At 44.7% G+C, this 64,093-nt stretch overlaps 7 protein-coding genes across 15 annotated transcripts in view; 2 read left to right on the forward strand and 5 right to left on the reverse strand.

Moving 5' to 3' along the window:
* actn2b (actinin, alpha 2b) overlaps nucleotides 1-3,619 on the reverse strand; it is a 21,589-nt gene extending 17,970 nt beyond the window's left edge. Inside the window, exons 1-4 of one of the 2 annotated variants that reach the window (XM_060073611.1) lie at nucleotides 3,476-3,619; nucleotides 3,162-3,314; nucleotides 266-380; nucleotides 1-57 (exon numbers count right to left, since the gene is read on the reverse strand). The exon at nucleotides 1-57 is cut by the window's left edge and continues 63 nt beyond it. In XM_060073611.1, the coding sequence (XP_059929594.1) occupies nucleotides 1-57; nucleotides 266-380; nucleotides 3,162-3,293 (304 nt within the window). In that variant the 5' untranslated portion in view covers nucleotides 3,294-3,314; nucleotides 3,476-3,619. Of the gene's footprint in view, nucleotides 58-265; nucleotides 381-3,161 lie in introns of both variants that reach the window. The other variant, XM_060073609.1, reaches the window with a different exon arrangement.
* Nucleotides 3,620-4,122: 503 nt separating this feature from the next.
* On the reverse strand, nucleotides 4,123-17,286 carry p4ha1b (prolyl 4-hydroxylase, alpha polypeptide I b). Of its 3 annotated transcripts, XM_060073614.1 has the most exons (16): nucleotides 17,015-17,285; nucleotides 16,410-16,516; nucleotides 14,099-14,178; nucleotides 13,770-13,866; nucleotides 13,301-13,452; nucleotides 12,553-12,690; nucleotides 12,048-12,287; nucleotides 10,713-10,921; nucleotides 10,375-10,551; nucleotides 9,968-10,038; nucleotides 7,805-7,904; nucleotides 7,569-7,622; nucleotides 7,416-7,481; nucleotides 6,911-6,979; nucleotides 6,691-6,787; nucleotides 4,123-4,960 (listed from the first exon to the last, which is right to left on the reverse strand). In XM_060073614.1, exons 3-16 carry the CDS (start codon nucleotides 14,175-14,177, stop codon nucleotides 4,890-4,892), a joined length of 1,620 nt encoding a protein of 539 aa, XP_059929597.1. In that variant the 5' UTR covers nucleotide 14,178; nucleotides 16,410-16,516; nucleotides 17,015-17,285; the 3' UTR covers nucleotides 4,123-4,889. The 3 variants fall into 3 exon arrangements, with proteins under 3 accessions (XP_059929597.1, XP_059929596.1, XP_059929595.1); XM_060073613.1 differs by lacking the exons at nucleotides 9,968-10,038; nucleotides 16,410-16,516 and adding an exon at nucleotides 9,228-9,298 and having other exon boundaries at nucleotides 17,015-17,286; XM_060073612.1 differs by lacking the exon at nucleotides 16,410-16,516.
* A 5,837-nt stretch (nucleotides 17,287-23,123) lies between these two features.
* On the forward strand, nucleotides 23,124-26,664 carry si:ch211-248a14.8 (uncharacterized). 3 transcript variants are annotated; one of them, XM_060072527.1, is made up of 4 exons: nucleotides 23,124-23,346; nucleotides 24,186-24,431; nucleotides 24,801-25,107; nucleotides 25,434-26,664. In XM_060072527.1, exons 1-4 carry the CDS (start codon nucleotides 23,344-23,346, stop codon nucleotides 25,850-25,852), a joined length of 975 nt encoding a protein of 324 aa, XP_059928510.1. In that variant the 5' UTR covers nucleotides 23,124-23,343; the 3' UTR covers nucleotides 25,853-26,664. The 3 variants fall into 3 exon arrangements, with proteins under 3 accessions (XP_059928510.1, XP_059928511.1, XP_059928512.1); XM_060072528.1 differs by having other exon boundaries at nucleotides 23,125-23,346; nucleotides 24,222-24,431; XM_060072529.1 differs by having other exon boundaries at nucleotides 23,125-23,346; nucleotides 24,227-24,431.
* ecd (ecdysoneless homolog (Drosophila)) lies at nucleotides 26,434-32,496 on the reverse strand. Of its 3 annotated transcripts, none has more exons than XM_060072525.1 (14): nucleotides 32,477-32,496; nucleotides 31,763-31,995; nucleotides 31,482-31,599; nucleotides 31,246-31,333; nucleotides 30,858-31,036; nucleotides 30,409-30,601; nucleotides 30,083-30,211; nucleotides 29,742-29,867; nucleotides 29,122-29,201; nucleotides 28,900-29,003; nucleotides 28,201-28,426; nucleotides 27,542-27,609; nucleotides 27,198-27,430; nucleotides 26,434-26,979 (listed from the first exon to the last, which is right to left on the reverse strand). In XM_060072525.1, exons 2-14 carry the CDS (start codon nucleotides 31,965-31,967, stop codon nucleotides 26,725-26,727), a joined length of 2,004 nt encoding a protein of 667 aa, XP_059928508.1. In that variant the 5' UTR covers nucleotides 31,968-31,995; nucleotides 32,477-32,496; the 3' UTR covers nucleotides 26,434-26,724. The 3 variants fall into 3 exon arrangements, with proteins under 3 accessions (XP_059928508.1, XP_059928506.1, XP_059928507.1); XM_060072523.1 differs by having other exon boundaries at nucleotides 32,127-32,487; XM_060072524.1 differs by lacking the exon at nucleotides 32,477-32,496 and adding an exon at nucleotides 32,206-32,289.
* Nucleotides 32,497-32,992: 496 nt separating this feature from the next.
* Nucleotides 32,993-45,715, forward strand: fam149b1 (family with sequence similarity 149 member B1). The gene is made up of 16 exons (XM_060072532.1): nucleotides 32,993-33,071; nucleotides 33,543-33,659; nucleotides 34,404-34,548; nucleotides 35,422-35,570; nucleotides 36,160-36,303; nucleotides 38,218-38,382; nucleotides 38,881-39,062; nucleotides 39,799-39,938; nucleotides 40,676-40,744; nucleotides 41,328-41,452; nucleotides 42,102-42,338; nucleotides 42,561-42,705; nucleotides 43,212-43,340; nucleotides 43,828-43,909; nucleotides 44,197-44,334; nucleotides 44,754-45,715. Exons 1-16 carry the CDS (start codon nucleotides 33,025-33,027, stop codon nucleotides 44,831-44,833), a joined length of 2,094 nt encoding a protein of 697 aa, XP_059928515.1. The 5' UTR covers nucleotides 32,993-33,024; the 3' UTR covers nucleotides 44,834-45,715.
* Nucleotides 45,716-45,857: 142 nt separating this feature from the next.
* On the reverse strand, nucleotides 45,858-49,912 carry dnajc9 (DnaJ (Hsp40) homolog, subfamily C, member 9). 2 transcript variants are annotated; one of them, XM_060072530.1, is made up of 5 exons: nucleotides 49,528-49,911; nucleotides 49,278-49,418; nucleotides 48,665-48,919; nucleotides 48,089-48,175; nucleotides 45,858-46,214 (listed from the first exon to the last, which is right to left on the reverse strand). In XM_060072530.1, exons 1-5 carry the CDS (start codon nucleotides 49,699-49,701, stop codon nucleotides 46,113-46,115), a joined length of 759 nt encoding a protein of 252 aa, XP_059928513.1. In that variant the 5' UTR covers nucleotides 49,702-49,911; the 3' UTR covers nucleotides 45,858-46,112. The 2 variants fall into 2 exon arrangements, with proteins under 2 accessions (XP_059928513.1, XP_059928514.1); XM_060072531.1 differs by lacking the exon at nucleotides 45,858-46,214 and adding an exon at nucleotides 47,236-47,256 and having other exon boundaries at nucleotides 48,023-48,175; nucleotides 49,528-49,912.
* Nucleotides 49,913-58,380: 8,468 nt separating this feature from the next.
* On the reverse strand, nucleotides 58,381-64,072 carry ndnfl (neuron-derived neurotrophic factor, like). Its single transcript, XM_060073418.1, has 3 exons — nucleotides 62,203-64,072; nucleotides 59,130-60,847; nucleotides 58,381-59,068 (listed from the first exon to the last, which is right to left on the reverse strand). The coding sequence occupies exons 1-2, from the start codon at nucleotides 62,294-62,296 to the stop codon at nucleotides 59,346-59,348; spliced, it is 1,596 nt and encodes a 531-aa protein (XP_059929401.1). The 5' UTR covers nucleotides 62,297-64,072; the 3' UTR covers nucleotides 58,381-59,068; nucleotides 59,130-59,345.
* Between the last annotated feature and the right edge of the window lie 21 nt (nucleotides 64,073-64,093).

Here is a 64,093-nt window from a genome sequence, read left to right on the forward strand (position 1 = left end):
CGTTGGCAATCTTATGAAAACGCATTTTCCCTCTGTCTGGCTTGGGTAACCTTTCTCCTACAGAGGATGCATAAGAGAAAAGAAAAACCCAACAAAAGATATGTCTACATTATTATTTAATATATATTATGGTCATAATATGTGTTATTCTGCATATTATGGGTATTATGCTTATTATTATAGTACTACCTTGCAGTATTGGTAGTAGCAGTAGCAGTACTACCGGTTGTATTAGTATTGTACAATCAGCAGTGGATTCTGTTACCTGATATAACCTCCAGGAGCAGCATGAGCTTCAGGCCGTTCCTGAAGTCCTCCTCTATGTTTTCTATCTGTGTCCCTGCTTTCCTCAGGTGGGAGTTGCACCAGGCTGTGAAGGTCTAACAGGACAGAGCAGCCATGAGTCAATCCAATGGGAGGGGTTACATTGTCCCCATATGAACCTCATCCTTCTGTGTAAATCATAAATTGGTATTGGTGTTGTGATGTAATAAAGTGTCAAATAATATTAACCATTATCATCATCATCACATTACGTGTCAAAATAATAAAACATAAGTTTCCCCGAGCTGGTTTGGGTCTGTGTGTTTGGATCTCTCAGTACATAGTTAGATCCCTTGCTACGCATAATGCGAACTAAAGTGTCTTTAGTAAAAAAGCAGCACTTTTATACCCTCTATACCACCAACCCACTTGGCACGTATAGGAGCAGTATATTATATGACTGGTAGTATTTTATATCATAAACCTCTCTGCAAAAGTACAACGCAGACTTGATTTCATATTCTCATCATTATGTGTTTAGTTAAAAAGTCGTTCAAATAATATCAATGTGTGAATGTGGTCATCCCGGGTACTGAGGTATAAGCTTATAAACAGACATGTCATTTAGGTGGAAAAATGTATTCTTAAATAAGTGGTGGTGGTTAAGCATTTACAGCGAAAATGCAGGTATTTTTAAAACTTTCCTGGCTCACAGCACAACAATATCTCTTAGCATTGTGGCCGTCTACGCGCCATATAGAGATACATGTAATTCAAGACTGGATCATTGTCTTTCTCTTCCTATTTTTACACGTGTCTTTCAATGGCCTGCGACAGAGCTGTAGCTCAGGGGCCGGCATCCATGCACACACAGACAGCGTTCTGCGGGGGCCAGGCCCGCTGCACATTCCAGCTGATACAAGGGGGTAAATATAGCCATCTCTGGTGTTCATCAAGATAGACGTGGGGAAGGAAAAACCTCAAAATGTTTCACGTACAGTGTGAGGTGAAATGTCACGTGGTTTATACACTGGATCTTTCCCTGTTGTCACTCCCTCCCAACTTTCTCCCTTTGCAGCCTTTAAATGAGCCCCAAGTAGGCCTGTAAGAACAAAGGCACGCAGCCCTTTCTATCTTAACCACAGCTATTCCGACCGATACAATACTCCCCGTGACTAAATAAAGCCTTCTCTATCTGAAAGTGTGTGACATATGATGCTGAGGATTTGCTATTAACGCTTCTGAAATCGTTACAAATCCATATTTGATTCTATGAATGATGATACGGTTCAGAATCCTTCATCCTTCAGCTTATCCCAGATGCATGTTACCTCATATCTAGCATAGTCTTCTCAACGAGCAGCATAGTCTTCAGTCTGTGTGTTTAGATTTGGTCAACTCACTCTGAGACTCAATGTGAATACTTGTTTCTAATAAGCTGGTATCCTAGGAGATATACTGTCAGTGGGTGATGGCAGTGATTGATGACTCTGATGAGGGGAGTGATCAGTTTCCTGTGGAACATCACGCAATGCTCTGTCCCTGTCTCTCTCTTGAAGGGAGGGGGGGGGGGGGTAAACAAAGTGCAGCTAACATGCATCCCAATGCCACCTAGGAACCCAAGGACCCCCCTGTGGGAGGAGCCTGTCTAAAAAGGGGAATATTTGAGGCTTTGGAACAAAGGCCTGCCAATTCCTGAGGGGCAAAAAGGAGTCTGCAGTGTGCATGTGGTGTTGAACCACTGTAAAAATGCAGCTAGTGTTTCTTAAATCCAACCAGAGCCCACAGCCCTGCCAAGTGTGACGATAAGATCTAAATATACAATATGAATCATATACAGGCTCGGAGGACCACCCTGTCACCCTGTCACAAGTGCCTGATGTCTTTGAGGGCTGACAGGGTCAACAAGCAGCTTGTCCAATCAAAACGCAGAGAGTCAACGAGCAAACGAGAGACTGGCGGGAATTCTAATCCAATCCGTTTGTGATTTTTTTCAGAGTTCACTGAAATCCAATGCCCACTCAGGAAGCGTGTCACATGGAGACTGAAATTGAATTATTAATGGAATGCTTTGATGAAAGTTGAAATGTCTCCAATATGTCAAATAAAGGTCTCCAACAGGGGTAGGGTGGATGTTGAATGTGATGGAGGAGTGTGAGGCATGTAGAAACCTCCTGAATTTAGCCTGCCATAAAGTTCACATTTTTACATGAACCAGGTTTCTTTGACATTACGTGCAATGAAGGATTATCACAAATATGTGGTTGGTGATATGTGATATTCTGCTTTAGGAGCTTTAGGTAGGGATTGCCTTCGATATCAACAACTTAAATTAATGCTGGGGACAGATTTAAAACCTGGGGACTGGTAGGCCTCATGGGCCTACAGACCAACTGTTGGGTTCAATGTGTTTTAGTGTGGTTTCCATCAACAAAGGAATTCTGCTCCAAGGACACTGGATTAACCTACTATAATGCCTTCGCTCCGCAGGTTAAATTTAGATATAGCATCCTTTCTAATCCCGTGAACGTCATCATGTGTTAGAAGCATCTGTTGACAGTTTGCATTCCGGGCGTATCAGTGGAATGGCAACAGTCTCGAGAGCAGCTCATAGCTTCTATTGTTAGCTGGTACCCAAAGCATCCCCCCCACCCCACCCCTCCAGTCAGATGGAGCTAAACCAGCCACCAGGGGCTCTGACTTCATACCACCTACAAAGAACTATACAAACCATACTAATGATGGTCATAAAGCACATGAACTTTGGAACGTCATGGAACTTTGGAACGTCAAACCTTTTTTTATGCTTTACAAATAATTTAATTTTTTGGGCGAATTTCATCTCGCAGGTTTACGAAATGTGATTAGGGTACGCGTTTAACCAACTCACAACCTACTTTTCTTTGTTGTTTCTCCCAGGCGGGGTCCAGCAGCATGTCCCTGTCCCACTCATCCTCCTGCAGCATGTACTCCTCCTCGTAGCCGTAGCCGTTGTCGTAGTGCACGATGGTCTCCACCTGGGTCATCATCCTGAAGTCCTGCTTTAATTCCTCCACACACAACAAATCGATATTACCCTTCAGCGTTTTAGCTCAGCTGGTTGTTGTCACGAGAAAGAGGATGATCTGTAGTAAAATCTCTCTTTGGTTTGGTTGTAGTTTATTTTTCTTTTCTCTTTACTGCCTCTCCAACTCTCCCTGAACCTTCCTACCCGAGTGACGTCTGGCCCCAGTTGCCGCAGCGGAACACCGGACAGCCACAATTAGTACTGGCGGGACGCATGACGCAAACACAGGGCACTCGCAAAGTCTGCACACCCACCGCCCAACCCAGTAGCACACACCCCTATAAACCACCCCAAACACACACACACACACACACACACACACACACACACACACACACACACACACACACACACACACACACACACACACACACACACACACACACACACACACACACACACACACACACACACACACACACACACACATTCTCTCTCTCTCGCTCTCGGTCCATATCTCTCACGCACACACAACAGAAACTCTCTCTCTCTCTCACATCCACGCACACAGACACACAAACTCTCTCATGGTCTATATCTCTGTCAAGCGCACGTTCACAGACAAACAAACTCTCATGGTCTATGTCTCTGTCACACACAAGACACTCTAACACACACACACACCACAAGCACAGACGCACGCGTGCACACGCACACACACGAACACACACACACACACTCTCTCTCTCTCTCTCTCTCTCTCTCTCTCTCTCTCTCTCTCTAACACACAACAGACCTACACACTCAAACATAAAGACGCACCATACACGCACACAGCAGGACAATGTCAGTAATTTAGCAACACAAAAGTATTTTTTATTGCAAAAACAAACTTTCTTATTTTTACAAGAGACACAAAGAAAATGTAAAATATAAATACAAAAAAAACTAAACTTATGGAGTAGGTAACCCCATACGCCTGCTTACACATATTGCGTAGTGATTTTCATAAACAATATCAAGGTTTTGGCCTTTTGAAACCATAAATTGTTCAACACTCCAAAAATATGTAAGCTATTAGCTGCATTGTTTGTATTGGGAACATTATTTCATCCTTTATTCCTTCTCTTAAAGCATAATCCAATCGTTTTTTATGTCATACATAATATATTATCTATATCATCGGACTAGAGAGAATTTAGTGTGGGCTATTATAAAACATAAAAAAAAACTCTGCAGCCTGTTCAGCGTTGAAAAGAACAGGCGGCCAAACGCCTGGATGGAGCTTGCGGTCTCTCAGAGGGCTCTACAACAACAGTTCACCCGGAGTGCAAAGACAGCATGTGTGGTAGCCTCGGTGGAGGGGGGAGGAGGGGGGGGGGGGGGGGGGAAGACATCGGCCAAAAAGACCACTACATCACTCCCAAACGCTGCTTGTGAATGCACAACGCACCCCAAACAAACAAATCAACGATCCGTGCGCCCCGGGCGGACCGGAGGGGAGAAGGAGTGACCGGAGGGCCGGGTGATGGCAACCATCATCGTTCTGTGTGTTGTGGTGGTCGGAGAGTTCAGTATCGCGAGGAGCTGGTACTGGGAGTCGTGATAAACACCCCTATTACTTAGACTGGTCCAGGTCACAGGGCCGCCTCCACTCCTGGCCGCGCTCATGAATCCATTTGTTTGATACTGAGAAGCAGAAGGGCAAACGCAAAAACATGTCATCGTTTTCAAACGGTCCACTAAGGACCTTACTAATGTCCTCAGGCTGCCTGTGTGTGGGTATCCTATCGCACCGGACATTTGAGCCGAGGACATGAGTTGTAACTCACTGTAAGTGGATTTTGATAATAGTGTCTGAGCGTAGGCCTATTAAATGGTAAGTCCAACATGAAATTGTAAATCGGAAAACTCCATCATTAAACTCACAAATCGTGAAACAGACGGGAAATCGTAAATGGAGTTAGGGGTAGGTAGTTCTACGGAACTCACTAGAGCAGGGCTGCCTATGCCGCTGTGCCCCTGGCCAGCGTACAGCGGCATCCGGCACAGTCCGGCAGCAAGGGCCCACAGAGCCGCCTGCCCCCATCTTCAACCCAACGTCACCTTTGACATTAAACCCTTGAAACTAACAACAAATATATGACTTCAGACAGCAAGTTATTTATTCTGGTTGGTTTTCGTTTAAACTACAATTATGAGGCTTCAACAAACAATAGGCCTATATGATATTTTGCAGATAGAATCATATTGTTTTGTTTTAACTACAAGGTCTATGAGGCTTGAAAATGATGATGTTGAACAGACTATTTACAATCTTAAGAGTCTGTATATTTTGTATACTACAAAATCTTTTTACAATATAGGATTACCTAACTTAAAGGCACCCAGTGCAACTTTATGTAAACATTCAATGAAAAATAAACATTCAATTTCTAGTCCTTTTTACACGTAGTAAGTTTCAATAACTCCATACCATTACATATCAACATTCGATGAGACGTCGTTGTGTGGTGAGAACTGATAGAAAATCGTAAACAACAACAATCGCCGGTGGGGAGAAGCCATTTTTCCATTGACTGGAAGCCTGCTTTATTTATTGTAGGTTACAAAAAATAAAGAAAATGGCGGCATTGTTGTTGTTATCGATTTTGTATCAGTTCTCACCACACAACGACGTCTCATCTTTGCTGCTTAAATGTCGGTATGTAATGGTATGGAGTTATTGAAACTTACTGCGTGTAAAAAAGACTAGAAATTGAATGTTTATTTTTAAGCCTCGAAAGTTGCACTGGGTGCCTTTAAGATAACTTTTATCATACAGAGAATTCTTTTTTTACTATACATTTTTTTATTGTTTTATAGTAGTTACCTATAAATCAAATATCCTTCGATGCTACTTTTTTGCAAGGTATATCGATGTATCCAGATACCATTGATAAGCAATATATTGAGCTGTGTGATGGAGAAGCAGTTTGATGTAATGGTTTATGTTGGAGGAGATACTATTGAACCATTTAATGTCCTAAAATAAAGGAGTGAAGACATTGTCGATTTTTTGCCTAAAACGCCAACTGTGGCATTTTCAACCTTTCAACTTTAATTGAAATTGATCTTCATCTGGATGGTATGGAGCAGGTTGGAGTTTTATAACGAGGATGGCCGATCAAAGACAGATTGTGAGGAGAGTAGAAACCTACGCCCTCTAGTGGTAGAGTTCCGAAGCTGAGGGAGTAACGCATTGCAACTACTGTACACTGGCGACTCATTTTAGATTACTAATTAAGCTGACCTCGAAATAAATGCAGTAACATGTGGTTTTGGTCAAGGTAAAAGAGTGTTTCTCAGGAACATAACCACGATCATAATAGATATCCTATAGTATTTCTGATCCATTTTAACCATGGCTCTGGACTTACCCCACTTGTTTCCCACCAGCACTGGGCATGCTGCGTGCCGCGTGCTGTAGTCTCCCTCCCCGCTGGCAAACAGGTTGTACCAGAACACCGCAGTTCCCTGTACACACACACACGCACACGTAATGTACACTTTAGACCGGGAGTCTAATAATTTATTTAATACGTTATTATAATACAAATCAAGCCGTGGTAAGGACAAAAATGGGAATCCTCTTGGTACCTTCTTGGGCCAAACGGCTGCTCCTACGTCTGGAAACACTGTAGCGCCCCCTGCTGCCACGTCAGTCATCTGCAGCAGACAGAGAAATGAAGGACAACATTTGAACCTTTGATGCAGGATGTGAAATTGTTATGGCCTCGTCGGTTTTATAGTTGGACTATCTGACGGGTTCATTAATTCCTGCCAGGGGTGGATTGACTGAGTGAACCCATCAGCAGGAGGAGAGAGGAGCGGTGATGAAGAGGCCCAGACTTTTACTTTGTGAACTCAGAACTTTCCATTTTATGTAACTACAGCTGGATGCGCTCAAATCTCCTCCTATCCCGCTAAGGGATAGGAGTGCCAAAACTATCAGAACATGAATGATGGAAAAAAGTATCCTCCTTACAAAATGATTAATTATTTTATCAAGAAAAAATAAATAGTCTGATAACGGAAATATTTCACAAGGAGAATAGTGAACAGATACCTGTGAAGAAACAAAGAGCCGTATGAACATACTCACATAGAAGAGCCACGTTGCCACACGGTTCCCCGTGCCCAGCTCTTTGAATGCATCCGGTTCGTCTTTCTGCCGAGGCCAGACTGAGTTAAACACTCACAGCTCAACAACAAAGAATGATTACAGAAAGGTGTCTTGGGATAATCAGTTACCTACCCTTCCAAAGTCAAAGTGTGGTTCATATTGACCTCCGACACCATAGTTTGCAACCTAAAAGGTTGAAAACCAAGAATAAATATGATTCAAATACACACCGATGTACAAGACAAAAGCTTTACAATATATTTACACATATATTATGAGTGATTAAGTATATACATGGTTTTATGAAAAGCTAATACAAAAATATTAGATTTTTTGTTTATTTTTCCAAACACAAAGTTGAGTTCTACCTGCATCTCTTCTGCAGTGTCCATCTCCAGCCCGGTGAGATCTTCAATCCTCTGATTAATCTTATCGATCAGCGGGTCATCGTAGCCAGTCAGCCAGGCGCTGGGAGAAAACAACATGTGTCACATGCATTGCGGGTTAACTCCCACAAGATGGCACTAAAGGTCAGAGTTGGAGAACATAAAACATGCAGAAAGAAATCGTCATGCTTAGTCAAGCCTACTGAATGAAATTACATGATGGATTTGTGGCAACACAATGCATGCAGTTTATCCACAAGAGAAGGACAAACTATAGACGACGGCCCAGAATTCAGAATCTCCAATTGGCTGAGGTTACACAGAATGTCACAGAAGGAACCCACGTAGCACAATTCCCACTGTGTACAACCGAGGCGGTTGAGGCAGGATCACAGAGGGTCTCACTCAGGACCTCAGAATGGCTCTACATTAACTACCGCTAGTGTTGTCATAGGGGTAGCCTCTCCCCTCCTTTACACTAGACACCTTTCATCAAGAGGGTTAACACCCTCTGAGAGTCTAGCACTCAGGTCTTACTGAATGACTTCCTGACAGGGTTTAAGCAATGAACCCTTTCAAGTGAGGGTACAAGGCCGCGGAATTAGACCAAGGAATATGTGGCTGGGGGGAAGCTCACTTTTATTGCCATGTGATCGCCAAAGTATCTGCTCATAACTCTGTATCATAACTCTCATGCATTTTACAAGGTACATTGTTGACTCACATGCCAGAGCTTCTATAAACAGATGGCATGAAGCCTCACAATGCATTGTGGGAGTAAATTTAGGAATGTGTTATATACTTTCATAAAGGTTTAATTCCTTGGAGCTTTGTAGGAGTCTTAAGTCTAAGATGGGGAAATAGATAAGAAAAAGCACACTCGCAGTGAATGCATGCATCTGTAACACGCTTATGTCACCCTATGAACTTGCGAGGAGCTCCACTAAAAAACAGGAGAAGCTTGGGAGAGGGAGAGTGAGCAGCCATCTTGAAAGCTCACCGATTTTATAGCCTTGGAAAAAAGTGCTTATGATAATTCCAGAGGAAATAACCAGGTCAAATAGAGTCCAAAGCTTCAACAACAGTTCTAACAGTTGAAAGCTTTCCATTGCAACTTCACCAAAAAATGACCCAAAAAATGTCAGCCATGCATGATAGAAAAAATACAAATGGTCAATTTGTAATCGTGTCGGCTGTGGTCTTATCCACATCCCACAGAAACGGTACTTCCATGGATGACTGGATTCGACCGGTAGAGGTTCAGCCGGGTGCCTGAGTGTTATACATGGTGCCTGGTCAGCATGCCTGACATATTCACTCCATAGGTGTTGGCTTCCATCCATGGGTAAGAACGGGATAGGTGATGCAGAGGAGCTGCTCTGAGCTGTGACCTGTGACCTCTTACCTCTTGGAGACTCTGTACCGGGCCGTGGTCAGTTTCCCGGTAAGGGGGTCATGCACCGTAGCACGCCTTAACTAGCTCAGGACACCACAGAGGACGGCGTAGGGAGGGAACACACAGGAATACAGAGAGGACACGGATAGGTAAGGAAAGAGAGAGAAGAGCAGATGTGGTCACTGGTGCTTCAATGGAACTTCATCTATGAGTAAGAGGTTGCCTTGGTTTTTGTTGTTGATGTTTTTTGATGATGATGATGATGATGAATGAATTATGATAATCATTTTGGTTGTGATTTTACCATGGCGTTAACTAAATATCAATAGATCTACAGCAAAGAACTGTGATCGATTTTTTTGATTTTCTTACAGTTCAGTAGCCAACCTCCAATTAGTAAAACATTTTTGCAGTAAAAAATCTCTTACTGGGTATCAGCAGCAGCTCCAAAAACACCCATATGAACCAATTGCTGTTCAACGGAAGGTACGTGACTGCGTGAGCCAATCACACATGATGTAGGTTGCATTTCCTTTCCATTCCCTCTTTTCTTTTGCTCTATGACGCCAGAGGTTTTGTTAAAAGCAGGAGAGGACACGTGCTGTGAGTTCAATGCGTCGCTACATGGCCCGGACCGGGGAAGAGAGGAGAAGGGGTGGAGAGGGGCTGAGATAAATAGATCATGTGTATATTTCTGCAAGAACAGCCTCTCCTCCTCTCCCCTTCCTCCCCGCCCCCTGGAGCCTTACCTCTTGCTGATCCGGTATGGAGCGGTCTCCAATATGCCGGTGATTGGGTTGGAAATAGTGGCTCTGCGCAGCTGTGGAGCCAGGGACACGTTCAACCCATCTGTGTGTGTGTGTGCGCTTTTGCATGTGAGTGTGTGTCTGTGCTCAGGCCACTTAATCGGTTTCTAATGAGTTTACGGGCAAAATCATTCTAGACCCGTGGCGTTGAAATGAAATAACTAAAATACATTTAAATTTGCATTAAGGCAATCTCAATGCATGTGTCACTGAACCATGACTTGTTAACCTGCTTGCTGTTACCAGCTTTCTTTATGCAGAGTTTCTACTGTTTATTTGTTGGGTGAAACGGATCTATTCATGGCACCAGAGCAGCTTACAGAAGAAGACACAAGAGAGACGTCCCTTACCCTGGGCTTGGCAAGGCTCTTGACCTTCTCGATCTCGCTGTGGGAGATGATGTCGTGGTAGCGGACGATGTAGGGCCGGTCCCACTCATCCTCCTGTTTCACCGGACTCAGCAGGTACATGGGGTTGCGGTGGTTGTCATAGTAACGGCAGAAGAGCCGGCTCTGTCTGCGCGGTGTCTGTGTGCGGATTAAAATCATTAAAACAAAAAATCCATAGAAGGACAACGACTGCAATAAGGCGATGAGTCAGAGGTGTCAACTGAACGTGGAGGGTGGGGGGGAGGGGGGGGGGGGGGCAACATGGGTGTCAAGTGGGTGTCAGGGAGTGGGGACCTCACCATCTGGATGCCCTCGCCCCGACACAGCTTCTCGTACATCTTCCTCTCGGGGATGGGCTCCTTGAAGCCTTTCTTCTTCTCCTCTGTTTTGTTGCCCACCGTCCCCTCGTTCCTCTGTTTCTGGGCGGCCTCCTCCTCATCGCTCCTCTGCTGCAGCATCTGGAACTCAAAGTACTTCAGGTTCCCCCGGGCGCGCTGGTGCTCCGAATCTGGATATGATTGTAAACATACATGCACAGAACAGGAAATCATGTATATCCAACATATTATTTAATGTGGTTATATTCAATCATTTATTTTATTTATTCAAATATATATATATATATATATATATTAGAGCTGTCAGTTAAACGCGTTATTAACGGCGTTAACGCAAACCAATTTTAACGGCGATTAACGCAAATTCTTATTTTTTAAAACAATTTTATTTTTTTTATTTTTTTTTTTGGGCTCAAAACAAAGAAGCAGTAGCCTGACTGCTATGTTCAAGGCATATCTTTGTATGTTCATCGTTTAATTGAATTATAGGCTTTTTTTTTGTACCGTCCTGTTTTGATCAGTATATGCCAATGTTGCTATCAATAAAAAAACATTTGCACAAGGCAAGCCGATGCACTTCTCCATGTTGATAAGAGCATTAAAATGAGAAAAATTAATGGGACAAAGAATTCAAGGGATATTTAGCATAGAAAAAAAAATTATGATTAATCGTGAGTTAACTATGGCATTAATGCGATTAATCGTGATTAAATATTTTAATCGCTTGACAGCCCTAATATATATATATATATATATATATATATATATATAGAAAAGTTTAACATGTAAATGCAACATATTATTTTATGCAGTTTTATTTAATACACGATCATCTCATCACCTTATTATCACAATGTTAAATATTGTTTACTCATTTTTGTAAAGTAATTTAAACATGTCGCCGGCATAGGATTAAACAGCAAATTTATGATGTGATAACATTTGGGAGCTTTCGCTTTAGACTATAGAGATCTCTAGAGATCTTTCAAGTTATTCAGTGACCATTTCTTTCCCTCATTCGGTGGTGCATTAAATATGAGCCAAACATCTGGGGAAAAACTATGGACGGAAGTGCATATTGGAGCAACAACTTTTTCAGTCAAGCCTTGAAATAACATCTGACAGGGACAGAAGACACCGGGCACAGAGAACCAAGTGTTACACAACCAGTGAGGCTCTGGCATGAGTGATAAATACCTATTTGGTATCGTCCATGTCATTTTATTTCATCCCAATATAAATATATTAAGAAAAAATGCAAAAAACACAAGTCTTGTGGACTGGTGTCAGACTCACCCAGTGAGAGCAGCCTCTTGGTGATCTCCAGCGCTCTCTCTAGCTCTCCCTGTTGGTAGATGGCGTAACTGAGGTAGTCCAGCACGGTCACCTTGTCGATGGTGGACTCCTCCCCCTGGTCCAGCTGCTGCAGGGATTGGCTCATCCACAGCTCAGTGTGGTAGTAGTCTGAGTCCGAGTAGGCAATCTTCCCCAGCTCGTAGCAGTCCTCCACCGTCATGTGGCTCTTGTACGTCACGCCTGGTGGGATGATATTGGCCATGTTGGTGGTATAGGTAATGGTGGTGGTGATAGTGATGTTCATGTTCATGTGGATGCCGACGATGATAAGGAGAAAGAAGAAAACGATCAAGAAAAGGAATGTGGAGAAAAGCAGAGAAAAAGAAAAAAAAAAACGGAATTAAAAGGGGAAAAAAGAAAAAGAAACCATGATTTCTTTTCATCCAGCAGCAGTGATGTGTGTGTGTATGGTCTTGCGTGTGTCTGTGTGCGGAGGCCTACTGACCAGGCAGGTTTCCGGTGGCAATGGTGTTGGTGTCCAGATGGTACGTGTCCTGCAGCCGCAGCAGAGCCTTGGCCGCCCCCGTCTGGTCTTCCTCGGTGGGGAAGTGCTTGCGCTGCATGGTCAGGTTGGAGATGAAGGCTGGAGCCCAGGACGGAGGGAGGGGACACTATGAGGCAGACTCACTATCGTACTGGATCAGAGCTACATACTGTCTACAAGTAGCCATACTACACATGGTTCACTGTTTTGTAAAACTGTCTATTTCGACCTCCACTGATGGAATCAAGTCATCCATGGAAATACCGTTTGTGTGGGATGTGGGTAAGACAGCATCCGACACCGATTAGAAATCAAAAAAATGGTCCTCTTTTTATAATGCATGGCTGACATTTCTTGTTTGTCTTAAATGAGGATGTTTTGCCTTTAAATAGCCCTGTACAAAAAAAGTAAACCTCCCAATTTGTTAATTAGTTACCCAAGGCAGCTTCAACGTCATCCCCATCTTTAAAATGGGTCCTTTTGGTCCTTCAAATTGACTCTCTCTCTCTCTCTAAACGTTGATTCCTCCACTTTCACACTGTTTAGTGTCTCCATAGCTTTCTCTTCTCCTCGTTTAAACGTCTGTGTCATGCGACACACCAATTCACCCATAATCCATCCATCCATCCACACTAATTCACCCATCAATCCATCCATCCACCCATGCATCCATCCGGGTTTGAGTCGTGGCGTTTTCTACCCCACTGACCTTCGGTGGTGTCAGTGAGCACCAGGGTCTCCAGCACGCCCCACTCCGTGTTGAGCCTCTTCATCAGCTTGAAGGCGTTGACCGGGTGGCCCAGGAAGCCCTCAGGGTCCTGGATGGCCGTGATGGACAGGGAGTCCAGCTGATCGGCCCACCTGATACAAGACGGGACCACAGGGGGGTTCAGTTATGGTTCATATAGTGTTGATGCTGGGGCTGATGAAAGTACATAATGTCAACCAGCTCATTACTGAAAGCAATATTTACAGATTGCATCTATTTGTGTGTGTGTGTGTGTTCATGTAAATGGGCTTAACTGTGCCTCTCTTGTTTGTTAATTTACACATGTGCACAAATGTGTGTGTGTGTGTGTGTGTGTGTGTGTGTGTGTGTGTGTGTGTGTGTGTGTGTGTGTGTGTGTGTGCGTGTGTGTGGGACTGTGTATGTGTTTGTATGTGTGTATATGTAGTACCGTTTGACCTGCTCCAGCTTGCTCTCCTCCACTCTGATATATTCCTTGAGAGAAGTGACCATATCTTTCTCTGTGAACAGCAGGTCTGTCATGTGACCTGAAGGACACACACACACACACACACACACACACACACACACACACACACACACACACACACACACACACACACACACACACACACACACACACACACACACACACACACACACACACACACACACACACAGCAGTACCATTTGATATCAATAGATGACTCCATTCAATCTAAAGAGAATAAAGGACTGATGCACTGTACATGCACAGATATATCTATTTTCTAAACTTACCTATTGAGGTGTAGAAGTCATTGTGGGCTGAGAGGGACTTCAAGAGGAAGCTCAGAAAAATACATAAGTGCAGTCTCATCCTGAATATGGTACAGACAGACAGACAGACAGACAGACAGAAAAATATTAAAAATTGTTTCCAATTACAATTTCCTATGCATGAATTTGGCTATTTATGTAAATGATTTTTGCTGTTTCCAAATATCAGAAAACAATGATACTGCAATGCATAGTGTTATCAAAATTCCTTTTTGTTTGTTGAGGCTGAATGGCATTACAGTGTTTGGGGGGCCACACTTTGCACCTCCAAGGATACAAGCCAAGTAAATCAAATAATCTAAAAGTTGGATTCAAAACTACTGTGACGCAGCAATAGATAAACAAAGAAATTAGGGATTTGAATTTGAAAAGGAGATGGAGTGATAGGGCCAGTGGACCAGATTGACATCAACTGCAGGATGTCTGTAATTCCTATCAAGCTACAGCTTGCCACCCACCACACCAGGCCAAATATAAACCCCTGGTTACGCTGGTGCAGCCCTGGCCGCTAGCAAAGTGTCACTGGGCGTGTGCAATTGAGAGAGAGCAGGAGAGAGAGGGTAGGGAGTTCATTTCAAGTTTGCAGATGGAAAGAGTAAAGAGACCAACTGGCAGGAAGTGAGATGTAATTTAGAAAACCTTATCTGACAAAAAAGGAAATTTGGAAAATACTTTTGATTGACAGGGTTCACATTCTTAGTCAACTAGAGGCTAGAGGTTAATACGAGGACTGCTTTATCTGTTGAACAACTGTTGGGCAATATAAGAAATACAAACACTATTCATATATACTTCATACATAGAGTGGTAAATTCAAAGGCAAGACAGTTGCATTATAACACAGTTACAATAGTTGCTGAAAAATATATATTTTGAGATAATTCCTGTTTGGATCGGTCGATTTCAACTCTATTAAGCCAACATATAAGCTAACCTTGCAATGCTTCGAAGTAGGAATTAAATATTAAACATTTATAATAAATGGACAATGTTGCGCAAAGTTTGAAGAACATGTGTAGCGGCACAGGGTAGACAGTAACGTAGCGTACGAGACTCTGTTCTAATGAACAGGGAGGTTCCCTAGCATCTGGTCACTTTAGTGACATCACAAATTGAAGCCTTGGTCCTGAGGTTGCCCTGCCACTGCCTGCAGTAATAACAACTACCTTAAAACATCCGCTCCAACCACACACTGGGCTAAACTAAGAAAACCGTTCTGAGAAATAAAACATCAGCACAATTCACAATTAAAAATAAATCCTTTCACATAAACTGGCCATATTCAATGCCCATATGAGAAAGCCAGAGTTGTATTTACATCTTTTTTTTTTCCACACACACACACACACAAAGTAAAGGTCACAAATGAATGCATACGTGGGCAGCCTGTGGCTACCTCCTCTATGTGTTGCCCTAAGAAGCCAACCTTACCCACAGGCTTGGGCAGGTCCCTCGTAGACAAGTCCTGACTCTAATGAAAGTCAATGAAAGAAAGGTCCTGTCTGCATGCATGCAGCGAAGGCTCTCATGCAGAAGCCCACGCAGACGTCAGCAGAGCTATGAGCATACTTTGTCTCCACAAGCATGATGACCATAAAGCTATCCGCTATAGGGTTAGAATGTTTTATCTATGACGTTAGGTACCATTCGGTTCTCCTGTGTTTAGAGGGACTGAGTTTTATAGTTATTATACTTAAGGTTTATGGATACCAATAATTGCAACACACTAGTATGACCCAAGACTCCAGGGGATATTCCAGTCAAAAGGTTTTTTGCAAGCTTGAGTGAAGTATTCATAATGAATGGACATGAGTGCGGCTCAGAAACCCTTAGGGGACATCTGGAACCTAGCAACACATAATGTATAATCCCCTTTAACTCTTAACCAGTTTCTGAACATGTCCTCAATAAACTGCCTTGCTGAGGTCTGGGATGTAGTACTGCTTTAGGACTGCTTTGGGCTAATACAGTTTAAAATTACATCTATGTTGTTTTTCTTTTTCAAATGCACTGGAATATCAATTAAATACCTGGAAGATCTGTTCTCTAGAATAAGTCACCATTGTTCCTCACAACAAACATCGTGAGAATGCTAATCATTGTAAACACAGAAGCTCCTCATTATTATCATTATTGGGTGTCTCTGCAGAGCTTAAGGGAAAGTTCTTGAATGAGCTGAGGAAGGACTGCCACGTCTTCGCCCCTCCCCCGCAGAGAGAGAAACGAGAGTGAACTCTCAGAGCGGGCTCTCCTGCTCTGCATGGACCGGTACCTTCTTTCCTGGGAGAACCTCGTGAGGTTATGGGCCAGATGGGATGGGTTAGGTCCACCGCGGGTGAGCGGGGATAATAACTCGCCTCATTAACCTATTCTCATAAACTCACAGTGGCACAGCATGTAGGCAGAATATCAAAATAAAATAAAACACATCAGAATAATGCACGACTATTCTCAATACAACACTGATTGTATGGGTCTATATTCCTCACATTGCATTTGCTGCACACGGGTTATTTTGGAGTATATATTTCAATGAATTGTACCGCCCCGATGACAACAATTTTATGGACAACATGGAATTCAAGATATTTTCAAATTAAAAGCACCGCTATGTGTGCGTAGTCGTCAAGCTGATAGGCGGAAGCATCCCACTCTCAGATGATGACGACTGATCGATCATCGTATGAATGAGGAAAGTCAGTTCATTTAAACCATCCCAATGTTTTAACGCTTTCATCCCCCCCCCAAACCCCCCTTTATGATGCAGGCTACATGCTGTAAACACCGGCGGTCATTACACTATTACTACTGCATTACTACAACATTACTACTAGACTTCCAGCTGCAAAAAACGATAATCCTTGCGTGAATATTTACCCAAACATCTTGATGTGGTAAACGGATCCTTCAAAAAAAAAAAAAAATGTAGCTCCAATCCAAGGCTCAAGTCGTAGGTCTAGTAAGCTCCAAAAAAAGATGACTTGCTAAAGTTGACTGCACATACTTTTCGGTGTTTCTGACTCAGCCACGCTGCTGCGGGACAGTGCTCGCCATCTGTTGGAGTGGGCTGGTCTTCAGCTCCCGTCAGGAGAAGCGCTACGTGCAGAGTTACACATACACCGTGGTACTGCTGTCCTACCACACTTTTCGTCTCGTCTCACAAAAATTTCGATGGGAGGTGTCCTGACCCGAAATTTGGCAGTCGTGTTGATAATCATCCCCACTTTTAGGATGATGCTTAGAATGGGCTGAATATGTTACCTCTACCCCTCTTCTCTAAAGTTTACTGAAACGTCAGAGAGGTTGGAGCCAGTGTTGGATTTGTGTTGCATTCCTTTTAATTGTATTGACATTTACTCACTAATTTATTAATCAATGCTGGGGTACTGAACTGTATAGACTCTGTTTCCGTTTAATATGCACTTTTACAAGTTTAGGGATGGATAATGTGACCAAATAACCCTAGTCATCTCCTTTAGACTGTGCAGCCAGAGCTACGGCTTTGTTTCAGCATTCCAGAAACTTCCCTCGACTGTTGGAAAAAAAAAACTACTGGTGGGAGGGAATTCCTGCAGCACGCTGCGGAGTTGGAAAGGGTGGAACGTGGTGTGGTGTGCGTGTGCCTGTGTGTCAGACAAACAGTGCAGATTAGAGGTATGCAGTGATTAGTGAGCAAAGTTTCCAACTTTGTTTAAAATGGCATCTCCTATGTAAACTGTTGATTCACACCATTTGCAATTTAGTTTGGACACAGGCCTACTTTCCTAGAGAGAGAGAGAGAGAGAGAGAGAGAGAGAGAGAGAGAGAGAGAGAGAGAGAGAGAGAGAGAGAGAGAGAGAGAGAGAGAGAGAGAGAGAGAGAGAGAGAGAGAGAGAGAGAGAGAGAGAGAGAGAGACGGAGACAGAGAGAGAGAGAGAGAGAGAGAGAGAGAGAGAGAGAGAGAGAGAGAGAGAGACAGAGAGAGAGAGAGAGAGAGAGAGACGGAGACAGAGAGAGAGAGAGAGAGAGAGAGAGAGAGAGAGAGAGAGAGAGAGAGAGAGAGAGTTAGGGTTAGGGTTAGGGTTATATTAGCTAGCAAGCTGTATGCCCAAAAAGCTATGCTTGTCTTGAATCACATGCACAAAGTTGATTGACAGCAAGTGTATTCTCATTCTCTTGGATGGAATACTATTGCTGCTAGACTGGTCAATAAAACTCCCTCACAGTAGACAGTGTTTACACGTTAAGAAAAGTTTTGGAGCAAAATTACAATCAATAAACAAACTCCAAAAATCATACCTGTACTGCAGCTTTAAGGGGCATTTATCAGAACTTTAGCCTGGGTTACATCAAAATAATATCATCATTGAATAAATCAGACACTGCCAAAGGCTTCCCCCATGGTTGATTAACAACGTGTCCTCCAAGTTATTAGGGAGGGATTGTGCAAGGCCCTTTATTCCAGTAAGTTCCCTTTGCCTCAGCGTTAAATCATAGTGAGATAGAGTATGTTCTCATCACAGACGGATCTCACCCAGCAACGCCAGTCTGCTCCAAACCACAAAAAAGTGCTTGTTGGGAGCCTGACTCACCGCCTAACTACAACATAAACCACACAATAAGTTGGGTGATTGCTTGTGTTGTCTTTGCTGTCCTTTAGTTGTGCATGTACAGTGGTGTAGCAAGCAACCATGTAATTGTAAATTTAAAGTGAAGTCAATAAGCTAAACTTAAAAAAAAGACTCACCCATTTGTGCAGGGAATGCAGCTAGTATCCTGTCGCACACATGGTATTCTCGTCACCTTGGTAAGGCGTGTGTCATGCTTTGCTAATGATAACCTGAATTGCATATTTCCTAGAATACTTCCCAAAATGGATCAGGCATCCTAGCACGAGGGTTGAATCACTGTCACATGATCCCTTGCTGCTACCAGGTATTTCTGACACACACACACACACACACACACACACACACACACACACACACACACACACACACACACACACACACACACACACACACAGAACCTGTGGAATGTGCATTGCAACCCTGGCAGCTACTTTAAAGAACTATTTCTTTAATATCCCATAAAACTATATAATATTCATAGAACAAAAACAGAATATCTTATTTGGATTTCCACAACAATACAAAACAGTTCTCACATCAAACATCCAACATACATATGAACAAAACAAAGACACATATGTGTTCATAGATCTTTATGGATCTAAAGCATTTTCATAGACCTACAATACTAGAACCTAAGATCAACAGCGTTGCTTGACACGTGTCACCTTGCTTCATCAAAGTCATTTGAGGCAAGCAGGTGGCCCCAGCACGGAGGACTGTGGCACGGTGTGCCACAGTGACACCCACCCGTCTGCACGGCGACAGCTCAGGAGCAGAATGTCGTGGTTGGGGGACACGCAGGGCGGGCCAGCGGGCCTCCGAGCTCGGCAGATTGCTGGCCTACAACACCTGCTGAGGGGGGATATATCCAGAAGGGCAGGTACCCTCCCCCCCCCCCCCCCCCTCCCTAGTCCATGAGCCTCGCATGCTGTGCAGGAGGAGAACAGAGCGGTCATAAAAACGATAGGATTAGGGAATAAATAGAGGAGAATGAAAACATGAATAATCTTGATTACAGTCAGCGCTGTTGGCCTCTCATCAGAGACATTTGGTTTGTTTTCAAAAACCATCCCACGTTAATGTTCAATGCACAACGCTCCCAACATTCAACGGGGAGTTGTGAGAGACAAACTAGGTCCTTAACGATAATGGGGTTTGTTTACTGTATACTTCACTCCCCTGGTAAGTACTGCACCTTTCTTTTCCGAGGCATGTAGCAGTACCTCTGCTGTCCCCTGAAGCTTTTGATCAGAAGAACAACTCGCCGCAGAGGAAAAAGGTTAAAATAAGTAAATATGAATATATGTTCACTTCCTTTGTTCTCGTGTCGGTTCGGTCTGTCAGGGTCGGGTGCTGCAGGAAAAAGGAGGTATTGTTCCAAATATAGACGACTCACAAACTAACAAAAAGGTCTTTAATAAAGCAGCTAAATATCTGTTCTGTGGACAGGCAGAAAAAACACAACAGTTACACTGGGGTTAGCGATCAGTTACACTGATTAGAAATGTTTGAAGTCCAAATAAAGTATCTTAATAAATCCTTTCTTCTCTCTTTTTTTCTGTTCAGGTTATTAATGTAAGATCGAAAGCCTTCACTGCCCTCTATTGTGCTCTAAGGAAGTTTCACTTCATCTGCCATAACCTTCTGTAGTCTGTGTTATTATGGTATGCATTCATGAATCAGTTACAACAACAATGTACACAACATTTTACAGATCAACTGTAATCAGTCATCAGAATCAACTAAACAAAAAAAAGTATACATCTTTTGGTTGATGTGGTTATAAGGATTATACCACATTTATATTGGATAAATCTGTAACAATATTGAATTATTTTAATGAGTTTCTCAATATATTCTCTGAATCCGGAAACACACATTCCTGCATTCAACCTTGACTAATGAGGGAAAAAATTGGAACTATTATCCTATCTGTTATTTATTTGCCTATTCCAAGCTGTAGCCAAAAATAACTCCAGCTGTAAAGGGGCTGGGGAGTAAAGCTAGTTAACAGTTTACATGCAGCAGTAGCTCCCAGGCTCGTTTCCATGGTGCCTTAACGTGTCTGGTGAAATCTGTGCCGCTGTTTGTTTAAGCTTCTAGGGGGAGCAGGGCTAGCTGCTCACTCCCTGCCGTCAGAAGCCTGTGTTGACTCTAACGGCCTCGCTCATATATACGGCCACATGGGCTACACAAGCAGTGGTGGAGAGAAGGGCAGGCAGCCATTGGGAGAGAGGAAGGGGTTTTGGTTTATTAAGTAGGCCTATGGGGAAACTGTCAGGAATGTCACAAACAGATGTCAGAGTTGAACAGAGAGAGTGAAAATAGGTCTAATTTACATTCTTTAACTGCTATGGCAAAATACTAGTTGAAGAGAGTCTTATCAAGTCGCTTTAAGTAGTTCAAGATTCAAGATTTAAAGGATTTTATTTTCCACATAGCCTACTAATACAGGATATTACGGAACCCGTAAAGGGACAGCGGGAAAAATAAATAAAAATTAAACGTTTCTCGTGCGCACGAGAAAGTATCTCATGAGCACGGGGACATATCTTGCGCATGTGTGTGTGTGTGTGTGTGTGTGTGTGTGTGTGTGTGTGTGTGTGTGTGTGTGTGTGTGTGTGTGTGTGTGTGTGTGTGTGTGTGTGTGTGTGTGTGTGTGTGTGTGTGTGTGTGTGTGTGTGTGTGTGTGTGTGTGTGTGTGTGTGTGTGTGTGACGTGAGCGAGTGTGTGGACGAGCGAGGAGAGCGAGCAATAGCGTGCGCGTGTCAGTTTAGTGAAGTAATGAACGAGTCCGGTTGTGTGTAAGAATAAAGTAGGCCTACCCAGCCTGTCAAGAATATAAGGAGACTATAAGGAGACCCACTGTCGGTCAAAGTGAAGGGTGTTGCCCCCGAGAGAGCATCGGTCCTGGAGGGAACGTATCACCTGTGCTCCTCGGTCTGGGAGCCGACAGCAGGAAAGGTGTAACTAACCATCTCGTAGTTGGAGGCGGAGCGCAAGAGAGTATACGTGATCCAATAATTTGATGTAAAAATAAAGCACATTCATTTGAATGATTTTAGCTTGTGTGTGATTTATCGCGGGCACGGGCACACACAAGCTAAAATCATTCAAATGAATGTGCTATATTTTTAGCTCACACACTATTGGAGCGCGTATAATCTCTTGCCTCCAACTACGAGATGGTTAGTGTGCCTTGTAGTTCGGAATATGGTCCTAACTGTTGCGGGGAGCATAGGACCCTTTTTCAGAAAAAGGGTCCTATGCTCCCCGGTATGTATTGCTACAGGGGAACATAGGACCCTTTTTGGGAAAAACGGGGAACATAGGACCTTAAAAAAAAAAAAAAAAAAAGGGTCCTACATAGGACCCGGGGAACATAGGGATGACCCCCAGGGATGACCCCCACTAGACTGCATCATGCTGAACAATAAATAGGCTACTTTATTAAAATAAAATCTAGATTTACATGTGCACTTATTCACATTTAAAGTACACACACACACCCACACACACACACACACACACACACACACACACACAGCCAGTGATATGCGTACGATACTTTCTCGTGCTCGCGAGATACTTTCTCATGCGCACGACAAATTTCTCGTGCTCACGAGATACTTTCTCGTGCGCACCAGATATTTTCTCGTGCGCACCAGAAACTTTCGCGTGCGCACCAGATATTTTCTCATGAGCACCAGATACTTTCTCGTGCTCACGAGAAACGTTACATTTTTTTTCTTATCCCATGTCCCATAACAGTTCCCTAAACTGTGAAATGTTTGTGTGACGTAAAAAAACCCACAATAGAATAAAAATACAATATAAGTTTTAAAATAAATGAAGAATATTATGAATATGTATGCAATGAAAACTGGATAAACAGGGCGATGTACAAATTGTATTGTGCAATATGGCCAGGGTTAAAGTGTCAGTGTGCAGGGGGGATGGGTGGGGGGATTGTCCAGTGGTCTGGTATTACTGAGTGACTAATTAGTTCAGGGCTCTGATTACCTTCCTCGGTCTCTCTGTTGTGGTGGTGTATTGGGGGGGGGGCAGCATTTAGGAATGTTGCTTAGTTAGAGTACAAAAACGTATTCTTTATAAACGAAAGAAATGTTAATTAAACAAAAATAATGATTTTATATCATCACATAATTATTAATAAAAAGCTTATTTATCACCCCATATAATGTTCTATAAATTGTCGTTATTGCTGAAATGGATTTTCTTTAACTCATGCCAACAAAACCTCCCCCATTTCGATAAGTATTTCCATCTACTGTCATGCCCGTCCTCCAGCCAGGTGTGGAGACTGGTCAGCCTACTGCCCAAAGGACTGGCCCCATATATGGGAACACAAACAAAGCAAAGTCCATGGGAAAAGTAATGAATGAAGGATGTCCTTCACCGAGCAGGCTTTAACAGAGAGGACAGCCCGCAAGAGAGTTGATATTTCTCTTTTTTAAAGAAATGGTCTTTAGAAATCTGTTTAAGTTATTTTTAGTTATCAGATTGAGTCATAATAATGGAAATATAACTCAAAACAATCTGAAAGGGGATCAACATTCTGACAACGGCTAGATGGTGAGTATATCTTTGCTTGTGTGCTTGCTTTTTACCTATTTAATTTGTTCTTTATTTCATCCACTTTTCAAATTTTAGTGGGTATAGGAATACAATCAGTTTATATATTTTCTTCCCAACTGCATACCATTTTTGGAATTTAGTTTGAATGCATAATATCTATTCATACACATAACAATGGGAAGTATTGAATATTGAAGGACATTGAAAAGAGGTTTTGGTTTTCTACTTTGGCATACTTTACAGGCTTTCGTAACCAACATGCATAACTCCTGTTGTAGCCAATAAACTAGTTCAAATGCTCACTTTGGGGTTAAATATATGGTTTGTTATTTTGTGTAATGCAACCTTATAATGGACACTCATATTGTCAGTTATCAGTTTGGCTGCTTTCCAATTAGTAACCGACCAGAACACATTCAAACTAAAGATTCAAGATTCAAGTATTGATTATATAATTTATTATATATTTATTATATAAATGCACGTTAAATGTCAGATATATTGGCAAAATCCCATTCTTAACAAATTGTTATAATTCTGCTTTTGTATTGTGCCACTGGAATAAAGGTGAATGGTTGGATGAATTAAATATTGGTTATTCATTAACGGAAAACGGAATTAGTCATCAAAATACTCGTGATTATGAGTTGTATTGCAAATGTATTCTTCTCTAGTCTACTATAGTATGTTAGATATTCTGGAAAAAATATAGGGATGTCTCTGAAATACAATTAGAATATGTAAGATATTCTGGCAAAAACATAGGGATGACTCTGAAAAACAATCAAGGTTGAAGTATGCAAATATGTCCTCTACTGTGTATGCCTCTGCTGCAGACACACTTTGTATCACATCCCTGTCTTCTTCCGAAGTCCAGGAAGGGGTGTTGGTGCTGGAGGTGGTGTCTCCCAATGCTACAGAGTCTCCCCGTCTACCCCTCAGCGAAGGCCACCACAGTCCCCGTCCTATGGGTCCCACTGCTGGTCATCTATGTCCTAGCTGACAAGCTCCAGCGTTTTGTGGCAGGGATTTTCATCCCGCAGTATCACTACCCGTACGTGGTGGCTCTCTGCTTTGCCCAGGTCGGTACCCGCTACTCTGAGGACACCCACTGTTTACACTGATTCTGTGTTTGACTAGTGGGTGACGGTAGCCAGTAGTGTATCCATGTGTTTGTGATGGAGGCATGGCAATGACCTACTCTCATCGCATTGTATTCTTTATGCAGCCTTTTTTGGATAATGAAGAAAGCCATATCGAATTCAGTTTGAAAAGTATTTCTGTCTTCGTTCAATCTGTTAAAAGCATGCTCATGAGGACGGATGGAAAGAATATCAGTCCAAATCAAATGAACCTCTCTGTGCAACAAGACACATATCCCATTTGTATCACATGACGTCTCCTTTCTCACCTCCTAGTGTCATGATCTTCACTCTTCACGTCCTCCACAGGTGGTGCTCTCTCTCCTCGTGCTGAACCTCCTCCACCTCCTCAGGCTGGTCTCTCTGAAGAGGTGCTCCCGGGCCCTGGGCGGCGAGAGGCTGCTGGTGCCGGCCGTCTGTGGCGGCGCCCAGGCCGTGATGGCGCTGTGGGCCCGGGCCAACAGCTCCGTGGACGGCGGCCTCTTCCCCCTCGCCGCGTGCCTGTTGCCCCTGGTTACCGCAGGCTGGAGCCACACCCTAAGGCTGGCCGCCCCGCCCTCGGCCCGCGTCACCGGGCTGGTCGGTGCGCTGAGTGGCATGTCGCTGGTGGTCACAGGTGATACCAGCCGTCTGAGGTGATGCGTCTGTCTGTTTATTATTTACTCCTCTGGTCGGTGCTTTCATAAGGAGTGGATTAAAAATGAGTATTTTTTGGTATGCATGTCTTAAAGGAGCAGGGAGGGGCTAGCGATTCAGACATCATGGCCAGTACGCTATACTTTATTAATTTATATCCAGATCAGTTTCTTTCTTTATAGAATCTTTGGGACTGTAGTATAACTGTAACCAGCAAATAAAATCGACTTGAACAGATAAGGACAAGGAAACACACTTATATAGCAGTCCCCTACTCCTCACCGGTCCACCCGTCTCACCTCTCAGGGTCCCAGGCCACGTTGTCGGGCACCCATCCTCTGGAGTACCTCTACGCCCCTCTGAGCCTCATCCTGCAGGGCCTCGCCCTGGCATGGCTGGCCAAGGTCTCGGAGGCGCAGCGTCACCACCCCCACAACCAGCAGCAGGCCTCCTCCCTAGACCTGTACTACACCCATCTGGTCCACCAGAGCTGGGTGCTGGGCCTGCTGTGGCTCCTCCACCCAGATGGCCCTTGGTGGGCGCTGACAGAGGGCAGCTGGTGCTGCCTGCTCTTCCATGGGTACCTGCTGGCCCTACTCCTGCTGGGGGCGGGGCTGCAATGCGCCGTCTACCTGACTGCTCAGCGCTGGTCGCCGCTGGCTGCAGCGCTGCTCTCTACGGGGCCCGAGCTGACGGGACCGCTCCTGTCCTTCTATCTTTACTAAGGGAGACTGCGTTGTTTTGGCAAGGACTGTATACATGCGGCCTGCGGAGTATTCATTTTGTTTGTAAGTTGCATTACAAGTGATTTATAAAAGACATGCAAAAGCCGAGTTAGAGGATATTAGCAAATGATCGTAATGCAATTTATAAAAATATGCAAAGAAAATAACTGCATGTTTCATCCACGTTTACAAGTACACACCGGTACTAATCATTACTAGCTCCACCTAATTTTGGCAGAGTACGCTGTGCAATTCTGATTATGCAACCAGTGTTTTGCTCAATCAGGAACACGATCAAGGGTGCAAAAATTAAAAACGAATGGATCCAAAAAAAAACCTAGGCAATGTATAACTTGTATTGAGTAAAATAATCGAGCCCATCTAGTGTCCTTTGTAGCCACTGCTCTGATGAACAATTAATGCTTCACCACTTGGAGTGGAGGAGTGGAGAATCGGTAATGTTTGTTCAACTAGTTGAGGACTTGGAATGTGAAGTTATATGCTTTAAAAGTATTGTTAGGAGTCTGTCTAGAAAATGACTGAAAGCTAGTTAGTTAACCATACAAAGAAAGGCTGTAAAGTATTTATAAAAGTCATTTTATTTTGCCTACGAGAGTGTCATTTAAGTGCTCTGTAAAAAAAACTAACATTAAATGCCAAACAGTTTTACAAGATGGTATCAACATTTTTCACAACTTCAAAAACGTTTACGGTCTTCCATAAGTGAGAACACTACGAAAAATGTTTAACACCTCCAGGGCGACCCCTAGGGCTACAAGGAAAAGCCTGTGAACTTTAAGGAAAAGGCAAAACCGTATCAAAAGGGGGACTTCAGCTGAGCGAGCGAGTTACATTCAACAGGCCCTGCTCTCTTAGGAAGGGTCGTTGTTCTGGGGCAGGTGGAAGCCCAGGCTCTGCAGCAGGTTAGAGGCAGGGCCAGCCAGGCCTGCCTGGGAGCTCAGGGACTCCAGGAGGTTAGTGACCAGGTTGAGGTCCACGTCCAGGGGCTGGATCTCCTCATCCTCCTCCTCCTGCTGCTCTGGATCGGCTGCCTCTTCTCCCTGTGAGCGAGCATCTCCTCTAGGGGGGAGCGTGGAACCGCTGGCCGGACGCTCCTTGTCACGATTCTGCAGGAAGGAGAGCAGCGGTTCAAGAGCGGGGTCACATTCGTCCTAAGCCCTGTTTTTATTTGGAATTCCGATTTTATTGGCTTGTTCGGTTCAAGAAGGGTTCCTCTTATGTATGAGATAAAGCAAGAGTACTGAACCATACGAAAGAGAGAATAACCCATTTCTTTCTATGTTGATGATAATGCGTATTATAGAAGAGGTGATGATATCATTACCTTCTGATTGAAACTCTTTCCAATGTGTGTGTCCATCAACTCATGGTCCATTTGGTCCATGTATTTACGAAGATTGTCTAGAGTTTCCGTTTCTTTTTCCCCTTGGGAACCGAAGAATACTTTCACGTCTTCACTCTTCTCATCATCTTCATCATCATCGTCGTCGTCGTCGTCTTCCTCATCATCATCGTCTTCCTCCAGATCATCAGAGTCCAATCCTTCATCGGTCCTTCCTTCATAAATAAATAAATCATATAAAATAGAACTAGAGGAAACAGAAGGAAATTGTGCCCCAAGTCTCTGGAGCAGAATATTACTGCTATACTGCTGTGCACACTACATACCTAGTAATTTGTCCATCGCACTGGCCATGGATACTGGATCAAAACTAAAAGGATCGTTTGAATGGGCCCTGGAGTTCAATAAAGACAAAAATAACAAGCAAAAAATATTTGGCTAAATAACTTCAAAGAGGAGGTTAGTCGTCTATTTATATCAAGCAGCTTTATCCCGTTATAAACTATTAGGAGGTAACATAACACTGCTAAAAGGAAGCAATATGACTAATTACTTCTAGTATTTAGCCATTCTTTATCCAAAGCGACTTAGTGATTGTGGACATCTAGAGAAATATGTCATCAAGGAGCAGGTAGGGGCTTGGAAGCCTGGGAACCAGATGAATCTCGCAACCTATTGTAATATTTACTCATTTGCTGTGAGTGCCTCTACGGTGCTCCTGTGCACCATAATAATATTTATCCCGCTTCATATTAGATAAACGGTTGTGAGTGGTCGGTCTATCTCGTACTAGGCAAAACATTTAGTATGGGAGGCTAGGGGCTAGGGGCTAGGCATCTTGCTCAAGGATGCCTCCAGCTAGGCTGAGGACATTGGGGATCTAACCCAGAACCATTCGTCTGGGGATCTCACCCGTGCCACAATAACTCTCAACCCTATCCTGTACTGCCTAGTTCACATGAACCACATCTATTTGGGGTCTCACCAGGGTAGCTCAGCGCCCTCGTGGGACGACATGGCACTGAGGAAGCTCTTCATGCCCTGTGTCACGGCTACCAGGCTGATGCCGGCCTCCTCCCCCTCTGGATCCTCCCTCTTCCCCTGGCCCTTCTCCTGGGTTGGTTTGGTGAGAGCGATGCCCCTGGCTCCCCCGCTCTTCTCCTCCAGCATACGCTCCAAGTCCTGAGAGGTGAGGTCCAGCCAGCTGTCGCCTGGGGACACGCATTGAGAAGCAGTTAGACCAGGACGGGTTACAGGGCCGGCTTATCTTTATCAGGTCAGGTCCTTTCTGATTTCATATACTTATTCAAATAAGTATAGGAAAATACATAATGTAGAAATAATTTATGTCAATGTTTAATTGAAGTTAAAAAATCTGTGCTGTTGGGTAACATCGCTGAGGCATCATTTATCCATTCCAGAAAAATGAACGGGGACACCAAGCCCCATATTCTAATATGAAAATAAGGAAATGCGGCCATTTGTACCATATTACATATCATTAAGAGTACGACTTAATACACATTTTGTGAACATTGCTGTCTGCTAGATTAATCAAGAACAATATTCTAGAAAGGTTGGACCAATGACGTGGTCCGATTTGGAGCGCGTGAATCCCAGTTGAGGCGCTACATTGAGCCATGATGAAGGAAGCCCATAGGACAAGACCTCCACGTTTACTTACTGTCAGCCGGTGCAAGATGGGACTCCTGCTTCTTCAGCTCCTCTATGTTGAGAGGAGCTGAATTTTTTAGCAGCATGAGAACCTCCTCCCCTGCACTCTGACCCCTGCACACATACACACACAAATAAATAACAGTTCTTGTCGTTTTTTGATATTTGAATGCGGAATTGTTATAAATTGTACAGTTAAAAGATCCACATTCCCTGCAAACATGGCTCTTACCCGTGTGTGAAAGAGAGTCTGAAAAAGTTCTCTGCAGATGTCATCAGTCCTCTATAGTGAACGGAGCCTTCCATTTGACCCTGTAACCATGACAACAAAGCTGAATTTAAAGTTCTGCATGCATCATCTATGCAAAGTTCCACATCAGGATTGAGAGACACAATGTGAATATTTGCAGCGCCGCTCGCATTCTTACTTCAACGCCAACCGAACGGCAGTAAATGTACTGCTGAAAATCGCTTGGTGTATTGTTTTGATTTTGTGTGGCATTTTAAAACAGAACACTACACCTGGTCCTTGTTAGACCAGGTGTAGTTAGGGTTCCCTAACCCTAATCAGCGATTAGTTGATAGGAACCCCCGCAGAGAAGGGCCACACTTGCTAATCTCTGGGGAGACTGCAGGTCTCTCCGTATGTGTAGGTCCTCGTGCATGAACGTTGTCTCTGTCAACACGGCAGTTTGCCTTCATGCTTGACACACAAGTGTGATTTGGCCTTCAGGCAGCCACTCTTATTGATGTGAATTGCAAACTATAATGGTATGATAGCCTTAACATGCAACACTAGCTATCGTAACAGGCCTAATGCATTTTGCTTCACCATTAACATGCTAGTCTTGCCTTGAAGTAGCCATTCTTCTTCAGGTTCTCTAGGAATCCTTTCCACTGAGGGTTACAGCTGGCTGGAGCGTCTGGCTCTGAAGAAGGTGCTCTACACTTAGAGCATAGGATCTCGAAGCCATGAGCCTTGAAAAACACACACACACACACACACACACACACACACACACACACACACACACACACACACACACACACACACACACACACACACACACACACACACACACACACACACACACACACACACACACTAAGAATCCCTCTTGAACAAAAACAATATGTGAATATCAAAAAAAAAAAATCACGGTTATGAATGGAAACGTATCAGCCGAGCCCACCAGTTTCATGCCCAGCTCGTATGATTTGTGCTGGGGGTGAGAGCGGATAGGCAGGGTAAAGCCACTTCTCCGGTCTGGGGTGAACTGTTGTTGCTGGAGTTGGGCATACAAGCATCGGGTGAAGGTAACCTAAAAAATATGTGCAGAAAGAAGGAAGATTTAACAATAATTATGATTGCTAAAATGTTTGCAGAGAGAGATGCAGTCTCACAGTTTTGCAACTCTCTCCTCCTTGAGTTTGTGTCAATTATATGTATTGGATGGTAATATAATAGTGTTTCAATGCATTTCAAACGGCAGACAAGCAGGACTGCACATAAGTTTACCAGGGTGTGGACGCGCGTGTCCGGGGGAAAGGTCTTAAACCCCCGGCAGGCCTGGAGATCCACAAGATCCCGGAGATAGAAGGCGGAAACCGCGGGCGCTATCAGGTCAGGCCGCTGGGCCAACACTTTGGCGATCCCCGCCGGTAAGAAGCAGTGAGCCCGGTGAAGGTTAGAGGTGATCTTCTCTGGGTACCTTATACAAGGACACGCACAATCATGCAAACACACAGTGAATTGGGTGTAATTGAAAGTTACTTTAAGAAAGTTACTTCAGCACTTTTCTGTTCCCAAAGGTCCTGTATGTAGAGTCTACCACATCCATGGACCCCTATGTACTATGCCTAGTTCATGCATTCAAAAAGACGGTTCTCTTGTTTGCGGTTACTCTAAAAATGTTGTTACGTTACACTAACAGAACCGACATTTCATTTTGAAGGTTGTTCTCTCACCCATTCAAACGCTTCCTCAGGGCTGAGCCAATTTTAGGACTTGCAAGGCAGTGCTCAGCGTTGGAGGAGAGGAAAGCTAAAGCCTGTGGCACAGTAGGGACCACATCTCTGGGAATCCCAACTGCACTGGAACGGGATGGACATGGCAGGATTTGAAACTGTCCCCTGTGAATGAATACCTGATTGGGGAGATAAGGGATCAGGTTACCAAGACTGCTACAAACGGAGAATATAGTCAGGATAACATTTTGATATTTTAAGTTAAGCAGAGCCTAAGCAGGTTTATTTGATATTCAATCAATATCCAAATAAATAGGCAGAAAGTAAGGAATAATAAAGACACAACATGTACAAGCAAAGTGTTGTTGGTAATTTCAGGACATCCTACCCTGTTTTCACTTGTTTCTGGACTCAACCACTTGGGAAGATAATCTGCCGCTTCAATCAGCAGAAACTCTCCATCGTTGTCCTCAACCCTGCACACAGAAACATGATTTCAGCATCACAGGTAAAGAGGCCCTACAAAACGGTCCCCCATCCAAAGGGACCATTTCAAACACTCTTACACCAGAACCAAAAGGTGCCAAAGAGCATTCATGAATTGAGGTAAAATAGGAATAATACCTCGCAGCTAGCTCGGGGAAGGCCTCGGTGATGTGCTGAAGGAGGTAAACTATAAACCATTCATCGTCCACGTTGTCCCCAAAGAGAGTGGTGCCTCCGATGTGAGCAGGAATAGCGTCTATCGGTACATGATTAACATGTTAAATGTTTAATCTAGACTATCAACCCTGGAAACACTGACTAAATAAATGAATTCGAAGTTTGTTGGTGGATCAAAAATAAATATTAACTCATACTACAAATTGGTTCGTTCATTCGTTTTGCTTTGTTGACTTGGCTACCTTTCTCCGGCTGATAGTTGAGGTTGAATGACTGGTGTTGCCAAATATATTTCATGAGAAGTGGGGCAATTCTGGCCAGAATATCTTCAACCAAATGCTTTAAACGTTCTTCATGGGTCTGAGAATCAGTGTCGTCCGACTGAATCAAAAATAGTTTGTACTGAACCACGTCTTCCTGCACCACTTTCCTTGATAGGGGGTCCATAGCGACGTTGAGTTCCGGGGTATTTCACCTGAAAATGAATGAGATCAACATTAAAATCGAATGATAGGTTGTAATGAACAAAGTAACAATAAAGTTATCATACAGACATAAAACAACAAAGGACATTTAGTAGCCAAAGTGGTTGTACAAAAATCTTACCTAGTTAAATTTTAAGTAACCTGAAGATTATTTATTTGAGTGATGACATTAATTGTCAGTTTGTATTTGCATGGCGTACTCATATCGTTGGATTAACGCATGGCTGTATCAACCTGACATTGTTGTCGTCCGGTCAAAAATCTTTCCGTCTACAAACACGGATTCAACGTTAATGTGCCCTACATTGGAAGTTTCTCGTCTAACATGTTACTTCATGGAATTAAAATAAACATGAATATTAAAAACCAGATACCCAAAATAATAAATATTTTACAGAAATACATCGATCTAAATAATATATAGGTGTCGTTCATGTCAGTAGTATAGAGCGTCCAGAACAATATGCAGACCTTTCATCCATGTCGCACATCGGACACATAATCCAGATACGCAGTTCGTTGTCCGCAAGCAATGCAGGGAGTTGTAGTCGTAGCTCAAACTACCCGGCTGTTTTCAGCGGTATCCTAAAATCAACTTCCCAGGAGGCTTTGGAAACACGACATAGGGTATCCATGGTATTCTTGTTATTGTTGATGTGCCACTTACCATCTAATCTTCTCAAGGTGCAATAAAACAACCTCGCTACTTAAGATTTCCAACGTCTGCTAACATATGAACAGTATACAACGGACTGCATGCTTAAGACACATGGAGCCGTAGCAGGTTCTGTGCACACTGCTTGTTCCTTAGACAGCTCGCCCACGGCGGCTCTCGTTTAGCTCCACCACCACACAGCGTTAGCATCTCCGCGCTAGCTTACATCGACAGAGATGCCCAGCAGCACACTGATGTACATGTCAGAGGGTTTGCTTCAGGAGTTAATAGTGATCATAGAAACATAGGGCAAGGGCAATGATACAGGAGGGTGTCTGCAAATAAGACGGAGGAGGACAGGAGAATGATTTCACGATACAACCGACGACCCGTATCGCACAAACTAGAGATGTAAGTAGAAACAAAGTGCTCGTCATCTCAGATAACTGTCTTGGTGTATGTCTTCGGTACCAAGTCAATAGGTGGACAGACACTGACGGGACCGTCCCACGTGTGCACCTGCTTGTGTGCATCTGGAAGACCTTGGTTCCCTCTCACTGATGATTAACGACGTATCTGTGTACCCACCTAATGGATCTGTCCACCGACAGGTTAACAACAGTGTAGTAGCCTTTGTGAGGACCGATGTGTCACATCATCAATACTAATGTACTGTACATTGCAAAATGCTGCATATTGCTTTGCAATTCTGTATTGCTTAGTTAACTTAATGTGTTTTGTTGTTAACCATACAGAACACCTTAGTAGACTATCATAGACTATCAATACATTGTACGGTTGTCACGTTTGTTTAGTATGTCAACAATGTAAATCCACATAATGTATTGACTGTTTCCAATGTCCTATGTATTGGTGGGCCAGTCGTGGTTTATCACGGAACAGCCTTGACCACCATCCACACCCAGACGAAGTAGATGATGTCCGTACGCCTCAGCATTACCTGCACGACCTACAGGAAGCTGTCTCCACTCACAACAGGTAGATTACTGGGACATGGGCTTTGCTACGTTCATATGCATGAATATACATGCTATAATGTTAAACTAGGGCAGCCAATGGTTTGACAGTGAAACTCGCTAGTTGAATGCATACAAGCCCATGTAATAAAGAAAAAATATGTTTATGTTAGAAGGCTGATGGAAAGTTTTTATGAATTAAAGCATTCATTATAAATATGCAGCCTTACAAAGACTGATCAATAAGACAATAAGGAAACCAGATTGTAAGTGGCTCTAAATGTATGCCACATAGATAGACCCATCCATCAGTGTCTGCTGTGGACATTCAGTAATGGTACACCATCTTGAATGGACCATTGATTGTCAGGGACTGGTTACATGAAAGACTTGATACCTGAGCAAAGTCATTTAAAACATCATATCGGATTGCCGTCTTCAGATTCAAGCAGCTGTGGGAGAAATAATAAATAATAAGCAGGCTGCCATGCTTGTTGTCAGATACCATGTAACTATCTACAATACGTTTGATAGGCTATTCAGATCTTACACCTACAATATGAAGGCTGGTACTTGGTGTGTAGAATACCTTTTCAAACTCACTGCAACCAAGAAGTCACAAAAGAAGATGTTCACCTCTCTACAGACAAAATTGATTCAGAAATAATCTAAAATATTATAAATATTTATAATGCCTTAGCATTGATTGTGAAATGGTTGGTTTTATTCCTGCGACACCCAAACACTTATTCACATATCTGTTTAGTTCACAGACGTCGACTGCGTCCGGACCATCAGACTGTCCAACGGTTGTCACCGGTGACATCAATCAGTCGTGGTCGGGCATCCACAGCTACACAGGGACAGGTATCTCTACAGAGAGGAGCTCAGTCTTCTCCTGGGGCTACGATGTAAGTACCGTCCCAAAGAAACGGCTGTGTTGGTGGCACATGTTTTTGTATTCGATTCCTTCTTACAATAATATTAGTCTCAAACTCATGTTTATAATTGATTCTATCTGCCTCTCTGTGGAAACTACTACATACAGAAGAGTTCATGACTCTGCTGTATGTCACACATTTATTTTCAGACTTTATGACTGACTTGGTATTTATGTGGTCAGACAATCTATCTGGATGTATACATAAGTATACCATCTGCTTGGTATGAACATACAGCCCAGGCCCAACTCCGTCGGGAGTTGGTATTCCTTGGTTTATACCTTGTTCAAGTTCCAGTCAGTCCCACAAAAACAACAAAGACCTTTCTATAACTCTATGATTTATTCATCTTCGTGTCCTCACATTGCCTCCGCCAAAAATGATAGAGAAATATAGAAAATATTTTTAATTGGGTTCGAGAGAATCCATCACACACACACAGACAGACAGACAGACAGACAGACAGACAGACAGACAGACAGACAGACAGACAGACAGACAGACAGACAGACCTCATCTCTGGGCATTCATCTCTCTATTTTAAGTGTTTCTTCTTTCCCTCTTAGCACTTGCTAAAACGGCACTAGCTCAGGCAGTTATTCCTACAGCCTCCTAGTTTGGGGCAGCTATCTCATGCAGCTATAGCAGCTCATCGACATGCCGTCTCGGCTCGCTGTGAAACAGACCAAACTCTGCGATGTGCTGCCAATAATTGATGAACATGATGCAGCCTGTATGTCTCCAGGTAGCTGAACCATTATTTTGTTGTCTCTCTCTCTACCCCTGCCTCTATTTGTTTCTCTCTCTCTCTCTCTCTCTCTCTGTATATCTCTCGTCCCGCAGGAGTTTGACAATGCGGCGTCACGGCAGGTGCAGCAGATGTTTGAGGAGATTGACAGGGAGCTCTACGAGGGAAGGGGCGGGGCCGGCGGACAGCTCCGCGGGCTGCAGGACGAGTGTCAGCAGTGGGCCACACGCTTCCCACATTTGCGGTATAGATACGGCGTCATACATACAACATACATACATACATATAGACACACACATATTTGCGCAAACACACATATATGTGCACAAACACACTCACGTGCACATACAACATACAACTCAATAAAAATAAATTTGACCGTGCATTGCATGTATTATGCAATATATCAGAAATTCACAAGCTCTGAAGTCCTGGTTCCTTGCCTATTCTTAGAAGTGCAAATACATTTTTGAAAAGACGGCTGTCCACTATGGAGTTGCCTCTAAAACCCACAAGAATCCATCTCGGTATGCCAAAATACTGTACACCTTTATCATCATAGCAAGGCCGTCCTCCTCATCACCAAGCCCCAGCTCCTTCTGCATTTCTTCCGCTTCCACTCGCTCTTTAACAGCCTAGAAGATAAATACATGATTGATTAGTCGATCAGTCTGAGCAGTGTGTGTGTGTGTGTGTGTGTGTGTGTGTGTGTGTGTGTGTGTGTGTGTGTGTGTGTGTGTGTGTGTGTGTGTGTGTGTGTGTGTGTGTGTGTGTGTGTGTGTGTGTGTGTGTGTGTGTGTGTGTGTGTGTGTGTGTGTGTGTTCCTACACCAGGATCCTGGGCACTCAGCTGGTGTGTCCCAGCGACGAGGGGTTCCAGTGGTACGCCGCCTCAGGGAAGAGCAGCTCCAGCATCCAGCCTGCAGCCGAGACGGACGGGGCCTCCACGACGCAGGACAAAGACAGGCCAGCCACAGAGTGAGCATCCCTTCCACAGTCAGACTAGTGCAGGGATTCTAACCTTAATTAGCAGAATAACCTCGTACCTCGTAATGTTAATCATTGGTTGAAAATCTCGACCAGTTAGAAGGTCACAATGCAATTGTATATTAAAGGTGGCCGATTTTCAAAACGGCTTGTAACGGCTAATCTCGCTCACACCTGGTGGTATAATATGCCACCTTTAACGGTAACGTTTCGGTACTGGACCTACGTACAATGGCAAGATGCAACGTGTACAATTATATGTTTAAAACATTTAAAAGGAAACTACAATTTTCAATGCAATGTGAAGAAATAACCATTTTGACAATATGTCAAAGAAGTTTATGATTTATGTTGCATAGCTATTTCCTTAAGTTATCAGCTAGGGCAACTGTAGCAGTGTCGTACCGTTTTGGAGCATCACTTTGTACCTTGCTGTCACTGCTAGTGGTGTAACGTAACAAACCAAGTACCTATCAAGATTTTTACTTGGTTATATTACTGTTTTCCTGTAAATTTTACTTCGCTACATTATTATTTCATTTTAGTCCAATACATATGCAGTGGGCTCATCGTTACTCGCTACAAAATGAATTCAGAAAAAATAATGGTATTATCGTGTTAATGTATTATCCTTGAAAATGACCCTGCTGACTATTTACCATTTAGTGACAAGTCAGTATTAAAACTTCCTCCTAATCGGAAGCAAAGGAGCCCCTTTAAAGCCCCTTTCACACAAAGGAACACTACTCACACATAAAGCTACGGTCATGAACATTTCCGTCTTGCGCTCGTTAGCACATGGCGTACCAATGCTGGAATTTGGGCAAGGGGATGGGCCTGCAGATGGCGGTAATGCAAAAACATAAACACAAATTTTGCGGGCTCAGAGTTGCACCTTATATCGGAACCTCTCCAGTTTCCAGAAATTATTGAAAAATGGAGCTGGTTTGCAAAGAAAATAAACTGTATTGATATTGTTACCAGATCACCCAAAGGTATTTGCTCATTGAGATAAAAAGTCGCGGATTCAAATATGTCCTCAGCGAAGTCTTGAGATTGGTTCGCTCACTCTGGTCTTATGGATGCCTAGCGCCGTAAAGCTTTCAGCTGGGAAAGTGACTGGTTTCAGTCACAACACAGCCGTACAGGCAGTGATCCGGAAATGTCTGGAGCAGGAAAATTTAATATGCTGATTTCCTGGAATATCCATCCCAGTTCCCATTCAAACACGACCCCATTCTGGATTATAACGTAAAATTGCAGGGAAAGACTGCATGTGCTCATTTTAGTGCTGATACTTAAGTACATTTTGTTTGAGCAACTTTATGACTTTAACTCAAGTCATTTTCTGTTATTTTTAGCTAAGATATCTGCACATTTACACAATTTAAACTTTTTAGCCCTTGTTTGTGTAGGACTTATTCGACAGTTGGTCAAATCTTACACCCTGTTTGCACCTTTCTAAATACAACAATTGAAGTCTTTAAGTATTTCTTTAGAATCTGAATGGCATTTCACTAGCGGGGTGATGTGGGGCGACAGCATGTCCACGCCCACTGTGTGTCTCGCTCCTCTATGGCTCACTGTGTATCCGGCGGCAGTGCCTTGCCACCTGACTGCTCTTAGACCATCAATTATGGATGTGCCTGGGTCGGCTCTGGAGTTTTTGTGACCTAGATAGCGTGACTCTCCGGCTATCAGAGTCAGTCAGCTCGGGAGATAAAAAAAAAAAATCGATCAGAGTAACGAAAGTGGATGGTGATGTCACATTCCCCGAGCCATTTACCGCCGCCCAGTGTATCGTTATACGACTCTGTGGTCAGTGCTGGGGGGGGGGGGGGGGGGGGGGGGTCACTTCTATGCCTGGATATTTGAGTGTGTGTGTGTGTTTGTGGGGTCGGGTAGGCTGAATGTCCAGGGGAGGAGAGCGGAGCTGGTCAAGCCCCCCCAAGCAGAGGAGCCGGACGGACCCCGCGACGCCAGCGGCTGCTCTCTGGGTCACGATGGGGCCAGGGTTATTCTGGCCGAGGGCCTCATGGAGGAGTACCTGGCCTTTGACAGCAGGGACCTGTGAGTGAATGGACCTCCTCACCGCCGTGTCCTCACTACGCCTGTTTTAAGGTGTTCACGTGTCAGAGGCTTTCCAGCCATAGTTTTTTTTCATGTTGTCTGCAGAATTTTTTAAAACATTTTCCATCAGCATTTGACCCTTTGTCAGTTTATTCCCCGTTTCGGTCAGCATTTTGAAACCCTCACTTTCCGGGCGTTTTCCCCGGTTACATTACAACGCAAGACCAGCTTTTACAAATGTATCCTCGGGAGAGCAAAGAACTGAGTTTTTGGTGGATGAAATATAATAATAATAATAATAGTAATAATAATAATCCTTTGCAAATGGAGGGACACAATGCACACTCCATTCAAGCTTGCACTATTCTCCATTTGCTTTCTATGTCACTGAGATGTTCTTGGTTTTTATGTGTGATTGAGATGTGTGAACAGCCACCTCCTCACAGGCTGTATCTACTCCCCCCTTCTCGGGCCCCTGGTTTGGCCCCTTCCTCGCAGGGACGAGGAGCTGGAGCAGGAGAGCTCGGAGCTGGACCGGAGGCGGCGCTGCCTGCCCCCGGTGTCGCCGTACCGGTGCCGGCGGCAGGCCGTGTTGGACCTGCTGTTCGATGACGTGTGGCGGCAGCTGGTGGGCTGCATGGGGGAGCTGGTGCAGCGGCACTGGGAGGGCTGCATCTCAGGTGGGGCCCCCAGACGCCCCCCCCCCCCCCCCCCCGCTGGCTTCTGTTACCATCTGCTCTCATACAAACATGTTTTCTCCTTATTCGGGGGGCTATGCATTTATTTAACGCATGTGTATTCCTTGAGCATGCATACTTTAGAAGCTGCATCAGTAAAATGTTATTGATGTTATTGATTGATTCTTTATCGAGATAAGTTCGTACTTTTATGAAACCCAGAGGAGAAATGTGTTAACAATATTAGGAGTGCCTGTATTTTACTGATTATACCATACAGTAGTCTCACCTATCAGGCTTTAGTTTAACAGCCAAAGTCTGATGGCATACAAGCAAAAAAATTGGTTCACGGGGCGTTTCATTTTCTTTGGCTTCAAATTATCGGACAAATCACCTTGCTGGAGGCAAAATCTGCGTTATTCGGTATGGGTCTCTACTGGAAACTGACGGGCGGAACCACAACAAACGTGATTTAGCTGACCCTTGATCTCAGATCAAGAGGAAGACATGATAACTAAACCGATAGCTTCGTCTTCCCATTGTCTGCAGCCCTCCTTGGCCAACTGTGAACGGGTACTTAGCAGAACTGGTCAACTAAACGTCAAATTAGTTTATCATTGCAGGACTATACAAAACAGGAACGCTGAGCCCCTAACACGTTCTTGTTCCCGTCCCAGTCGGACACACACAGAGATGAGTTGCATCATTTGATTGTTTTATGTTACTGTGTGATTGACAGATGACGAGAAAAACCTGAGCCCCTGCGGCCAGCAGGACCCCCAGAGCTCCTTCATGCTGCTGTCCACCCTGCCCACCACCCTGCTGCCCCGGCTGGACCAGAGCAGGCCGTCCCAGCTCACAGCCAGCCCGCAGTCCCAGGTCAGCCCAGGGCATGCACACTAGGCCGGGCGTGGGTATGGGGGTCTAGCCCAGGGAGGCTCTCTATGGATCAGTTAAATGAAAAATGAAGTAGTATTAATTTGTGGATTATATAATCCTAGTTAATGAACAAGGTAAGGTAATATATGAATTGGTTGTGGTGGACATAGTCACTGTTTAACGCACTTTACTGGGATTCTATGTTAATGCAGACTGCGTTAATACTGGATTGATATGTTTTTCTCTTTTGCTTGGCCTTTGGCCTTCCTTGGGATAGTTAAGCAAAGGTATAAACCAGGCCTTTTACATATGAACTTTAGACATGGTCTTAGGGGCAGTTTTGGTCCCTTTTTAAATTGTTACTGTGTGTAATCGATTAAAATTTTGTGTTTGTGTGTTTAACATTTGTTTTAATTCCATTATGCACATGCGTTACATTAGCTATGGGGAATGTGAGTTGTATTTTTTTCAGGTTTGATAAATAGTGTCATATCATCCTCTTTGTTTCCTTAGCAATGAAGTCTTTGGGGATTTATCAAACCACTGTTTTTTCTCAGTCATCTGCGTGTAGCTCTTTTCACTCTTTAATAATTCATTAACTTTGCCACTTTTCCTTCCCTTCCCATTTCACTTATTTTCCCTTCACCATCTTCACTCCAACTCCGCTCTGTGTTTCTTTATCTCATTTCCTTCTTCCACCTCCTTTATCCTTTGGTCACTCTTTTTCCTCTCTTAAGAACCCAAAATCACGGGGCTTAAAGCACAAGTCCAGACGGAAATCCAAAAAGCAGAAAAAGCCATCCACTGTATGTAGCCCTTTCCTCTAGAGCCAACATGGCGGCCTACATTGTACACTACGCTGATGGTGGCTCATTATCTTGATTCTACAATCACTTTGCTTGTGCCTGTGGATGGGATCTACACCACTACCTGCCTGATTTTAATGATACGATTTTCGAACAATGCAATGTATTTCATATCTCCCCTTGAGTGGCACTTTGGCAAAGACTTGGATGGGTCGACGTTCTGCTAGTTGATGCGGGAACAATTGAGTTTCCTGATTGCTTTTGCATGAGGAATAACCGCTGTACCAGAATTTGTAATTGTAAACAGTGATTGTGGAAGTAACAAACCTGTGAGCAAATGTCGATAACCATGTTGTCTTTTTTTGTCTACTTCTTCACCTCCTCTATCTCGTTTTTCCTCACTTCTCCACATCCCAAACTCTCCCTTTACCCTCCAATTACTCCTTCCATCTGCTTGTTCCTGCTTATCCCCTACGCCTTCCCTCTATCTGTCTATCCCCCCATCCCTCTGTTCCCCTCTCCCTGTCCCTCTCTGTGATGTCTCTGGCGGGGGCGTGCGGGGGGGGGGGGTGGTGGTCCTCAGACGACCAGGGTGCCCGTGGGAGCCGCCGCGACCCACCAGAACCTCAACGACCTCATCGTCATCCACGGCATTCCCCTGCAGCAGAGGAACACGGCCGCCCTGGAGAAAGCCCTGGAGAGAACCCAGTAAGCACGCGCTCGCGCCGCGTCAAGAACACGCGTCGGCGCTCGCAGGAGAAGGGTTCTAGAGTCACGATGTCGTCAGACGTGGGATGGCCTGGACTGGTTCTCAATGTGTTGATTCCATGTACGAGGCATTGCTGGGTTACTTATTCAATGCAGAGAGTAAGACCCCCTCGCTTCACAGAGTCATATAGTGGTCTTTATTGTTCCATTGAGCTTTTATCTTCATTAGCTTTGTAGACGACAACCATGGCTGCAGGGTTACTGCTATAACAACACTAGTAAGCTTCGTATACGCCAAACGGATACTGTCACAGTTGAACGCCAGGCTGTTCTGTTCCTCGTCCCCATAATGTGTGGGCGAGACTAAAACAATCCGGCACAACGAGACGTGACGGTTTGGAGCTAATCTGGGCACCATCTCACGGAACAAGTAGCACAGTTTCACAGCCACCATCGGCCGCAGGGAAACGTGGCGAGCGCAAGTGGATCAGGCGATCGCTTCACACATTCAACAGTGCTGTCCGGCGCTGTAGGCCCGAGCCCGGCCAGCTGGCGAGGGGGAGGGCGCCGGTGGAGGTGCCCCGGTCCACTCACACCGCGTTCTCTCCCCTCTCCCCCCCCCCCCCCCCCTCTCTCCTCCGCCCCGCAGGGAGCCAGAGGAGCGGCCCGACAGACAGGCGTCCCACCGGCCCGCGTCCAGCGCCGTCCCCTCCAGTAAGTCCCGCCCCCGCCGGCCCTTGGAGCAGAGCTTCTCCTCCCTGCCGCGCCCCGCCCAGTCCTCTCGGCGCCGGAACCCCCCGCCGCGGACCCTCCTGCCCCTGGTCCCGGGCCCGCCGCAGTCCAGCGCCGTGGGCTCCATGGACGAGGTCATACGCGGCACGCGGCTGTGAGTGGGGGGCTGGTTTTTTACAGGGGGAGGGGCTGGCGAGGTCTTAGATGTTAAACCTGAACTGGCTGGAGATGGACCCAGCGAGACCTGCATACCTCTCTGACCTGGGTCCAGTGGTCTTGGGGTTGATGGGGGGACGACGACGGGGGGACCAGGTCGTTATCAGAGCCAGTGAGCATTGTCCTCCTCTGTGCTTAAATGGGGTCTCTGTCTCCACAGAGCCACGGCCGGCGACCGCCTCGCCCCCCCCCTGACGCCCCTGGGTAGGAACACTCTCCTGCCCCCCATCAGCACGGGCGAGCCAGAGACCCACTCCGCAGAGACCGGCCCGGGCCATCACGCACCGCACCCCAGAACCTCCCAGGTGCAGCCCTCATATCTGGGGGAAAAATTGCTGGAGGAGAGAAGGCTTTCAGTATAGCCCATAGTATTAGCTGCATGATCGGGTTGGCACCTGGAGAGTTAGGGTACAGGAATAGACATGGGCCACCTGCAAGAATGTCGGTGTGTGTGTGTGTGTGTGTGTGTGTGTGTGTGTGTGTGTGTGTGTGTGTGTGTGTGTGTGTGTGTGTGTGTGTGTGTGTGTGTGTGTGTGTGTGTGTGTGTGTGTGTGTGTGTGTGTGTGTGGTGGCCCCGATTATTCAATGCACCACATTTTCTGCAGCCTCACCCAACCCCAGAGTCCCATCAACCTGGAACGGGCCACAATCCACCGTCACTTGGGATAAAAGCGACTGCTAAATGACACACAGGCATCCAAATACGATATAGTACTATTTATTTCTGCACTGCAATGGCCCTATGGAGGTGTTTAGCCATCACAGCTATTAAAGAGATGGACCACCATTGTAACCACTGCGGTCCATCTAGCGGCAGAGGGGATCGTCCGGCCGCGCCCACAGCGCCGTGGTGGACGCCGCCGCCGTCTCGCACCACAAGGAACGCCACCACCTGCTGCTGGACGCCTTCTCCCGCCCCAACACAACCCACACTTACCGGGTAGGACCCCCGTCAAAACACCCTCCTGAAGGGGGAGGATTGTGTGAAAAGTGTGTTTTGAGTTTAAATTTGCTTGCTTTTGCTTCAAATCAAACTGGATCCAGAGAGTTTATGGTTGTTTAAGCATCCTATGTTGTGTTTTTTTCCTTAGCAATAAAGGAGAATCTAGGGTTTTTCCATCTCTATTTCCTGATCATTTCGGGTGTAAGGGGCTATTGCAGACAATTCTTGTTTAAATTGGTCCATTAATGTTGGAGAAAGCTGCAGCTTTAATCTGTGAAAAAGCGGGCTGCATTCCAATGTAATCCTTTGGGGAAATAGCGCCCTGTCAATGTAGGTCCTCTTAAAGTTCTTGTATTTGCTACCGACGGGCTCACATCATATTTGCTTTGATCTTTGATTTGATGAATTAACCAAAATAGAAAAGTGGTTCATTATAGGTAACCCTTGAATTCACTTTCGATTGGTTTGGATTCCCCCCCTGCAGTCGGATACTCCGTACCGCCGGTCTTTCACGGTGCTGGACAACATTGGCCAGGGGCGGCAAGGCAGGGCCTCCGTTGGCATAGGTGAGCACAAAAATACTAAAGCAGTTCACTGATACGCTTCTGAAACTGTAAATAATTCAAATAATTCTCAATCGAATGTACGGTTAAAAGTCTTGCAATGCAATGATATGAATGATTGTTATTGGAGACAACAAATCCAAGCCAAGGGTAGTAGGCTGCTCTGAAGCTACTGAGCTTATTAAACACTTTATTATGCATTCATGCTTTTAAATATATAATGTATACTCAGTCTCAATACTCCGTAACGTTGATAATATATTCATTTATTCATTGTGGTTTCTCCTAAGACTCTCTTGGCATTGGTGTGACAGGCATCAGTCTGGGCATCAGCAGCTCTTCCTTCTTAGACTCCTTTTCCCATCATCCCCTTGGCCACTCGCCCATTGAAGATGAAGAGGAGCCAGACACGGCCGCCCCCCTACCAGGTCAGCATAGTAGCCCGCTCTGGAGTAAACCCTCAGAAGCCCTTGGTTTCCAGTAGATGTAAACAGTTTGTTTTTTTATGCTCAAGTCAGTACAAAAGTGCATGGTAAAGTAGCCCTGTAAAAAAATGCAGTGCAAATTCTTAATACATTCTAGGGAAAAAATTAACATATTTTGATCAAATCAGTGGCGTTTTAAAGCTCAACATGAAGATAAACTGGCTTTCAAAATTGCAATCTGCATATCATTAGTGGTTAGGGGGGTTAGGTTTGACTCTCAGCCAACAAGCTTCTGGGTTCAAATCCCAATGCTCACCTGACCAAGACGCATGCAAAATCCACTCTAGGTCGCTTCAGATGAAAGCGCCTCCCGCAGGGTAATAGCAAAGTAGGTTGACTGTAGTGTTCTTCCTTCATCCCAGCTGTGCCCGGGCCCGCCATGCCCACGCGGGGCCACGCCCGAGGTGCTGCGTCCTCCAGAAGCAACCGACCAGGCTTCTGACCCCTCCCACCTCCTGGGCCTCCGCCCTCCACCCACCAACGAGCTCCTCGCCTCTTCGCAGCGCCGGAGCGAAACCCTTTGCAGCGACCATCTGTGCCCTTGAACGTGTTTGTTCAACAGCAGTAGCACAAACTCTTTTGGGGTGGTGGTGGTGGTGGGGAGGAGTCTTTTTTTACCGACCTCCAACCTTATTTTTATTTGGTGGTCATCGTTGTCGTTTCACTATGAATTCAGCTCATAAAAGCTGCCAAAGACAAGTCCAACGTCGACACACACTCGGTTTTGTTCCCGTGTGTATATTGTGTACAATTGCGTATCAATCTTTAATTTAAACATTGTGAACTTGACGTTAACACGTTGCATCGTCCGCTGGAGTGACCCATCGTCCAGGTAAATGACTATGCAGTTAGGAGCACATCAAGCCCCAGGTGGACGGGGAGATGAAGCACTTTTAGCCTCTGCCCAGAGGGCAAGGCTGTACCGTACTGTATATTTAAAACACCTTCCACTCTAACATCCTTTGGAGAAAAATATTATTTAACAAGTGTCATGCTCTTTTATTATGGAATTATTTACTATTAACTACCGAGAGTGGGGAATATGCCATCTAGAAGTGTACTAAGGGAGTATGATTCAGCATTTACACTGAGATGGGATGTTTCACCACTGTTTAAAGCCATGTGCTGCATCAACGCGAGCACTACCTATCCAGGAAAAACACCTGTACATACATTAAGGAAGTCATTTGGGGCTAAGATGTTACATTTGGTGTATGTGTAAACGGACTACCATCCATTTCTATGCTCTGAATACATGCTGTACATTGTATCTCGTGTGCAAAATAAATCTTCAAAGTCGGTGTATTAAATCTATAACAATCTCCATCAGCAGTTTGTAATGATGTCCAGGCCGAAATGTACTTCCTCCATTGATGGCGAGTTCAAGACAGTGTATAGACGTATATGTCTTGTATTCAGACTATGCTTGAAGGGCATTCCATTATACCAACAATATCAACAATATATACAGTTTTAAAAATTACAGGTTTATTAGGCGTTTCCATGACTTTGGGATGCATTAGCAACATGGGTAGTTAAACTTACATTTTGATAATACAAACAGGCACATTTATACATTAAAGGGCAAGTAAAAGAAAAGTACAACATATTTTCCCACCTACTTGAAGCAAATAGTTATTGGTCGGTTTAGAACAAAAAGCATGATTCATTTAAACTATAAACATAACATAATATAGATCAAAACAGGAGAAAACATCTGATCACTTCTTTCCCCTCCGAGTCTTTCCTCCTTTTTTGGAGTACTTGGCTTCAAGGTCTGACAGGAAACTGTTGAAGTTCTGTTCTCTGGACTGCTTTCTTTGCTGTAAAAGTAGAAAACAAATAATGTTGCTACAGCCATGGCTGACTGTGTGTGTGCATGAGTGCGTTTGTGTTGTTAAGGTATCTGCAGGTTTCAGCAAGTCGAATTTAAGACTTTTTAATACCACCTTGAATGAAATTTAAGACCAAAAACACGCGATGGTGGGGGTTGGCAACAGACGCGAGCCAACTTCGGAAACGGACGTCTTCCAGCCAACTGTCCTTGAATTTGCACCTACCCATTGTTGCAGACTAGCTAACAAGCACGCAGATAATCGTTTATATATGCAGCTAGCAAGAAAGAAGCCTCTCTACATGTCCTTCCTGAAAAGTCCCACGAGAAAAATAAATAAAAAATAGTCCTGCCCCGACAAATTTAAGACCTTGAGTTACAGTATTTAAGACCAGCATAAGACATTTGTAACAAATTTAAGACTTTTTAAGGCCTTAAAGGTTGGGTATGGAATTCGCTTTTTTGGCCATTTTTGCAGAATTACTTGAAATCCTTATCATAACCCACTTACAGCCACTGAGTTAGAAGTACTGACATGAAAATTAAACAAGTCAATCATCTGTGGAACGGGCAGGGCTCGAAAAACTCCAGCCAATGATTTCCAGAGCCACCGAGTTGCATTGGACAGGAAGTATGTCAATCAAACGGTCGTACTGCACTCCCGCGCGACCCCTTCGTGCAGTACTCGTGACCCAGAGCTCATGACCCAGAGCAAGCTCCTGTTTGTTGTTATCCTGCAGTAGCTACTGGAACTAGTTAATCCACATTTGGACCTAGCAGTGGAAGACAATTTCCATGGCAGACAAGACGCTACCATCCCCATGTTGCTTTTTAATGTTGCCATGTTGTTTAACGAAAACCTACACTAGCCTGGCTCGCTCTCGCGCATCTGTGTTCGCGCTCGTGCATGATTGCGCGTCCAGGTACTTGGAATGGGTGGAGTCAGAGTCAGCGTTGAAGGAGAGGGGGTAGGACCATTTGAGTTGTGCATTTTCAAAATCTGCTGGCGTTTCGCAAATCCCATACTAGGGCTGTCACTTTTTATTCGAAGTTCGAATATTCGTTCGAAGGTGGGGTGAAAAGTTCGAATTCGAAGTGTAATTCTCCATTCGAACTGTAAAAATGCGCTATAAAGAAGAGAGCGGCGAGTGGCTTTTCCTCAATAAAGCGGCCCTCCTGGATCCCCGCTTCTCCTGGTTAGTCCACCTTTCCCCTGCACAGAAACATCTCGTGACTGAAAGCCTCTCACACGAGCTCATTGAAACGGAGACCGACACTGATCGCACACGACAGGGAGAAAAGTCCGCTGCTGCGCTGGGCGCGATGGGCAGCCTGTAGCGGCTGCAGCTGCAGCGGTAACGGAGAGCTGCGAGACTACTTGTAATTTTCTTTACAAGTACAAAAGAGCAGCATGCCGTGTTGGAGGTCGGCCTCACAGATTGTTCGTTTATATAGGCTGTGTGTGCCATGGACGACATGCGCTCCGCATATCGCGCTCCGAGCAGTTATTGTTAATGCGTAAAAGACAGCCGCACTTGTGTGTCGGAGCTTCCTCTTGTTGTGTTTACAAATGTGTTATCAAAGATGTGTTTTTATCCTGTGCTGTTATGAATTCAGTAGGTATACGTGATTTCCACAAGAAATAAAAAGAAACACGACAACAGTCGTTGTCGTGTTTCTTTTTTTTTTATAGTTCTATGGGGGGGGGGGTCGAATGTATTCGAATTAATTATGGACATTCGAAATTCGTTCGAATTTCATTTTTGGAAAAAGTGACAGCCCTATCCCATACCCAACCTTTAAATTTAGAAACATGAATTTAAGACTTTTTAAGGATGCGCAGACACCCTGGTTGTTACGTACCTTTATCATCATGGCAAGGCTGTCCTCTTCATCACCAAGCCCCAGCTCTTTCTGCATTTCTTCTGCTTCCACTCGCTCTTTATCAGCCTAAAAGAAAAATACATCAATAATACGATCATTTCAAATGGTACTCAAGTTGTAAATTTGTGTACTTGCATGCAACCACCACACTTGCACAACCTGCCATCTTGCATGTTTACAAACGTAAGCCTGACTGATATACTAATGGAACCAAACCCTTAAACAACTTATAAGATGAAAAGTGATGCAGTGGGTCAAAAAGAGGAGCTTTGCATTGATCCTGGTCCAAATCCCATCTTGAATACACAACGTTTGAAAAAATGCAGCATACTATGTAGATATGGGCTTAAATTGCCCTCTTCGGCTTAAATTAGCTACCCATTATTGGACAATTTTTGTTAACAAGTTGGTCGTATTTTCACTACAACCAACAAAATCTGCTTGAGGCGAATGGAGACAGCACGAATGAAACCCTGCCCCTAAATGAACGACCAAGTGTCAGGGGGATTTGGTGTAACCTCCAACACCCGCCACCGCCGCCGTCGTCATGCTCACCCTCTTCCTCCGGGCCTTGGTCTTCTTGGCGCTCTCCTTGGTGAAGGCAGGGAACGCGGGCACCTCCTCCGCCTCTATGGCCTCGCGGAGGATGGCGCAGAGCCGGGGCTCGTCCTCCACAGTGCAGCACATGGCCGAACTGGTGATGAGGTCCATGTCGCCCTCGTGTTTCACGTACAGCTTGAGGAGGTCTTCGCGCTCCTCAGCCGAGCCCTGGTACTTCTTCTCAAAGTCCAGGATGTCCTTCAGCGTGATCTGAATGACGGGTGGTGTGAGAGGTGGTTAGACACCCAAAGCATTAGTTACAGGAACATATTAGTCACCCACTGAGGTAGCGACCTCTTACACAGTGTAGGGTCATTAACATTCCCTATTGGCGAGATGCAGTATGAAAATCTGAAATCAATGTAGTAATTGTGATCGACTTTTGTTGTGAGGTAGCACGGCAGGTGAGGAGGTTTGATTCTTAACTATGCAACACCATTGCACCTGAATTATTGTGCGAAGGAGATTCAAGACATGGTGGTTTGAAGTTTTGTGTACATGAAGAAATGACAATGGACCGGGGAAAACTAGCAGACGAGTCCTATTGATTCCATTTATATTGAGGTACCGTTGGGAACAGCACTCTCCAGTAGTCCTCCCAGCATCTTTCCTTTTTCAGCGTGTCGCTCTCCTCGTCCACCACACCTGTCTCATCATAGACAGCCCTCTGCTCGGCGTCACAGAGCACTGCATACAACTTCCCCAGTACCTATAGAAACACAAACCCACACACAGTCAACATCCCTCAGTACAACGCCTGACCATCGTCTTGCTAGCTAAACGTTTGTCTCAAGATCGTTCGACATTTTTTATCCCACCTGGAATTTCTCGGTGGCCAGCGGGTCATCGGGAGCCCGGTCTGGGTGGACCCGGAGGGAGACCTTGTAGTAGCTGCGGCGGACCTCAGCGTCGGTGGCAGTCCTGTCGACGCCGAGCAGGTCATACAGGCTGGTGGTCTGGAACAACTCTTCACATTTTTCAAGCAGACCCATTCTGCCGCTCTGAGTCGTCTTAACGTCGGGCTTTGGCTAACCTTCCACCCGAAAACGAATGTCACTAAGCGTAACAAGAGTTACTACTTTTGAATACTTCTCAAAACGTCTTTTTAATCAAGATATTGATGTCTAATTCAGTTCCACTTAGAGTTCCTGAGGCTGTTGTGTACATATTCATTTGGCGCGCTGAGGTGCGTGGCTACGTAAAATTACGCGCATGCGTCATACAAGCGAGCGCTGCTATTGGTCATCGATCTCCGTGTCACTAAGAATAATATTGCAATATAATTACACATATATATATAATTATAGTATTAATAACAACTAATTTTATGTTTAAATTAATTCTCTGTACTGTTGTATTATTTATTAATTTAAATAAAATATATTTACTTAATTTTACAGTTTTTCTCAGTCGCTTTGGTACATTTCCTCAGATCATAATCGAAATTCTCAAAACTACCTGTTCAATCTTCACATCATTTTGTCACTTGTGCAAATCAACAAAGCAGTTTCTCATTACTTTGAACAAGTTGCAAATGCTTTGGTACATCCATGCAAATTATTATGCACAATTCTCTGCTCTTTCCTACATTATCAATTGCTTATTTCATGTTGATCAAAATGTATTGTAATGGGTCTCTATTGAATAGTCCCATCCCAACAACATTTAGGCATTAGTTCATTGCATAAGTCTGTACATGCAAAATGGTTCAACAAGTTGTCATAATATGTCAAGCATATTTCTACACATTTCCATTAGACTTTTTTCTAAATCTGTCTTGAATTGGTAAATTGTTCCTAGGTGAATCTTGACTTTCTCTAATGAAGGGAAATGTGTGAAACGTTAGATCAACCAATAATCAACCAGTTTACTGAAATAGCTCAAAGGTGCATCTCATGAACCATCACTGACAATACTGTATATAGCTGGAGCACAACACAATGTTACAATGTCTGACAATGGAAGGACAAGGAATTGGACGGGGTTGAGAGAAGAAGAGGAAGAGGAGTGAGAATGAGAATTTGTGGCCCACCAGACAGGAACGTCTGGAGGTTTAGGAAGACTGCACTGTAATTCCTACAGCACTGCATGTACAGTTTTCCCCAAGGACATTGTCCTATGTTCACATTTCTATTTTGTTTTTTTCTTTGTGCTATAAAGTGCTGTCTTTTCCTTTCTGTATCGCAATGACATGGTCTTTCGACAAATTACAGTACAAACAGTAAAAGGATAAATGTGAATCTTGTCACATTTATCCTTAGGTGTAACTTAAAATTTACAATAATTGTCTTCAAAACTTTAGCCATAGTTCATCTCATCATCTCATTTTCGACCGCATATCCGGGGTCGGGTCACGGGGGGAGCAGCTCAAGCAGGGGGCCCCAGACTTCCCTTTCCCGGGCCACATTGACCAGCTCTGACGGGGGGATCCCGAGGCGTTCCCAGGCCAGTGTTGAGATATAATCTCTCCACCTAGTCCTGGGTCTTCCCCGAGGTCTCCTCCCCACTGGACGTGCCTGAAACACCTCCCAAGGAAGGCGCCCAGTGGGCATCCTTACCAGATGCCCGAACCACCTCAGCTGACTCCTTTCTAAATAAAGGAGCAGCGGCTCTAATCCGAGTTCCTCACGGATAGTTAACATCAGAAAATCCCTCCAGAGTACACTGTTATATTGGAAACATGACTTATCCATACACAATGACATAAGGACTTGTCATTCTGATGGCACTGACATGTTCATTGACACAGATATACTTTTGAGAGATGAACTAATTATTCTGAGCAAGAGACTGGCTTTTGCAGTTAATACATGGTGATTTGCTATTTGTATGAATTGTTTTGAGAAATGCACTTACTGTTTTGCAAATTTCGAGGATGATTCGAGAAATGTACCAAAGCGACTGAATTTCAGGCGCGTTCATCTTCCTGGTGATTATGGCAAGCCAACACTGACAGAGAACAACCTCATTCAGTCACGTTTCACCTTAATTACGCCGTAAAAAACGGATATGTATAGTATTTAATAATATAATAGTTTGAAAGTCTACCTTTCATTTGGAGTTTTGTTTAGCTGCAAAAAACAACCTATCCATCGTTTTTAAAGGAGACATATTATGGCGTTTTCACAACAAGTAAACATAGTATTTGAGTTCCAGAAAACATGTTTTTGAAGCTTTTTGCTGGATATAGCTTTTAGGAAAAAAAATACTGCTACTCCCCTCTGTTTCAGTCCCTTCAGAATGCGCTGTTTCTGGTGTCTGTAGATTTAATGCAAATGAGCTGCTGCCCATTGACCAATGAGCTCTCAGACTGAACCACAGCATGGAGGAGAAGGGATTGTTGCCGTTTGCGGACTCCTGGAGCTCTATATAATATAATATAATATAATAATATTATGGGTCTTTATATAATATTATATCTAATATCACGGCCAAAAGCTTTGTGCGCCTCGGATGATATTATGAATCATAAAGACTGCGTCTGACGTCTCTGGCACTGCCACAACAGGTAAAGACTTGTAGTTGGGGATATCTCGGCCATGGTTGAGAAGAATTGGGGGAAAGGAACTTTGGCCTTGACTCTCTGAAGTCCATGAACTGCGACATGGAGAGGAAAGAGATTGTACTCCTGGAGCTGAGCTGCCGGACTGCAACTGAGCTCCCTGCGCCAGAGCTGCCGTACTGCTGCCGAAGCTGCTGGACTGCCGCCGTCGAAGCCGTTCGGCCATTGCCGAAGCTATCGGGCAGCTCCGGCGGTGTACTCCGGGAGCTGAACTGCCGCCGAAGCTTTCCGGCTGCTCCGCAGGTGTCCTCCAGGGGCTGAAAAGTCTGACAGGGGTAGCTTGGCGGCAGTCCGGCAGCTCAGCTCCGAGAGTACAATCCCTTTCTCCTCCATGTCTCCTCCTCCAGACTGCTGCCGAGGCTTCGACGGCGCTCCGGCGATGGTAGCTCGGCGGCAGTTCGGCAGAGAAAGGGATTGTACTCCCGGAGCTGAGCTGCCGCCGAGTTCCCCCCGCTGGAGCTGCTCGTCCGCTGGTCCACAAAATCTTAGCTATGCTCTGATTGGAGGGGAGTGGGGAAGTGGGAGGTACTATTCAACTGTGACCCCTTCCTACGTAGGAGGGGACGCCGAAACTGACTCGCTCGTTTCGTAACTGTAGGTGGGGTACTTTCAGAAATGCATATCTCACTCAAAAAATCATGTACAGACTTTTGCATTACTTGAGTCAGCTCGGTCTGTTCTGAGTACAATTAAAACAATCAAAGAGTGCAGAAGTTGGATTCCAATAATAAAGAATAGGTAAAGCTTTTGATGTTAGGTCTGTCTGCTCTTCTGTGGTTGGAATCTCTATAGGATTGTATTTTTCAATTGTGGAGTTTGGTATTTTATTGCTGGCCATTGGAATTACAGCAAGTTACAGTACATGCTCACATTTAAATATTATTTTTAATTGTGGCACACTCGGCTTGCCATAGTAAAGTTCGTCAGAACGGCGTTCAATACGGCTTAATGCTGGTCAGAACGCCGTTAATTGTAGGCAAATTGTGGCACACTCGGCTCTCCATAAGAACGGCGTTCAATACGGCGTAATGCTGGTCAGAACGTCATTAATTGTAGGCGAATTGTGGCACACTCGGCTTGCCATATCTGAACTTACGCTGAAAGGCTTTCAGAACGCGTGCTGAAGGGCGTTCAATGTGGCTTAGAGTTTGTCGAAGGGCGCTAAATATGGTGTAAAGTTGGTCAGAACGGCGTTCAATACGGCATACAGTTTGCCATACGGCGTTCAATACCTCGTAAAGTTGGTCAGAACGGTGTTAATTAACGGCGAATTGTGGCACACTCGGCACAATCTAAAAGTTCTTCACTGTTTTTTAAGCCAGAACTAAACAGAACTTAGTAGGATCAGTTTCAAGTTTGCATGCCATTATTTCCTTCCTTGATCACCTATCCTTTTTGCTTTTATTTATGAGAAGCATCTACAGTATTGCCAATGTATGGAAGGCATTTTTTTCATCTCCAACTGCTGACATATTTAATCAAATCTAAAATGGAATTAACTAACAACACTTTTTATGCTTCTAAAATCAGTGAACAGCTATTGGACATTGCTAACCACCCCAAACAAATATATCAAAGCTTTACAAACTCATCTTATCTATGAGTTTGTAAAGCAATAACACTAACAATAACACTTCCCAAACCTTAATGGGAATGTGATCTGTCACTATCTCCCAACCCGGATTTCTGCACACAAATCTGCAGAAACATCTTTATTATGACCACCAACACCAACTCACAACTCATACAGTACAAAACCATTCACAGAACTCACATCACTCAGAGTAAAATGTTTAAAATGGGACTACCCGACAGACACTTGCTCACAATGCACTATAGGGAGCACTGACACTTATTTGCATGCAACCTGGCTTTGCCAACCTGTTCACTCTCTCTGGACCCCTGTAACTGAGACACTATCCACGATCCTGGACTGCAGAGTCCCACTGTCTCCTACACCTAATGCCTTCTCGGAGACACTTCAGATACTCCTCTCCCCCCAATCACACAATCTTTCAGAACTAGAAATCTAAAACATTATGCTACATCAACTAGTCGGCCAATCTAATGTCAGACTACATTTCAACAGAGGAAACTGCAGCATGCAAAAAGAATATCTCTGCTTTTAAAATTATCTGGAATCCTTTCACAACTTTTCTACAAATTTAACAGTAAATACATCCATGATACTTGGAAGTTTCCCCCATAAACTTCACAGTAAATATAAATCACATACATTCCCCTCACCCTCTCTTCTCCCCTCCCCTCTCTACCACTCCCACATCTTCCTAATTTTCCTCCCTTACAGCACCTTATAATCACACAATGAAATTCAAATACACCAACACTCACAACCATAGCACTACATTTCACTCACATACACACAATCCCAATCACAATTCTAAACGCAGGTTCATTAGAAAGCTTGCAATGATGAACTGAATTCTTATGTAGCCTAGTCTGATGGCGTCTTTACTGTGTCTTGTTAGCTTGCATTGTGAACGTCCGCAGTGCCTGATGGGATGATGTGTATAACTTTTGCTTTCTTATGGTGTGCGATAACTTTTGTGTTACCTATTTATTGTGGGGTTCTCTGTGGGCCGTGTTAGGGCCTACACTTTGCAGTGATGGGTTATTCGCTTAGGCGGACAACATTTGGGTTTAGGGCTCCATGAACCTGACCCAGTCTGACATGTTTGGCAGCTGCATAAATTGTATTAAATAAAGATTATTGTTTCTACATTTCTGGTGCTGCCTGGGTTGTAGAACATATTCCTCTAGCCGCAACAATCTGACCTCACATTTTAAGTTTATAATTACCTAACCCACAGGGACTTTGGCAAGATCACCATGGCCTTCGAGGTGGAGGTTTGTCAGCAGCTGAGGCCCAAGGGGGTGGGCATTCATCGCCAGAGGCTGACAGGGTACACATGGGTCTACAAGCACCTGATGGAGGACACCCTCACCGCCTGCAGGATCTAAGAGGAGAGTCCGACTGGCCAATGGGGGCTCGTCCAGGAGCCTTTTGGTGTTCCCTTAGCAAACCTACTCAAACAGTTGATCTTGTGTTTATAATATTTAAGTAATGGCTGCTTGTCTTGATTTGGACCAGTTCTTTGATGAACCAACCTGGGAGCAGTTGGAGGGCTGCCGAAAAGTGGATTTGGAAACAATTGCAACACACATTAATAAGGATGTTACAAAGCTGATTCTTAAACGAGACTTGTAGTTGTAGTCCCTCACAGGTTCTCCAACTAGGTACACTGAAACTGTGGCATTGGAGTTGGAGTGCCCTATATTGGAGGAAGCTCATCAGGAACCCGATGAGAAGTTTAGGGGAAAGGTCCCATTGCCATTGTTCGACTCATCTGTAGTTTCATAAGCAGAGCCTAGTACTGAGGCCCGTGTGAAAGTTTGGCTGGTGTTCCTGCATATAGAGGCTCAGGATAGGGCATAGATACACCAGGCAAAGTTTGAGATCTGTAAACTAGAGCAAGCAAAGCAACAGGCTTGCTAACATTCACAGACTGGAACTTGAGGTAGAGCTTGAATTACGCCAATTAGAGCTGAAGGCTAACTCTGGAGTGCCTTTGATAGCTTCTGAAACCTCTGGCATACCAACTTCCTCTGTTACACAATCAAAAGCTTTTGATATAATATAGCATATCGCTTTGGTCCCTTTTTGGCAAACTGAAATTTACAAATAATTTAAGGTTTTTGAGCTTGTTGCTGCTACATTGCACTGGCCAAAAGAGGCCTGGCCTTTGCTTCTTCAATGCAAGTAAACTGGTAAGGCCCAAGAAATATATTAATCTCTGTCCTTGGAGGACAGCCTAAAATAAGATTGCGTTAAAAGTGCTGTTCTTAGGGCATATGAGCTCGTGCCTGAAGCCTATAGGCAGTGTTTTAGAAAATACAGAGGACTGTATGGACAGACTGCTGTACAGACTTTTGTTGACTTTGCCAGGGAGAAAGGAACTCTTTTTGATAGATGGTGCATAGCCAGTAAGGCTTCTGGTTTAGAATCACTCTGTGAACTTGCTCTTCTGTAGGAATTTAAAAACTGTTAACCGGGACAGATGGTGGATTATTTAAATGTACAGAAAGTGTCCACCCTGCGCCAGGCTGCAGTGTTGGCCGATGAGTTTACATTGACCCATAAGAGGGTGTTTAGTGGTAAGCATGAACCATCCTCAGGCCGTGTTTCTTTCGAGGACTTCTGGCCAAATAGTTATGACTGGGGGCATGCAGGACCAATGGGGGCTGTGCAATGTCAAAGAAAGGAATGCTCCTACTGCCATAGGGTCGGTCACAAAATGGCAGACTGTTTTGCTCTGAAACTAAAGCATCAGTCAGCCAAGACTGCCTGAAGAACCAAGAGGTGTCAGTTTGGTTAACACAATGACCCTTGTTTTAAACCCTGAAGAACCAGAGACGCGTGGAGATCCTGCGGGATACGGGTGGTTCCATTCATCCTTGCAGGCGTCCTTCCCCTGTCTAGTGAATCCTTCTGTGATTCCAGTGTAAATCGTCTCTCTGAAGCCTCTGCACTTATTCAGCGGATGGGGCTTCCCATGGATGAAGCCGAGCTTACTGTGATCTACAGATTTCTTTGCGCCTCCATACTGCTTAGATGGGGTCACAATTGTCTTATTGACAGATGCAAATGCTCACGTAAACCCGTCTGACTTCTCTCTTCTGTCTGACGGTGTTTGAGACACGGGGTAGTTGAAGCTGAGATCGTTAAGTGTTTTAGCTTCTGTGCACACAAACTCAACGAACACAGAGAAGGGAGGACAGCTGACGTTGTTGCGGCATTTGTATTTTGACCCGAACAACGTCCACTTTTTCTGCAGATTATATGGTAACTTCTCTGCGAGGGGAAGAACCCCCCTGGATGTGTCTAGGTGTGATATATCATATAAAGATAGGCTTCAACCTCCACAAACAGATCTCCAAATTCACAGAGAATAGTGGTTCTCTGTTAGTCAACTTTGGATAATGCTCTAGTTTTGAGAAGAGGGCTCGCTCGATGGCTTCGGATGAGCCGTAGGTGAGAGAGGAATTGTTTTTTTGGCGGCAGATCCTATATCGCTCCCAGCTAAGCCAGCTTCCAACATTTTTTCGCTTCGGCATAAGCAGCATCTCTTTCTTTTTCTACCTGAAGGGCTTCAAGGGTAGCTTTTATGCAGGCTTGTTCAACTATCTCCCATTGAGCTTCTGCTGCTTCAGCTTGTGCTCTCGCGACAGCCAAATTGGCCTTTGAACTGGTCGATGAAACACTTGCTCTTGAATAAGTATTCAGTTTCCCGGCTAACCTAATTCAGGGTTTCCCGGCTAACCTCATTTTGAGTGTGTTCCATTTGCACGGTGACAGACTTTCCCGACTCATCTTGTGATGAAATGTGGCTTATGGCTGTTTGAGATGGATGATGTTCCACGTGAATGCTCTCCGATGTGTACAACTTGTTGTATTGCTGTCTTTTAATTATACTGTTCTCACTAGATGAACATCCAGCTATCCAGTCAGTTAAACATGAACTTCAATGACTCGAAGAGAACGGAATTCTGTATTTGAGTGCATTTAGTGAAGCTCGTATATTGTAAAACTCTAAAAGAAGAATAAAAGGAAATGTTGGCATTACAGATTAGAAGAGGTAAATGTACAAAGCATGCCTCATACAATAAGTATAAAGAGAACAAACAATGGAGGCTAGAGGCTACGCTATCAACAAGGGAATATGCTAATAAATTAACATATTAACTGGCTAGCAAAAAGCCTCATGCTAACAGATAAGCAGATATAAGCATAGCATGTACAAGTTTGGAGTAAATGTGTTTGCGGAGTAAACATAGTTCACGCTAAAGGCAAGAAAGAAAGGGTTTTCTACATCAAAATCTTTCCAACAAAAACATTTACTTACAGACAATGCGTGTAACAGGTTTCACAACAAAAGATGACATGAAATTGTGGAGCTGAGATTCATGGCTTAAATGCCACATGAAGACTGACACAAAATGGCTACTTCCTATTTTTTAGCAAACTGCACCATCACCGACCACCACGAGGTGCATGAACAAACATAAAGCCACACATTGTCCAGAACAATACACTTTTACTTTTTATTAGTGAATTTGACAACGACAAGAATACATCATGAACTCACAATGTCATTTTCACCGCTTCATGCAAAAGCATAAGAATAACCCAACTCCGAGCTAAGCATCTTTAGATTGCGTTTGTCTTTTTTGAAATGCCTGTACATTGTGCAGCCCTGGCAATAGACTGTAGATACCATACCTTTGATGTTCCTCCAATCACATCCCCATCTGTTCCTGTTGCATATTTGGCACAGTCATTATTGAAGTTTCTGCATAATATCTGTCAACAAAATCTTGTTCTCCCCTTTGTAATAACAAACAAAATAAGCATTTTGACAACTGGCACATCATTATCTTGATTTACGACAACAGCAAAAAGACAAAAAAGCACAAGAGTTGGAATTTTAAATAGACTTAATTTTGCTGGTGTATGTGTGTTTCTCTGTGTTTGTCAAGTGTGTGCGTGTGCGCTGTGGGGGGTTGGGGGGGGGGGGGGGGGGGGTCCTGCTCCTCAGCCAATCCAGTGGCATGGGGAGAATTGCTAGGACACGTCCCGTTAACAGTCTCTCTAAAACAGTCCTATGGTTTGGTCATCATGGTAAAGCCATCAGTCTTTAGGTTATGGTTCATGGCTGATGCCTCTCTCTCCCGCTCTCTCTGTCTCTCATTCTCTCTCTCTCCCTCTCCCTCCCTCCCTCCCTCTCTCTCTCTTGTCCCTCTCTCTCTCTCTTTCTCTCTCCCTCCCTCCCTCCCTACCTCTCTCTTGTCCCTCTCTCTCTCTCTCTCTCTTGTCTCTCTCTCTCTCTTGTCCTTCTCTCTCTCTTGTTCCTCTCTCTCTCTCTCTCTCTCTCTCTCTCTCTCTCTCTCTCTCTCTCTCTCTCTCTCTCTCTCTCTCTCTCTCTCTCTCTCATATCTCCTTCTCTCTGCTCTCTCACAGTTCACACTTCCACCTGCAGGGGGCAGCAGCTCAGCTCAGCACTCCCTCCTTGTCCTGATGGTCTTGCTGACATACTTGACGGCGATCCCCCAGCGTCTCATTAGGTAGACATCAAACACGTACGCCCTGCCTGGCTCCAGGCCCCCTATCACAGCTGTGGTCACGGCCCGCCGGGGGTTCAGCTCCTGGAAGTACTTGCAGAGAACTTGCTCCGTGTCGGGGCGGGACTCAGGCCCCAGGCAGGGAGCGGTGGCGGTGGCGGCGGCGGCGGGCGCTGTGCCGTCCCCGGGCCCCACCGGGGGGAGCATCCGGCGGTAGACGCAGTACAAGCTCCGCTCCTCCGTGCCCATCCAGGCCAGCGTGACGCTCCTGCAGCCGCGCAGCCGCTTGAAGGACTTGATGTGCAGGGTGGAGGGCAGCGAGGGCGCCCCCATGCGGTGGTACGCCGACGAGGTCTGCATCTTCACCCTCAGGCCCTCCCCGCCCGCCGCCGCGTCGCGCTCCAGGTGCACCAGGTACGACGAGCTGCCGTGGAGCCACACCTGCACAAGCTCCTCCCCCAGCGCCTGGGAGCTCAGCACCCGGCCCTTGGTCGACACGGTGACCTTCACCCTTTGACCTTTGGACGACCCGCCGCCGCTGCCACAGCTCTGCAGCGTGAGCAGGCCGTTCTGCTGCCAGCCCCGCGGGCGGAAGCTGAAGAGCTGCTCCTCCGTGTGGGCGGCGCCGGCGCCGGGGGCATCGCCTCGGAAGGTGACCCAGCGGAGCTCCCCCTCCCGCAGCGGGGCCACGGCGGGCCGCGCCTCCTCGTGCGTGCGGGCGAAGGTGCCCGTGTACGCCGCGCTGGTGCCGTTGGCCGCGTCCACCGCGAAGACGTCAAAGTAGTACTGGACCTCGGGGAGCAGGTCGGAGACGGTGCACACGTTCTCCGCGCCGCGGCACACGCATGGCGGGGCGGCGTCGGCGTCTCGGAGGGCGGGAGGGGGCTCCGGCCGGGTCTCTCTGCCGTAAGACCCCTTCCACTGGGACTGCTGCTGCTGCTGCTGCGGCGCCCGCCATAGGTCCTTGGTCAGCGGCCACAAGCCGGTCCCCTTCCCTTGAACGTCCTTCCTCGCCCCCCCTCCTCGTCTCGGGGGTTTGTCCGCCTCCCTGTCCTTGCGGGGGCCCTCCCGGGCGGCACACATGCTGGGGTAGTTGTGGTGGGGGTTGACCAGGACGCAGTAGTCGTAGCCCTTCCTGGCCAGGGAGGGGCTGGGCTCCCAGCTGAGGGTGACGCTGGTCATTCCCACCCCCAGGATGTGGACGCGGGGGTCGGCCGGCAGCTGGGGGAAGGCCCCCGAGGTCCCGGGGCCCACATGGAGGTACACCTCTGCGCGGGTGTCCTCCTCCTTGCTGCGCAGCCTCAGGACGTAGATGGAGGCGGCAGGGTGGGGGGGGCCCGTGTAGTTGTCCATGGCGTTGCCCGTGTAGCTGTAGATCTTGTCCTCGCTCCCGGGGCCCCTCCACCAGACCTCCGGCACGCTTTTCTTGCTGCTCCCTGTTTGGGGAAGGAAACACAGATGCTCAAGGCTAGGACGCCTTTATCCTGCACAAAGCGAGACGTGGTGACATACTGTCGTGTTATTTTAAGGAAAGAGGGAAGCCGCAGATTAATATCTTACGAAGGTTTTTAGGGTCCAATTCCATCTCCCTTAAGCAGAGACATTTCTTTGAAAATAACCAAATGCCGGCGATCAAAGTGAATAATTCAAACTAGCGATGAGGGCTCATGGGTTCTGGATTTGAATGATTTATGTGTCACTTTATAAAGTCCTAAAAATGTTGCACCATGTAGAGTCGTACTCTGTTCACTTCAGAAGGAAAGGTACCAATTGATGATGGCTTTGGTAGGTTCTTGACTTTCAGTAATTATGAAAAGATATTCACTTGTGACATTCATTGGCCTAACTTTATCTATTTTATTATCATAACTCTCTGGTGCATATAATTCCTTTGTGTGCGCAGAGAATCAGTAGACTGAAATATGAGTGTGTGTGTGTGTGTGTGTGTGTGTGTGTGTGTGTGTGTGTGTGTGTGTGTGTGTGTGTGTGTGTGTGTGTGTGTGTGTGTGTGTGTGTGTGTATATGTGTGTCTGTATGTGCGTATGTGTGTGTGTGTGTGTGTTTGTCTGTATGTGCGTGTGCCAGAGAGTGAGACGGAGTGAGTGAGGAAGCACATTAGATATTTATGAAATCAGATAACCTGATAGCATCTCATTCACAGTCAATCCTATCTCTGTCGCTCGATATCTCAACCAGAGAGATAGTCGATATGATGTGGCAAAACTCATATTATTTACTGTGTACATGATTGACGTCATTGTAGGCCTACGCTGGATATTTTCATTGATGGATATAAAAGGTGCATTCAGGTATATTAATCGCAATGAGCTAAATGAATGCAAATAAATTCCTGCAAGTAAATATAATGTTTCAAAAACGACGCAATCATTCACACTCTTCATTTGTCCATTTGTTTAAATAGTTGTGTTGTTCTTGTTAATATGTTATGTTGCCATGTGTGTACACACGTGCATGCATGTGTGTGTGTGCCTGTATCTGTGCGAGTGCATCTGTGCATGTGTGTGTTTGTGCCTGTGTCTGTCGGTGTGCATGTATGTGTGTGCATGTGTGTGCATTTATGTGCTTGTGTGGGTGTGTACGTTTGTGTGTTTGTGGGTTTGTGTTTGCCTGTGCTTTACTGTGCATGTTTGAATGTGCGTGTTTGTGTGTGTATGTGTGCTTGTGACTGTATGTGTGTGTTTGTGTGTATGTGTATGTGTGTGTGTGTGTGTGTGTGTGTGTGTGTGTGTGTGTGTGTGTGTGTGTGTGTGTGTGTGTAAGTGTGTCTTACATGGCAGGCTCTTGAGGGGTCTATCCTTGATGGTGCGAGACGTCAGGCTCCATTCCAGGGGGGCATCACAGGGACTGACCGTCACAGCCATCATTACCCGCCTTCTTCTTTAGTGTGAAGTAAAGCCTAGAACAGACCAACCACGCAGTTTAAAATGGAGAACTTCCTCTGATTGGGAAGTTTCCTCCACATGCCCCAAGGTGACTTGAAGGTAAGCCTGCATTGACTTTTTACTTTTTTCTGATGGATATCAGGGTGCTAAGTCATTTATCAGATACTTTTCTCCACAGTGACTTTGAGGGATTTCCGATATAGGTCATTAAAGGTCAGATTAAAGGGCTATTATTTGAGGCTGAATGTTAGACATTGTCTAGCCATGCATCGGCTATTAGTGAGTGAAATGCGCTGTGAGAATATGTTTCAAGTTGATTGCGCCTGCGTCTGTATTAGCCAATTTAGATTTTAGACTGCTGCTTCCTAGCTCTTTCCTGACCAGTCATCAGTGCAATACGTCCTTGATTGGTTGAGAGGATGCATCTTGCCTGTTGATCACATGTGTGTGAAATGCAACACAATGCTATTTTCTGCTCTCTCCCTGTACTACTCTGGAATGTACATACAGCAGCTTTAACGAGCAGGCAGAGGGTCAGCGTGGGCTACTGGCCCATGCAGGTTGTCTGCCTGGGCTCCATTGGGGATCAACCCAAGAACCTTTAGCCTGGGAGCCGACCACACAAGCCGCTACAAAATCCTTCCCCCTTATCCAATGGCTGAAATGATCTACAATTCTTGCTAAGCATTTATATTTATATTTCATGGGTCAAATGCAATCATGTTGGATTTTAAATATGCATGTGGCATGGCAGCTTGCAATTGCAAGAAATAGTGACTGGTGTAGCCTACATAGTCATTATAATGCCCCTACAACTCTTTTTGATTTTGACCGTTATATCTCATTGAGTCTCATGTAAGTGAGAAAACTGTGGTTTTATAAGTAATAGAGTGCAGGCTAACCAGTAGATTAGTGCAGTGCAAGGTGTCTCACACATCCCTTCCTACGTGCAGTTCAAATGTCATGTAATCCAACACCCAACATCCACAGCCCAATGGTTGCACGGTTGACTGTGCACTGATGAGATATTACAAACATAACAAAACCAGCAGCCTTTAGTGATCTATTCTGCTGCACATATTGAATACAAAAAAAGACTTAGCAGATACTATTGTTAGTGATGAAACATTGGCGGTAAAATGGTGATGCGCTCATTGATACTTCTGTATCCATGCTAAAATAATTGTACGTAATGTGGTGCAGATGGCTGTGTGTGCTAAAACAGATGCCTTGCAGTGTTATTCTCAAGGACGGCTTGTCACTTGTCTAATTGAGTGATTAATCCATGGTTTATCATTGTTTTCCCTCTGTTATTTAAAGAGGTTCCCTGCTGCATGACTGCACAGATAAACAGACTGGGAGATGTGATTCTCTGTTTGTAGTTAAGCCCGTACCGACCTAAATCCTATAATAAATGACAGAAAGAAGATGAAGTGTACAATAAGCACAACTCATTATCCCAAATGTTTTAGTTAGAATATTAGTAAGGCCTATATTAACAATGAAAACCTAATTATGTAATTACTACATGGCTAATCACTTTGACTTTCAAATTTTCATTCTTACATTTTAGTTGTTTTCTTCTACTATATCATGGACTATCTAGTTAGTAGATTTTACTTAATATTTTTCTTCATGAATAGGCCTATATATTTCTAATTAGCATTTAATTGACTTGGAGTAAGAACAGATTAATCAATATAAATGTTGAGTACAAGAAATGCTTTTTCCCATTCTCCCTCTCTCTCTGTCTCTCTCTCTCTCCCCTCTCTCTCCCTC

The sequence above is a fragment of the Gadus macrocephalus genome, chromosome 15 (assembly GCF_031168955.1).
Source record: "Gadus macrocephalus chromosome 15, ASM3116895v1".
Classification (NCBI taxonomy): domain Eukaryota; kingdom Metazoa; phylum Chordata; class Actinopteri; order Gadiformes; family Gadidae; genus Gadus; species Gadus macrocephalus.

Excerpts from the sequence above, each read along its gene's own strand:
- p4ha1b (XM_060073613.1), bottom strand. Across the intron at positions 12,691-13,300 it reads GCTCACTGACACCACCGAAG|CCTTCATCTCCAACCTGACC; the intron begins GTCAGTGGGGTA and ends CCTGGGCTCCAG. Across the intron at positions 12,288-12,552 it reads TGCCACCGGAAACCTGCCTG|GCGTGACGTACAAGAGCCAC; the intron begins GTCAGTAGGCCT and ends TCATCCCACCAG.
- si:ch211-248a14.8 (XM_060072527.1), top strand. Across the intron at positions 24,432-24,800 it reads TGGCTCTCTGCTTTGCCCAG|GTGGTGCTCTCTCTCCTCGT; the intron begins GTCGGTACCCGC and ends CGTCCTCCACAG. Across the intron at positions 25,108-25,433 it reads CATGTCGCTGGTGGTCACAG|GGTCCCAGGCCACGTTGTCG; the intron begins GTGATACCAGCC and ends CTCACCTCTCAG.
- ecd (XM_060072525.1), bottom strand. The coding sequence starts at position 31,967 with ATGGACCCCCTATCAAGGAAAGTGGTGCAGGAAGACGTGGTTCAGTAC. Across the intron at positions 29,004-29,121 it reads AGACTCTCTTTCACACACGG|GGGTCAGAGTGCAGGGGAGG; the intron begins GTAAGAGCCATG and ends GTATGTGTGCAG. Across the intron at positions 26,980-27,197 it reads GAAAGAGTTTCAATCAGAAG|AATCGTGACAAGGAGCGTCC; the intron begins GTAATGATATCA and ends TCCTTCCTGCAG.
- fam149b1 (XM_060072532.1), top strand. The coding sequence starts at position 33,025 with ATGATTTCACGATACAACCGACGACCCGTATCGCACAAACTAGAGAT. Across the intron at positions 35,571-36,159 it reads ACACGCTTCCCACATTTGCG|GATCCTGGGCACTCAGCTGG; the intron begins GTATAGATACGG and ends TTCCTACACCAG. Across the intron at positions 42,339-42,560 it reads GTCATACGCGGCACGCGGCT|AGCCACGGCCGGCGACCGCC; the intron begins GTGAGTGGGGGG and ends CTGTCTCCACAG.
- dnajc9 (XM_060072530.1), bottom strand. The coding sequence starts at position 49,701 with ATGGGTCTGCTTGAAAAATGTGAAGAGTTGTTCCAGACCACCAGCCTG. Across the intron at positions 49,419-49,527 it reads TGGCCACCGAGAAATTCCAG|GTACTGGGGAAGTTGTATGC; the intron begins GTGGGATAAAAA and ends GTGTTTCTATAG. Across the intron at positions 48,176-48,664 it reads CCAAGGCCCGGAGGAAGAGG|GCTGATAAAGAGCGAGTGGA; the intron begins GTGAGCATGACG and ends TTTTTCTTTTAG.
- ndnfl (XM_060073418.1), bottom strand. The coding sequence starts at position 62,296 with ATGATGGCTGTGACGGTCAGTCCCTGTGATGCCCCCCTGGAATGGAGC. Across the intron at positions 60,848-62,202 it reads ACCCCTCAAGAGCCTGCCAT|GGAGCAGCAAGAAAAGCGTG; the intron begins GTAAGACACACT and ends TTCCCCAAACAG.